The sequence below is a fragment of the Thamnophis sirtalis genome, unplaced genomic scaffold, assembly GCF_051295495.1.
Source record: "Thamnophis sirtalis isolate CommonGarterSnake01/CBP01778 unplaced genomic scaffold, rThaSir2_p1.2 scaffold_2, whole genome shotgun sequence".
Classification (NCBI taxonomy): Eukaryota; Metazoa; Chordata; class Lepidosauria; order Squamata; family Natricidae; genus Thamnophis; species Thamnophis sirtalis.
Genome location: NW_028261382.1, coordinates 113384490 through 113443335, shown reverse-complemented (window position 1 = coordinate 113443335; position 58846 = coordinate 113384490). Strand labels below are relative to the sequence as shown.

The 58846-nt window shown below is 42.4% G+C and overlaps 2 protein-coding genes across 2 annotated transcripts; one reads left to right on the top strand and one right to left on the bottom strand.

Annotated features, from left to right (window-relative positions):
- Nucleotides 1–338: 338 nt before the first annotated feature.
- NTAQ1 (N-terminal glutamine amidase 1) lies at nucleotides 339–12174 on the top strand. Its single transcript, XM_087706715.1, has 7 exons — nucleotides 339–562; nucleotides 1107–1206; nucleotides 3875–3925; nucleotides 5448–5596; nucleotides 8188–8312; nucleotides 9336–9466; nucleotides 11953–12174. The coding sequence occupies exons 1-6, from the start codon at nucleotides 486–488 to the stop codon at nucleotides 9452–9454; spliced, it is 621 nt and encodes a 206-aa protein (XP_087562841.1). The 5' UTR covers nucleotides 339–485; the 3' UTR covers nucleotides 9455–9466; nucleotides 11953–12174.
- Nucleotides 12175–22097: 9923 nt separating this feature from the next.
- On the bottom strand, nucleotides 22098–54421 carry FBXO32 (F-box protein 32). The gene is made up of 9 exons (XM_087706714.1): nucleotides 54035–54421; nucleotides 41137–41249; nucleotides 40574–40623; nucleotides 37249–37341; nucleotides 32683–32776; nucleotides 31263–31447; nucleotides 28668–28850; nucleotides 27161–27304; nucleotides 22098–25280 (listed from the first exon to the last, which is right to left on the bottom strand). Exons 1-9 carry the CDS (start codon nucleotides 54151–54153, stop codon nucleotides 25191–25193), a joined length of 1071 nt encoding a protein of 356 aa, XP_087562840.1. The 5' UTR covers nucleotides 54154–54421; the 3' UTR covers nucleotides 22098–25190.
- Between the last annotated feature and the right edge of the window lie 4425 nt (nucleotides 54422–58846).

Genomic DNA, 58846 nt, shown 5'->3' with positions numbered 1-58846 from the left:
AGAAATTTCCTGACAGTTAGAACAATTAATCAGAGGAACGACTTGCCTCCAGAAGTTGCGAATGCTCCAATACTGGAAGTTTTTAAGAAGATGCTGGATAACCATTTGTCTGAAGTGGTCTAGGGTTTCCTGCCTAAGCAGGGGATTGGACTAGATGACCTCCAAGGTGGTCCTTTCCAACTTTGTTATTCTATTATGTATCTAATTCTAAACACACGCACATTGGAATTGCCACAAGATCGCTTAACCGCTTCGTCTCTTTTTGCCTCCTCTTAGTTGAGTCGAGCAGCCTTGCAATGCAGCCGGCGTTTCCGGGGGAAGGCGTTCCTTGTAACGCGTCCCCCCAGGACGTTCGGAACCGCACGCGTGGAGCGATGCTTCTTCAACCGACCCCCGTTGCCAGAGACGAGCGGCTTCTTGATCAGGCTTTATCCGGGAAATGCACCTCTTAATCTTTCCCCTTGGCCAGCCAACATCGGGCTTCAATGGCGGAGGCTGTCATGGCCCGCTACGACCCGGTGGTCTCTTCTCGCTCCGTTTGCGTCTATACGAGCTGCTATTGGTAAGGAAGGGTTATCCCTATTATAAAACCTAGGAGCGATCGCCGTTATAGTTCCAGAAAATCTTACTAGGGCAGCCGATGTCAGTCTACCAAAATTTCCTCTAGCTTTCCAAACAATCCGGAAGCATTTTTGAAAGAACATTTTGATTTATTAGCTGCTGATAAATAGATGCAGAATGAATGACACAACACATTGCAATTAGTCATTGTACTATATACACAAGGAACCCATTTAATCAAATTGATGTTACATCTCCAAAGCTAGCCTTCGCTTTTCCTCCATGTTTCAAGTCCTGTTTATTTTCCTTAATGGAAATTTAATTTTGGGGTATCTCTGGTAAAAAGGTATTGTATACAAAATGTACCCTGGCAGAATTAAACACTGATTCCAGGTAATTTTGGACCATTTGTACAATTGTGTAAAAGAGAGAATGAATTGAATAAAACGTGGGAATACATAATAACCTTGAACAATTAAGATTTTAGTACCAGAAAAGAACAGAAACTTAAAAGTATGTGAGCTCGTGTTTTTATTTCTCTACAGTGAAGAAAATATCTGGAAACTTTGTGAACATATCCGAAGCAAGAATCAATACCCTTTAGAAGAATTTTATGCTGTTTTCATTTCCAATGACAGAAGGATGGTAAGTTGGGATGTGGCGGTAGAGCAAACAAAAACCAACTGCCGTAAATGTCAGGATCAAAGCTGTTCTACTTGGTTTGGGGCTTCAGATTCCCCTTATCCCATTGCTGACAATTCTAATAGCCTAATAAGAACCATTTTGGTCTAACAGTTAAAATTACCGTATTTTTCAGACTATAAGATGCACCTTTTTTCCTCAAAAAGGAAGCTGAAAATCTGGGTGTGTCTTATACATCGAATACAGCATTCTTTTGCCTCCCGAAGCCCCGCACCCTTCACCAAAATGGCTGTGCATAGCCTTATGGAGGTTTTCAGAGAGCTCCTGGGGGCTGGGGAGGACAGAAATGAGCAAAAAATGGGCTGTTTTTGCCCCCCCATCCCCCAGCAGCACTCTATAAACCTCCATAAGACTATGCATGGATTTTTTTTGACAAAAAACGGGCTGTTTTTTGCTTGTTTTTTGTCGTCGTCCCCCCCCAGAAGCACTCTGCAAGCCCCCCCAAGGCTATTCATGCCTTTTTTTTTAGAAAAAACGAGCCCGTTTTTGTGAAAAACGGGCTGTTTTGGGGAGGTCTCTCTCTCTCTCTCTCTCTCTCCCTCCTCCTACCTATTGTATTTCTCTCTCCCTCTATCTACCTACCTACTTACCTACTCTCTCTCCTTATCTACTGTATTTCTCTCTCTCTCCCTCTATCTATCTACTTACCTACTCTCTCTCCCTACCTATCTACTGTATTGCTCACGCTCTATTTCTTTCTCTCTATCCCTCTACCTACCTACCTATACCCTCTCTCTCCCCCCCTACCTACCTACTATATTTCTCTCTCTTTCTCTCCCTCTCTACCCCTTTATCTACCTACCTACATTTTAAAAAAATTTGCCTCTTCAAAACCTTGGTGCATCTTATACTCCGAAAAATAGGGGAGGTGGCTAGAAAATCAGAGACTATGAATTCCAGTGCAGTCACACTCAGCCCAACTCATCTCACAGGGTTATTGTGGGGAAAATAGGAAGGTGTGTTGGATATGATCATCTCATTGAGTTATTTGTAAAAATAATAGGATACAGATGAATTAAATAAGAAATAACTGCTTTGCTTAGAAGCAGAAATATTGCTTCCAGTTGTGATCATTAAAACAAATGTACTTTCTCAATCCAACAAGGAGAATAAAACACACGGCGTCGGCGTCTTCTTATATTTCTATTTTATCAACTGTAGCTTGTGTTCTTAAAATTCCCAAAGTTTTAAGAGTGGGTTGATGCTGCAGTACAGGTAATTTGCAACTTACAATCCTAATCCAGAGGTAGTGATACAGTTGAGGTATTCATCTTAGCCAGCAGGGCGGCATGTTGCATGAACTCACTAACCTAGTTAATCCTGGGGCTGGAGAGGCACAGTTCTAAGCCCAAACTGTACCTGAATAGTTTGAGTCCAACTATCTTTCCTGGTCTGCCATGCTTTACACACTGGAAGATTCAGTCAGTCCTCCAAAGAAATGAGGTGGTGGTGTTGATCAGCCATTAATGTAATTTACTCTACCCCTACAGAAGCCTGCCAGTCACATGACACAGTTCCCCAAAACACAACTTTTTAGCATACTGCTGACATAGCCAATAGGAAAGGGACATTGATGTAACAAAGCTTGGCAAAACTGTTTTGCAACAATAGGTCATATGTTGAACTGTTGGTGTTTCCCCAGGTGGAAATTATTGACCCAGCTAGTGTGCCTGTGTATGTCTAGAGCCATTAACTACCTAGTTAATTATTCACTTAGCTAACTATGTAAATAGAATCCAATGTAGCAGAATAAATGGTTGGAGAAAGGTCAAGTCAAAATCTTTGAAAGGGAAAAAGGGCTTTGTTATTATTACTGTGTTGTTTGAACAATGCAATCTGTTCAAACAATGCATATATATATATATATATATATATATATATATATATATATATATATATATATATATATATATATATATATATATATATATATATATATATATATCGCTCTTTGTGTTTGTGTGTGTGTTTGTGTGTGTGTTTTCCAGCATAACTCTGGAACTCAAGAAAAGGATAGATGACTTATTCCCTGGAAACAAATACTGTTGGGTTAAGACACTCCTAACACCCCTGGGGTGGGGGGTGTTCTGTTAAGATCCAGCCTGTTGTGCCTTAAAATGGCTTCAACTGTACTGCCATAAAATGGCTTCTACTATATAGCGCAGTGGAGTTGCCATGGTAACAGCTTCACAGTATTCCACAAGCGTGCTCCCTCTGGTAAGGGGAAAAATCCAACATTATAAATTACGTTTGGTCCAGGAGTATTTTTGAGGACAAATATATGGATTAGGATAAATAAATACCCAAGCAATGCTGGGTTATCAGCTAGAATTTTATACAATGGAAGCAGGCAGAGAGGAGTTGTAGAAGGAACAGTTGGGAAATATGTGCTGGACATAAGAAAAGGATAGGCATTTATTTAGATGTCATGTTTTTGGAGGGAAAACTACTGAGCTTATGATGCTAGAAAAAGAATTTGTGTAATAGATGTTATAGCCACAAAAAGTACCCTTGAGTATTTACATGGCATTTGTTTAAAATGTATTAGCTATTAGTTGATGGGAGTCTTAGACGTTAAATTATTTTAACTATGATCTTTTATAACCTGCAGGTGCCACTTTGGAAGCAGCAGGCAGGATGTGAGGATCAGCCTGTGATCTGGGTGAACAAATCTACATTTTCTTTGCACCCTTTCCCATTGCCCCTACCATGCAATTGTTTTTCTAAAAGTATCTTTGACAACCAGATCAGTGAAATGCGCTCAGTCCAATGCAACCCAATGGGATTTTAAAATGTTTCTTCAGCCAGTATGGTAGTTTTATTTATTTATTTATGCAAATACATGGACATAGTGGTTCAAATATTAATGTCCAGTCCACACAACCATTCAAGGACAGGGTGGCCTATATACGTTGCCATGTATTTAGTGAGCCAGGAGTTCTACTAAGATGTCTGGCTGCCAACTCTTGTTAACTGCCAATTCTTCAATGTAGCCTGGCTGCCAATTGTTGCTAGTCGTTTGATTCACACTATCATGTTATCCAGGGTGCAACACAAGGAGGTGAACTACCATCACACCCCAGTATGGTGGATAAGTTGGTGGATCCAAGAGTAGAGATACCAAGATCTAGTCCTGTGATGGAGGCAGAGGTGGCACGCAGAGCCCTCTCTGTGGACACGCACGCCATCACCAGCTGCTCTTCTGGTTTCTGGCACGCGCCTGCACGCCAGCCAGCTGTTCTTCACGAGTACCAGAAACGCAAAAACTGGTGCATGCATGCACACTGGCCAGATGGTTTTCAGGTTTCCGGTGTGTGTGTGTGTGTGCGCATGCGTGCTCTCTCTCCAGTTTGGGGACTCAGTGCCGAAAAGGTTTGCCATCACTGTTCTAGTCTATACTCAACCGTAGATATTTCTTGGCGACTTTGGGCCAGTCATTCTGGCTCAGCCAACCTATATCACAAGGTCGTTGTTTGGGGGCAAATGGGAAGAAGGAGCACTGTGCATGCTACCTTGAAGTCCTAAACAAAGCGCAGGAGATACATCTGGTGAACAACAACGTCCTCTGGATGAGTCGAATTTGAAGTCCCATCATTTTCAGCTATTCTGTTTGGGTGATCAGATTGTAGATTAATGTGGTGAGTTATGAACAGGTTTTTAAAATAGGAGTTCATTCCTTAAACCAGCTGTATATGTTAAACTAGGAATGTGCTTCCTGGTTTGTTTACATTAGAAAATCACCAAAACTAAACGGCTGCCAAACTTTGTTTTGATGTTGATATATTCCTGATTAATTCTAAAACAATTTTACCAATTTGAATGAACAATTTAAACAGACATTTTTGGTGTACTTGTTTTCCTGTGCAAATTGTCACATGCAACTCTTAACTCTCATACATATTTTAGCTATATTTGACTTTTTAGCTTAAATCCAGAAGCCGCTTTGTACCAGGACAATGACAAAATGCTCAAATCATGCATGCTAAACTCTTTAGAATGATCCATCCTATGATTCAACTGGCTAGCATTCTTGTACACCAGAGCTAAGAAGGAACCCAATAACTAAAACCGAATAAATCATATATAACATATTGTTGAATTGGGTTTTACATGTAGCGGCTTATCCTTTTTCCACCTTCCTCTGTAACCATCACAGGTTCTCATTCTCCATCTTTTCTTTTCAGGATTACCATGTTATTTTGTTACATGTGTCGAAGGGAGACCAGAACTATATCTATGATCTTGATACTGTCCTACCTTTTCCATGCCCCTTTGGCACTTACATTGAAGAGGCTTTCAAATCGGACAGCATTATTGACGCTGAATTTCGAAGGTGGGGATATCAATCACAAACCTTCCCAGCACAGCTTTAACAGCAGTAAGGCTTGGGTGTGCCAAAGTTAGACTGATCTGTTACAGTTCATAATTTGAGATTCTTATTGCTTCAGCCTGGAGAAGCGGAAAACTCTCTAGGACCATAAAAATAAATTTCAGCTGCAGAGTTCTATTAATCTGTTAATGGAGTCTGTATGAAGTAATCAAATCTTATTGCACTAATGCCAAGAATACATCCGAAGAAATGAATAGCACAATTTGTTTAAGCCTTCATTTTGCTTTAAGTCCAGAATATAAAATGATGCCATTTGTATCTATTCCATAAGTTGTCTTCAATAGCATTTATTACACTTGGTTGAAATCTTACAATCTGTAACCTAGAAGTAAGTCCCAGTGAGTCTCTAGCTGGAATTGTATCAAGACCATTGCTTACTTAATCAAACGGGTAGTCGAGGTGGCGCAGTGGTTAAGAGTGCCATACTTCAGGCTACTTCAGCTGACTGCTAGCTGCAGTTCAAATCTCACTGGCTCAAGGTTGACTCAACCTTCCATCCTTCCGAGGTGGGTAAAACGAGGACCCAGATTGTTGGGGGCAATAGGTTGACTCTGTAAACCGCTTAGAGAGGGCTGTAAAAGCACTGTGAAGCAGTATATAAGTCTAAGTGCTATTGGTATTACTTGTCCTTGACTTGCAACTGGCCACTTAGCTACTGTTGAAAGTTAACTACAGGCTCCCCAAAAGCTACTAACGACCTAGTTTCAAAGTTCCAGTGGCTGCACCACCCTGGCAGTCATTCACCATTATGACAGACATCAGGGATGCTGTAGTGCAGGTAGTCCTCGACTTATAACAGTTCCCTTAAGCGACTATTCAAAGTTACAGTGGCATTTTAAAAAAAAAGGAACTTATGGCCCATTTTTTACACTTACAACCACTGCAGCATCCCCATGGTCATATGATCAAAATTCGGATGCTTGGCAACTGACTCATATTTCCAACAGTTGCAGTGTCCCTGGGTCATGTGATTCCCTTTTGCAACCTCCTGATAGGCAAAGTCAGTGGGGAAGCACTGACATTCACTTAACAACTGTGTTACTGTGTTATATGAGTGGTGGTGGCGCAGTGGTTAAGAGTGCAGTACTGCAGGCTCCTTCTGCTGATCACTGGCTGCCAGCAGTTTGGCAGATGGAATCTCACCAGGCTCAAGGTTGATTCAGCCTTCCATCCCTTCCGAGGTGGATAAAATGCAGACCCAGGTTTTGGGGGGCAATTATGCTGAGTCTGTAAACCGCTTGGAGAGGGCTGTAAAAGCACTGTGAACCAATATACAAGCCTGAGTGTCATTGCTATTAACTTAACACCTGCAGTGATTCATTTAACAACTGTGGCAAGCAAGGTCGTACAATGAGGCAACATTCACTTCACAGGGGTTTCATTTAGCAACAGAAATGGGTTCAATTGTAGTCGTAAGTCAAAGACTTACCAGTACTCACCTCCAGCAAGCAAGGAGAGATCAGGCCAGCTTGCAAGCTGATACAGGATCAGCTTTCTTCCAGACCCAGCCTCACAGCAATCCCATTGCCAAACTTGTATGGGCATCCCAGGACTCTCCCATCCCTGAAGCCTCCTGTGCTCCATTGAACAATCTTCATATTCACTGAACAAAGGTTATCAGGGAGAGCAGAGAGTGGGATCATTAAGCAAGATATTTCCAATTGACCATCATAATATTGCAGGCACCCCCTGTAAATCGACTGCATTAGCCACCATGTACTCGGTATAAACCAGTGTTGGGGAACCTTTTCAGCACCGAGTGCTGAAATGGGAGCGTGTATGCGTGCCGGCCTCCTGGTCTTCCAGTTTCCAGCGCGCATGCACAAGCAAAGACCAGCTGGCTGGCGTGCATGCACGCACCAGAAACCAGAAGAACAGCTGCCTGCTGGGAAGATGATCTTCCAGCGGTTCAGCACACCCATGCGCACCGGCCAGCTGGTATTCACGCATGCATGCACGCCAGAAACCGGAAGAGCTGCTGCGCATTCGCATCAGGCCGCTTCTCTTCCGATTTCCGGCATTCCTGCACATGTGAAGACCAGCTGGGTGGTGCGCCAGAACCTGGAAGAGCAACAGGCGAGGGCTCGTGTGCCCGGAGAGATGGCTCTGCGTGCCACTTCTGGCACGCGAGCCTTAGGTTCGCCATCACGGGTATAAACTGTGGCTTGTGAGTAGGTACAAATTATGACTTGTGAGTAGGTATAAACTGTGGCTTGTGGATTAACACAACTACTGGACCAACCAAAGCATTTTATAGCTCGGCATAGTTGGCAAATTTATCCAATAGGTTTTTTTTCATAGGTATAGAATTCTTTGTGCTTCACTTTTGGCTTATATGTACATTTAACCTGTAAAATATTTCTGTTTAATGTAAAATGGCAACCATTCATTTAATTAACACAAGGTGAGTCAAATGCTGAACAGCTATTAAATACTTGATTTAGCTGTAGTTGAAGATGCTTGTGGGAACTCGGCCTTCTGCTTTCTGGGATAGGTAATACTGATAGATTATTCTAAATGCATGTCTCCCTTAGGAAAGTCAGATTGGTTCAAGCTGATACGTATCTGAAGAATTTTGCTTCTGACCGATCGCACATGAAAGATGCCAGCGGGAACTGGCGGAAATCTCCTCCCCTATATCCATGTATTGAAACTGCAGGTAAATCGTAAATGTTAGTGTTCTACACCCAGACAACCCTAGATCACCTGTTGATGCTGAGTTTAAATATTGCAGTAAACTGTGGTTTGTTTCTGTCGAATAAGCCTTGTTTGGTTGAATTTGTACAGTGTAAAGTCGTGATGGCGAACCTATGGAACTATATTTGGTGGCACACCAGCCGTCAGCTCCGGCGAGCATTGCGTGCGCTGGCCAGTTGATTTTTTGCTCTTCCAGAGGGCCAGGGAAGACCATTTTCCCCCTCCCCAGGCTTCAGGAAAGCCTCCCGTCCCTGGGTAGAGGTTGTGTGTGCATGCATGAGGGGGATGTCATGTGCAGGTGGCCAGGGAGGATTGAGTGGGCATGCACGCGTGTGATAGAGTGCACACGCACAATTTTGGCATGCTGTAAGAAAAAGGTTCGCCATTGCTGGTGTAAAGCAGTAAGTCTCCAAACTGAGCTTGATTCGTAGGGACTCATGATTAGCTCCAAGACTTGGTGCAGCAAATGCTTTGTATCCAGAACAGTGTTTCTCAACCATGGCAACTTTAAGATGTGTGATGGACTTCAACTCCCAGAATTCCTCAGCCTGCCCGAGAAACACTAATCAGAAGATTCCAAATTCAGAGAGTAGTATTGCATTTTCTTAGTTTAATTCATTTCATTTTTGCAGTTTCATCAACTCGGTTCTTTACTCAGCTACTTCTTTACTCTCTGCTAAAGTTTAGATAACATGGATCAGTCCTGGGCTATTTTCTTCCAAACTCTAAGCTCTTCCCACTTCTGTCATGGTGGCTTAAAGGGCAACAAGAGTCTAGAACATCTGGAGGACTCAATTCCTCCATGGAGCAATGCTAGCTTTGTCATTTGGAAATGAGTCTTGGAAGAAGAAAATTGAAAATGAAAATAGTTGCATATCATGAATACTTAGCCTCTTTTCTGTACTCTAAAGCAGAGAATGTTTTCTCTGCTCCAAAGAACTTAAATAACTTTCAATGCTTTTTTTCTTCTTTTTTTCTTTTTAAGATTACAAGATGAATCTGGATGACTTTATTAGTATGAATCCAAAGGCAGGCTGGGGTTCTGTGCTGAAACTCCCTGATTTTGTGCAAAAATTTGGCAGTCAGACCTATGAAGAAGAATAATGAAGAGTCAAAGTATGTATATAGACTTGCCATGCTATTTGTATATTACCGCTGTTAAAATTGGAATAACGTTAATTGTGTTGCAGCAAATAAACTTAGAAAATAAAGCTTTATTTTTGAATATGTATGACACAAAAGACAAAAGCCAGTTTTGTCTAGTGCAGTGATGGCTAACCTTTTTGCCATTGCATGCTAAAAGAGCCGAGATGGCGCAGTGGTTAAATGCAGCACTGCAGGCTACTTCAGCTGACTGCAGTTCTGCAATTCAGCTGTTCAAATCTCATCGGCTCAGGGTTGACTCAGCCTTCCATCCTTCCGAGGTGGGTAAAATGAGGATCCAGATTGTTGGGGGCAATATGCTGACTCTGTAAACCGCTTAGAGAGGGCTGAAAGCCCTATGAAGCGGTATATAAGTCTAACTGCTATTGCTATTGCTAAAACGGGGGGAACACGGGGGGGGGATGTGCCCTTATGGGGATCATCCATAATTCTATACGGCCTTCCCTCCGCACATGCCTGCGTGACCCCCCAGCACTCCCCCTGCTTTATGGCACGCTGGACCCATTTTTTGTCCTCCCCAGGTTCCAGACCCTTTCTAGGAGCCTGGGGAAGGCGAAAATGGCCTTCCCCAGCCCCCCAGAGGCCGAAAACAGCCTGTTTCCAGACATCTGATGGGCCCAGAAGGCCCAAAAATCAGCTGGCCGGCCCGTGCATGCGCGCCAGAGCTGAGCTCGCATGCCCACCGATATGGCTCTGCATGCCACATGTGGCATAGGTTCACCATCACGGATCAAGTGGCTAGAAACCAGGAGACGATAAATTTTAGTTCTGCCTTAGGCCTGAAAGCTGGCTGGGCAACTTTGGGCCAATCACCAGGAAGCAGTAAATTCTAGTCTCACTTTAGGCATAAAAGCTGGTTGGCTGAGTTTGGGCCAGCCCCTCTCTCTCAGCCCAACCCACCTCATAGGATTGTTGTGAAGAGAAGAGGAGGAAGGAATATTATGTATGTTCACCACCTTGAGTTACTTACAAAGTGATAAAAGCGGGATTAAAAATAAATTCAAACTTACTCTAAGATTACATTTCATTTTTTTATATAATCTAACCACAAAATCTATATATTATAATTTCATTTCTGTCTCACACAAAAAGTCTAAAAGGGTTTCCAATCAGCATTAAGGCTCCTGTCTTTAATCAAAACTGTCAATGTTATCATCTCGGCAAATTCCATCATCTTCGCCATCCATTCTTCATTATGGGTATTGTCAAATCTTTTTGCACTATTACGCATATAAAAGTTTTACTGCTGTTGTCATACAGTTAAAAAAAAAGTTCCCAGAGTTTATTTTCCAATTTTTTTCACAATCAGTCTCAAACATTTCTAGTTTCAGTTGCATATCAATCTTTAATATCTTCTGGATTAAGGATTTGAAACCAAAAAATAGCTTTTTCGAATGTTCACCAAGCATGATTAAAAACGTTTCCAGTTATGAATTTTTGATGTTAAGAGATCCTGGAAACAGGAGAGTTGGGACTAACAGTGGCCTATCACTAGATGTCAGTCTTTACTTCTAGTCTCTCAGTAAAACAAAGCTGTAAGAAAATGTTGGTTTCTTAGGTATCTTTTTTCTCCTCAAGTGGGTAGTTTAATAAGAGCCATAATGATCAACAAACCTCCTTCAGAGGACTTACTGACTTCTTTAGGTATTAGGCACCATCATACGATGTTACACAGGGCGTCGCCACAAAAACCAACATGGCTGGCTTATCATAAGTCTTCAACAATTCCCCTCCCAACAAGAACTCATGATATTTTGAGGTTCTTGCCTGACTCAAGTGAGAACTTAGGCGTAAATCATTTGCATCTCATCAGATAGGGGGGCGTTTAGTACCCACATATAGATGCGTAGATACCATTGCCAGCCACTTTGACTCTCTATGTCCTGGTGAACATCATTTTAATTGGCTGTTGGCTTAGAGCAGGGGCGTCAAACTCGATTTCATTGAGGGCCGCATCAGGGTTGTGTTTGATCTTGGGTGGGGGAGGGACGGGGGGGACGTGGCCAGCTCAACCTCGTGTCAGGGGCGCCTGGGGTGGCCTGAGCACTCTGCCAGCAAAAACCTGCTCCCGACCTCTGTTTTTGGCTACGACAGCTTCCTGCAACCCTCTGCCAGCAGCCCTCCTGAGCTCCGTTTGCACTGGCAAAGCCGGTCCTTGACTGTTTTCAGGGTGGCCCCTTGGGCCAGATCTAAGCACCATGTGGGCCAGATCTGGGCCCCAGGCCTTGAGTTTGACACCCTTGGCTTAGAGTTTGGGTGGATCCCTCTGGTTGGCATGAGCTAATGCGAGTGTCAGGCCTGCAGTTATATCCCTTTTAGGATCTTTGGCCTGCCACACTCTCTCTTATTTCATTATGCTGTTTCATTAGTGTAGTAGTTGGGAGGGGGGAATAGAAAGGAGTAGAATTGTGGAATGTGTTGTTCTCATTCTTTTCTAGAATCCCAAGGTCATCTTTTGTCTCCGCACCTCTGCATATGACCGGAACCAGCTGGGTGGAGTTGCCAGCATGGAAGAAGGAGATTGGATCATGTGATGGATTTGTGGGTGTGGGGACAAGATCATGAACTTTCAACTGGGTGGGAATCCAATGTAACATCCAGAATTGGGATTCCACAGATGTGCTAAGATGTCTGATTTATTAAATTGGAACTTTAAGGATCGTTTTGCCTTGGACTCTGATTTAATTCTACATGATACTTGGAACGCTGACAGGGAGTTGATCTGTTGGGCTTGATGGGTTAGGTAGCAGTGTCTCACTGGCGATAAGCCGAGGAAGATACGGCAGGGGATTAGGAACAGCTCACTGCAGGGAAGATGGTTTTAATGCGTTAGCTCTAGTCTGCATTCCAGTTCCCAAGTTTTTAATGTTGTTGAATCGCTAAGACATGTCCCACCTCTTTGCATCCCTGTGGACCATAGTGCACCTGTCAGACCTGGAAGCCATCTTTTGCATTGGGCCTTCAGGCCTGCCACATTCAGTGCTGTGGGGAAATGGGAGGGGGGAATTATATGGAAGTATGGGAGCTACATAATCATAATAACATTCCTTTCTCAGAGAGTCAAGGACAACTTGCCCTGCACCTGGAGTGGTGTGATTGGGGGGCATGGTGTTGTTTCTAGTCTAATCTTTATTGCCCTGCTTACAGAAACTGTGTCTCTCGTTAACCCTTATTAGATTGTAACAGCTAAGGCGAAGCGCCCATTGACATGAATGATGTTGAATTGGCCACGCCCACATGGTCACATGAACACCGAGCCATGCTTACCCAGCTGGTCATTAGGGCAGAGAACCAGTTGTTAAATTATTTGAATCCCACTACTGCGTGGAGTAGATGTATTCCTTCAATCTGTTCCTGACTCTTGACAGACCTCGCTGGACTCCAGAAGGAGCTTGGAGTTATTCTTGAGGCTCTGATATATAATTTGACTCAGGCCCTGGAATGAAAGTGTGATGATGGTTTGGGATCAGATTGTTTCTGTGTGGCTTCTCCCTCCTCTTGGATCCCAGAGCCCACTGGTTATCCAAGGAACTTCAAGAAATGAAACATGAAAAGAGTTGACTAGTCCAGAGGTCTCCAACTTTGGCAACTTTAAGCCTGGAGGACTTCAATTCCCAGAATTCCCCAGCCAGCTTGCTTGAAGTCCTCCAGGGTTAAAGTTGTCAAGGTTGGAGCCTCCTGGATTAGTGCATTACAGGGAAAAGATAAGTGATCAATATGAATAAGAGCCTTTATTAAGCACTACTTTGTGATTATAACAGGGGGAAATCATTGTTTCTCTGTTCTTACTCTGTCTGATGATTGCCAGGCAATGGCCTTAAATTAAGCCTAACTCTCTTCAGAAAAGGGGCTGGAAGAACATCTACAAGTCCACTGCAGGGAATATTTGAACCATTTGAGAAATAAAATTGGTTGGATCTACTCTTTGTGGGCTCTAGTTGCACCACCAGTCTGGTGAAATTGATTGAAGCACCATCCTACTCAGATATTTGGGACAGTGGTGGGATTCAATTTTTTTTACTATCGGTTCTGTGGGCGCGGTGTGGCTTTCTGGCCGTGGCTTTGTAGCCGTGGCAGGGGAAGGATACTGTGAAATCCCCAAAACAAACAACAACAACAACAATAAAATCCGCATTCCCTCCCCATCCCACTAACCTGCTTTCCAGCTCTGCTCTCCTGTTCAGGGCAACAAAAGAAGATCAGCTGGGAGGCTGCGAAGCAGTGAGGGCGGGGCCAGCCTATTTGCCCGTTCTCCGAACTACTCAAAATTTCCGCTACCGGTTCTCCAGAACCTGTCAGAACTGGCTGAACACCACCTCTGATTTGGGAGCAGTTTAAGCCACTGATCCCAAGTCTCAAGGACAGTTTGATCGCAAGCTGAAAATAGAAATCAGGAGCGTGATGTGGCTGACAAAAGGCAATTTTACACTGCATGGATAGAACAGCGTCCAGATTTGTATTTGTATTTGGTTTATTTGTATGCCACCCTTCTCCAGGAGGGACTCAGGGCGGCGAACAATTCAGGGGGGAAAGGGAACATAAACACAATACACATAATTAAAATACACGAAAATCACACAGCCATACCAGTCGAGAGGGGAGGGGAACTCATCAACCCCAGGCCTGCTGGCACAGCCAGGTTTTCATGGCTTTCCGGAAGGCCTGGAGAGAGGTGAGGGTCCGGATCTCCGCGGGGAGTTCATTCCAAAGGGCCGGAGCTGCTACAGAGAAGGCCCTCCTCCGGGTAGTAGCCAGAAGGCATTGGCTGGTGGACGGAACCCGGAGGAGGCCGACCCTGTGAGATCTAATGGGTCTTTGGGAGGTAATTGGCAGCAGGCGGTCTCTCAAGTACCCAGATCACGGAAAGTACTATTTCAGTTGTAATCTGCATTATTCAGATCTGCTTTAAGTCATGTGTGTGCATTGCAGTTTAACAAAGATTCAGGAAAAACGGACAGTTGCATAGAAGGGCAATAAAGATATCAGGAACTGGAAAATCTTATGAGAAGAGACTGAATGTGTTAATCTTGGGAAAAGACAGTCAAGGGCATTATGACCGATCAAGTTCAGTTGTTTAACAACTCAGATTCTGGGCAAATTTTCGGGAGGAAATCGTAATGTAAGAACAAATCAACAATAGATCCAAAGACCAAGCAAGGCTATGAGTTGTCTGATGGATTTTTACTTACGGTATTAAGAAAATATATATGACTGCCCAACTCACGGTGACTCCAGGCAGTTTACAGAAGTAAAAGCTCAAATAGGTAAAGGTTCTGCTCGTACATAGGTGCTAGTTGTTCCTGACTCTAGTGGGCGGTGGTCATCTCCGTTTCTAAGCCGAAGAGCCAGTGCTGTCCGAAGACGTCTCCGTGGTCATGTGGCCAGCATGACTAAATGCTGAAGGTGCAGGGAGCGCTGTTACCTTCCCACTAAGGTGTCCCCTCTTTTTCTACTTGCATTTTTACATGCTTTCAAACTGCTAGGTTGGCAGAAGCTGGGACAAGTAATGGGAGCTCACTCTGTTACGCAGTGCTAGGGATTCGAACTGCCGACCTTTCTGATCGACAAGTTCAGCGTCTTAGCCCCTGAGCCACCGTGTCCCTCTAAAGGCTCAAAACAAAACTCAATAACCCACTGCAACCCCCTGGTGACAACAGTCAAACAAACCACTTGATGGGCTCTGTATCACCCTGAGACCCCAGGCTCACTGACAAAACCATGTCTTCAAGGCCTTTGGAAAGAGTATCAAGGCCAATCTTACCTCCTTGAGGATTACGTTCCACAAGAAGGGAGCAACCACAGAGAAGGCCCTTCTTGGTTGCACTAAATGGAACTCCTTAAGAGAGGTGACCTCTAAAATATCTACAAGTTCCTTGATCTGGTGTAAATTATTCTATAGTGAATGCTTTAATCTGGACTCCTACCCTGAACAGAGACATAAATGTAGCCTAAGCAGCCCTTTCCAGCTCTACAGTAAAAGAGAGGCATATGTGGTGTTGCAAAATATATATATTTAACATAGCAGTTTCTATGCGCTAAACTTGGAATAATTTACAGGGGAATATTTAATGTGACTCGTCTTGGATCAGCATATGTTGCCTGTTCCAGTCTTTTGGCTTTCTTTTTATTTTTGTAGCTTCTCCACAGTTCCCAAATAAATCTCAGAAGCAAATCCAAGTTTGTTTCGTAGTTGGTTTTCTTCTTGCCAATGTTTTATGAGCAAACTCAATAACTTTTAAGTGTTTTTGACATTAGCCGAGTAATGAAACATCTCAGGAAGAAAACCTAGTTCTGCAAATGCCTGATAGTTCAACCTTTAGCATTTTTAAAACTGCATTATAACTTATATTCCACCTTCTTTGCACAACTCAAGGCCATGTACAGAATGTGCCCAGTGCCTATATTCCTACAAAAGCAGCCTTATGGTGTGAGTTGGGCTGGGAGCAGAGGTGGGTTCCTACCAGTTCGCACCTATTCAGTAGAACCGGTTCGTCAAATCTACCGAACCGGTTAGAAGAGGTTCCACCAGTGGACCCGGAAAGCAGGCCACACCTACAGGAGAGGTTCCAAATTTTTTTGAAACCCACCACTGGTCCTTGGATATGATTATTCTACACTATCATGCTCATATTGATAAAACTCAGTGCCTCTGTGAAAGGTAAGGATGACTACTGCGTTTGTGGTGCAATCAGAACATTGCGCGTGTTGAAGTTGTTTTAACGCAAACCAAAGATGCCTTTTAAAAAACAAGTTTACATCCTATTCTTATGCATGTGTGAGGTGATTTAAGGTGGTTCTGACAAGTGTCGTCGGCATCTTCATATCCGGTCACATGGGCGGCAAGCCACTCCCATCCGGTCACATGGGCGGAAAGCCACTCCCACAAAGGAGGCCACACCCACAGAGTAGGTTCGAACAATTTTTGAAACCCACCACTGGCTGGGAGTGATTGGCTCAAGATCACCCAAACAGCTTTCCTGTCCAAGGTGGGACTAGAATTCTCAGTCTCCCGGTGATTGGCCCAAAGTCACACAGCCAGCTTTCATGACTAAAGTCAGACTAGAACTCACAATCTCCTGGTGATTGGCCCAAAGTCACACAGCCAGCTTTCATGACTAAAGTCAGACTAGAACTCACAATCTCCTGGTGATTGGCCCAAAGTCACACAGCCAGCTTTCATGACTAAGGTAGGAGAAGAATTTGTGTCCTCCTGGGTTCTCATCCAACTCCTTAACTACTACCATAAACTGGCTGTCAAAAATGATTTATGTTTCTCTGTTCCCTATAAGGGTTGACGTGCTGTGTATATTCTCTTTCCAATATAGCTTATTTCTTTGTTCTCTCTGCCATCCACCCCATCCACAGTGATTGCCAGGCACCTCCACAAACTAGTGTAAATTTTGGGTTATACCAGTGGTTACCATTTTAACCACCGAGTCAGAAATCATGCTTTTCAATGTGCAAGGCTTGTGGCAAAATAAAAATCTTGTGGTTGTGATTCAGTTCCAAAAGGTTGCTCTTTTGGTGAAATAATTGTCTACCAGAGAAAGGTGAAATCTCTGAAATTTCAACAGGAGCAGGTGGCTTTGATAATACAAAATGCAAAATGTATTGCATTGCAAAATATAGTTGTTGAGCTACAATAGGTGATGCATATATTGTTTCCCTGAGGTAGATACATCAAAGATGTATAATTTAACTCCAATGTTTTTCTTCCAAAGAAGAAAGAAATATATTGTGGGCTTAGTGGGGAATCTTTCTAAAAATCTGGCTTTGTCTTCACAAACCTGATTTCCCTCCATTCGCTGAGTAATGATTGTTACTGTTTTAACATTTCAAAATCTTCAAGTTGAAATGGAGCCTTTACATTTTTTTTTCAAATGCTGTTTTTGTTTCTGACTCTCTGACATTATGGCTAGTCATGTGTGTTAAGGTTCTTTTCCAGGTTTAGAGATTTAAATCAGAGGTGGCCAACTATGACAACTTTATGACCTGTCGACTTCAACTCCCAGAATTCAATAGGGCTGGCTCAGGAATTCTGGGAGTTGAAGTCCACAGGATGTAAAATGGCTATAGTTGCCAATCCTGGTTTTTAGCTTGCAGTTTTGGAAGTCTTAAGCTGTTTTGAAGGGAAACATGTGACCTTTTTTGCAAATGAAATAAAGATCAAGAAATTTATTGATTCAGCAAGAGTAACCTGCCTCTCTTGAGTTTGGAATTCTTTATTTACTTATTCAAGATAAAATCAGATAGTGTTCAGACACAGAGAAACTATTTCATTTCTGGGTAGATGGGAAGGATTCCATCAGAACAAGATTTTTGTACTACATCCAAGGTGGAATTTGCAGCTGAATATTTTTAGGAGGATAGAAGTAAGCAGTCATTCTTAATCCATACTAAACAAACCATGCCCTGTTTGTCATTATATCAAAAATATTTCCTTATCTGAACTGAGAAACAGAATGACCAAGATATGTCAATAAAGACTCAGACATTCAGGCCAAAGGTGTCTAAAGATTGAATCATAACAACTGAACCAAACTTGGTTAATCTGAGACATTTCGTTATTCATCCAACGAAATTGACTGATTGTTTTGACCGAGGCTTCCCAAGAGCATGAAGCAAACTCCTTGTTCTGACAAAAAACCCTTTTATTAATTTACTGCTCAGTCACATCCAGCAAAGTCTTTCAAGGGAGGATTTACAGTCACAGATCTTATCTGGCTTGGAGAGCTGAGAGGCTGATATCTGCAAAACCTGGCAAGGAGTCTTGGAGAATGACGAACCAATTAAGCGAACTAATTGTCTCCTGTAAACTCCACTCCCCTTTCACTCTTCTTTTGTTTCCTCTGGGAGGGGCCATTCATTGTCTACCTGTGGCCTTACTCCCAAGTCGACCCCTGTTCTTTAGCTCTTCCCTTCGTCTGGCAACTCTGCACATGCGCACACTGGGAACAGGCTCCAGCTGGTCATCTGCCTCACTGATGTCTGACTCAGATAACTGACATACAGCTCTGCCCCCCCCCCTCTGCCTCCGACACAGAGCCCTCATCAGAGCCTTCCCCAGACTTCAGGACTGGCCCATGTTCCTCCCCAACCTCCTCATTGTCCGAATCTGCTGCCAGCTCTGTTGGCTGCTGGTGGGCCACACTGACGAAGCTGCTTGGATGAGCAATGAAATGTCTCAGATCAACCAAGTTGGGTCCAATTGCCATGATTCAACCTTCTGTCAGGGAAATAATTTCTACTTTGGAAACGATTCGCCCTCGAGTCATACTACCTGTTCTGCTGATAATCAGGCTGACTGGGACGGAAGGAGGATCGTCGGCAGGAGAAAGCCGGCTGGTTCTCCTGTCGCTTTTTGGGAGTGGGGAATACTTGCTTTTTCTCCTTGTTCTCCACTAAAATGGGATCCAAGGACTCCCCAAAAAGAGACCCTCCCCCATAAGGAGCAGACGCCAGATGAAATTTAGATTTGTTGTCTGCTTGCCAGTTCCTGAGTCAGAGGAGGCGCCTGGAAGCCACAGAAGCAGACAACTCTCGTGAAGCGAACTTGACGGAGTCAAGTGTAGCATCTGCTGAGAATTGCGTTGTAGCAATAATCTTGCTAAGATCTTTCAGGGTGCGAGCATCCTCAGGTGGTGTGCGCTCCTCCAGTTGCTGCAACCATAACAGTTGTTCTATTAAAAAAGGAAGCCGCTGCTGCTGGCTTAATTGCCCATTCCAGTGGTAGCACCTCCCGTTCCCATCATTAGAATCGACGTTCAGGTAAGTACCAATGTTCATTTGGTCCAGTTGCCATGATTCAACCTTTAGACAGAGTGACCAAAAGTGGACAAAAAAGCAGTGAGTACTCCCAACTTTCTGCCAGCTTCCCCAATGAAATAAATTGAATAAATATAACAAAATTGATCTTCCAAGCTTGGACAACACACTCAATATCCCAGGCAGATGTGCAAAATCTTGGAAGTTACATTCCATCATCTCTGGAGGCCACTAAACCGAGAAGGCTGCTGTATACACTCAATAATTATTCTGCATCTTCATTTCTGAAAATTATAGTGACATGTTTGTGTTTTCCTATAAAAAAAAATAGGGAGAAGTGTAATGAATGCCACCTTTCTGACATTGTGAAACCAGAAGAAGCTAAAGCAATAGAAATGCCAGTCTTTTAAATCTTATCAATATTTTATTCATAATTTCAGTGTCAAAAAGAGTTTACAAAAAGGAAAGAAAATAATTGCTACTTGTACCAAGCAGTTGTCGAATAGTGAACATGCAAGAAAAAGAATGTGCAAAATTTATACAGAAGGATTTTCAGTAGCCTGAAAAAAGGCTGCACAAAAGGATTTTTAAAATTACATAATGAGGTGGGTCTTTTTTTATCGTTATCACTCCTGTATGTTATTTCAATTTTAAAAACCCTCTTAAACAAATATACAAATATAGGCAGATATATATATATATACATATTAGAATCTAAAATGAAAACTTGCAAAAATTACAAAATACAGTAAAAGGTGATTTAATGGACCATTGGGAGGAGTGTGCCTATTAAATCTGAATTTGCCTCATTTGCATAACTAAAGTAGGATAATTTGCAGTAAAACCTTAAATTATTTGACATATCCTCTGCTAACTGGACAAAATGGATATTAATCTGTTAAATGAGAGTGAAATCTAATAGAAACCCAGTATTTGTGCATTGTATTCAAAGTATAAATTTAAACCAAGATCCATTAATTTATGGCATTACTGTTACTCGTTTTGGAACTGAATTCCTGATATTATGTACAGCAAAATTTGTAATATTTGTCAAGACTGTGTGTGAGTCAAGGCTTTAAGTTATTGTTGATTTAACCATGGTTTGTTAGCCAAGCCACAAATGACTAACTTCATGTATCCTGATACACTGTAATCTACAATTTACAACCCTTTCGTGGCTGGATTCTTGAAACTAAGATCACTGATTACCACAAGAAGTGATATAATAGCTTAGCCTGGCGTTTCTCAACCGTTACAACTTTAAGAAGTGCAGAGTTCAGAAATTCTGGGAGTTGAAGTCCATACCTCTTAAAAGTTGCTGATGTTGGCTTAGCCTAATGCCTGAAATTGTAGAAGCAGAATATAAGTTTGGTATAGGAGAATCTTCTCTATTAAATTTCTTCAAGAAAGAGAAATAAATTACATAATAGCGTGGATGAGTAAACTCTGGCAATAGAGTAATCTTCCTTGCTCTTCAAATATTGTGGATCCTACAGTATTTATAACGGTATTTATAAGAAGATCACTGACAACAGTATTTATGTGATAGGATCTAACCCAAGATTCCAGAAAGGTCCTTTTAGAATACATTTCCTGCAGATTTCCCCAGCTCTGATCTAACCACCATCTATTTTTTAATCTCAATCTGTTTAAAAAAAGGATAAATAAAGAATAATTTAAACAGGAGGATGGAAGAACTGGGGTAAAAAAAATATTTCAAGGGTCTTTCCGATGTACCATCTGGTTCCTACCACAGAATACGAGTGAACATAAAATACTAACAAAACAACAAAGCCATTTCGGAAGACAGATACAGGTAGTCTTCGACTTATTACCACAATTGAGTGCAAAATTTCTGTCACTAAGCGAGGCATTTGTTAAGTGAGTTTTGCCCCATTTTACAACCTTTCTTGCCACAGTTCTTAAGGGAACCACTGCAGTTGTCAAAGTTAGTTGAGTGAATCCAGCTTCCCCATTGTTTCTCAGAATGTTGCAAAAGGAGATCACATGACCCTGGGACACTGCAACCGTCATAGATATGAGTCAGTTGCCAAATGTCTGAAATTTAATCACATGACCCTGGGGATGCTGCAATGGTCGTTAAGTGTGAAAAACGATCATCAGTCACTTTTTTCAGTCCTGTTGTTAACTTTGAATGCGCATTACACCAACTGTTGTAAATCGAGAACTACCTGTATTAAGTTCAGCATTGTAAGAGTAAACATTACAAGATTTCCAGGTCCAAATTTTTGTGGAATAAAGCTCGAATGCTGAAAACACACGCTTTTGGAGAAAGTTGGGAAACGATGATCAAATCTGTGATTGCACTTGTGGCGCATTTCTATGCAAGAGAACAATTAGAGCTTCTGCCAAGAAGAAAATTGTAGCCATCATTTTCATGGTTGGTTTTACCAGTTTTAATGTGGCTCATTGGTTTCTGGGCTTAGTTGCACTGATTTTGTGTTATTTTGTATCCTGCGTGGGGATAGTTTATAAATATCTCCAAAGTTTTGGATTATGGAAATGGGAAAAACCTGGAATTGCAACAGTTGTTAGCCATTAAATGTTTGCAAAGATATAGAAGATACAGAATCTGCTATAAATTATAATGCAAAAGTATTTTATCTGGCAAGTGTTTGAATTTGCTTCCAGATTTTTTTCCAGATTCCTATTCCTTATCCTCCTCAAAATAGTTTTATACCTTTTATCACAAAAAAGATTCCAGAGTGGTTCACGATAATATAAAAAAAAATAATTACAAAACCAAAACACAAAACAGATAATATGTTGATGGTGTCTTAATAGATGTCTAATTAAAAAAAAACCCAGTGCAGCTAATTCTCTTTTTTTTTTCTGCTGACCTGGATACTTTTATGGAAAGGAAAAAGACAAGTAACAGTGAAAAGGTTTGAAGCGAACATTTTGCATTTTGTACATTATAGCAGAATTTTAGATTGCCAAACCTTAAAACAAAGAATCATGGTAGGTGAAATAGATAGGACACTTTGAAGTCATAAAAGCTTCATATTGACAGCAGGACAGTATTTCTGCCAACAATTTAGCCAACAAGGGTAACTGTTTTCACAAAGCACGGCAAGATTTTGTGTCGAACTCTGCAGAGCTGCTAAAATGAACCATCAACAGGTTGCTGAGAAAAATGTGTCAAGTCTGTTCTCCCTTTTGTAGTGCGTGAATAGGAGCCAAAGAAATATCAAAGAAATACCAAGATTTCATAGATACTTTACTGCACTTGGAAGATTTCAGGCCTGTTTCAAAAAAAGGCAAGCAGGACGTGTCTCTTTGTGTGTTTATGTATTTGTAGGGAAGGTTAGCTAAATGCAGAGTAATTTTTTTGAAAGTAAGTGATACAGTAAATAAAAATGGCTTCACACAAACATATCTACACTTTAAACACACTTTAAAATCCCATTTCCCACGAGCATCTGCAGGAACTTGTAGTAATAGCAGTTTTGTCTTGCCATAACTTTTTGCAAACTTTTACAAAAGGGTTGGGCCTTGTCTCATAAGATTGCAATATTGCTTTCATCCATTTTGCACCCTTCTTGCAGATGACCACTAAGACTTTCTGATTCTTTTTCAATTCTCATTTGCATCTAATCATCTCCCAATCATAAAACCTTTTCCTCAACATTTGATACTCCTTTCTTCACCCCAATGGGGCTTTCTTTCTGACTCAGCCTATCTATTAAACACATGAGTTTCCTATTCACTCACAAGTAGTCCTTGTTTAGTGACCACAATTGGGATCGGCAACTAGCTTGTTAAGCGAGGCAGTCACAATAAGCGAAACTGTGACTGTTTACAACCACAGTGAAGAGCAGAAGTTCCGCTGCTAAGCAGGGCAGTTGTTCAGTGAGCCACGCTCACTTTTTTTTTGCCATGGTAGGTAAGCAAATCGTTGCAGTTGTTAAGTGAATCACGTGGTTGTTAAGCGAATCTGGTTTCCTCTATTGATTTTGCTTATTGGAAACTAGCTGGGAAGGTTGCAAATGGCAGTCACAAGACCCCAGGATTCCACAACCGTCGTAAATAAATGCCAGTTGCCAGGCGCCAAAATTTTGATCATGTGATCAGAAGGATATTGTGAGAAGTTTTAAGCGCTACAAAAGGGTCGCTGTTGTACCTTTGTCACTAAACAGATGATTGTAAGTCAAGAACTACCTGTATTCCAGTCTGACTTCCTATTTTCCTGACCACATTAGTGCCTCAAACCCTCAACCTTTGATGCAAAGACCATGCCCAAATGGGAATTTTTCCTACTATACAGTGGGAATGCCTCAAGGACTAAGGTAATGTCTTAGTAATTCAGACACTCTTTCTCAGCTATAATGAAATCTGAATTTGAGACTAGAAATGTCATTATCATGTTTTCCCCAAAATAAGACCTCTCCGGATAATAAGCCCAATCGGGTTTTTGAGTGCATGCGCTAAAAGAAACCCTCCCCGAAAATATCGCAAGACACCAGCAGTCATGATGTCACCACGCTTGCCTCCTGCACCCCAAAAACAACAGGACCTCCCTGAAAATAAGGCCAAGTGCTTATTTCAGGGGTCAAAAGAAAATAAGACCCTGTCTTATTTGGGGGGAAACAAGGTACTTGGATATGTAGCATGCATGTACAGTATCTCTATTTTTTCTTAAAATCAGATATGTCATCTACACTCAGAATTCAAACCCCGTGTTAACCATTAGGAAGAGGCTTCCTAGCTGACTCATCTTTTATCCCGAGAAGGCTCTGGGTATAACCCATGTGGCATTACCAGTTTTAACATCAAATGATACGGAAACTGCCAAACTGGGTTCATGAAATCATAGGATGCCCTCTAAGGATAAGGTGGTTATTCCTGGGTTGCAAAGTGCGCAACGACCAGCAGATGTCAGCAAAGAGTTTAAGAAATGGTGACTCTTTGCTGACATCTAGCGGCTGCTCGTATTTTGTAGCAATCCTCATTGAGAGGTGACCTTACACATTGAAATTGCACAAAGATTCTTGGTGTTTTTTTGTTAAGATAAAGAGTAAACATCTCTGCATTGCACATGAAGTTGACAAATCGAAACATAATGTTTTTAGTAAAAGCTCAACTCAAGTAGTTTATCCAGCTGCCTAAGCCACATAGTCCGCTTTCAATGGTATCCAAGATCGACCTAGGGAAATTTCCAAATTTCCCAGAACTCAGTTACATTTAAATACCACAAAAAACGGCAGCCAGATAAATTAAAGCTTAAGTGTTAACAAAAAGCAGCACCAGGAAAGCTACTATCAACAGTTTCTTTTAAACAACAACAACAACAACTCTTTAGATGACGTACAGATGCTTCATACCACACACTGGTTTATTTGGAAAGCTGTTTCAAGAGGTAGAAACTGGGATATTATTTTATCTGGATTCAGTTCTTTTTTTTTTTAAGAATAAAGGGATATATCATGGTAAATCTCTTTTTTAAAAAAAGTTTTAGGTATAAATATCTTCTGCAAACAAATAAAAAAGCAAAGTTGGGAACCGTTCCAAGTTTTAACCTGACGGTAGCGTGTCATTCCTCCGGCTTTGAAAATCCAGAAGACATTTCCAAATATTTGCAAGGATGACTCTTCTTTGCATTTCCTAAATGGATTGTCCCCGACAGCTTGCACACCAATTCTCACCAAGCTTAATATTTACAAAAATCTTGCCTTTTTACATACGTCCAACTAGGAGGCTATGTTCTCTCCAGAGTCCAAGGCCACGAGATTATGGCTCCTTCTGCCTCCTAAAAGTCTCTGGTCTTCTTCGACTCAGGAACAATCAAGCCGTGTTATTTACAAGCTATGATACAAACTGAACCATCTTGCTCAGCTGCGTAAAGAGTCCCATCGGAACAGTACAACAGGGAGTGAAATTATTTGGGAATTCAGAATCTGAACAAGTTGATAAAGTCTTGCGGCGAAAGAGCAGTCAAGCAGCTTTCGGGGTTGTTAGCCGTACAGGGGTGATCGGTGCCCTACAAAACAAGAACATCAATATCCTTAAAAGTTGTATCTGGTAGTTCTACAAGCACCAGAAGGACAAATAGCACACTAAATGCTCATCAATCAACTCATTCATCGATCATATTAAGGTATGCAAAGTTGGTTTAAATTCACATCCTTTTTAATTTTTTTACCCCTTTATTACTTTATAGGCAGTGAACATACAGGATATCACAGAAGTGAGTACACCCCCTCACATTTTGTAAATATTTAGGTATATCTTTTCATGTGACAACACTGAAGACATGACACTTGGCTACAATGTAAAGTAGTGAGTATACAGCTTGTATAAGAGTGTAAATGTGCTGTCCCCGGTTCCACCACAAAACCGCGTTCGACTAAACCGCGCTCGACTAAACCGCGTAGCTGACGTCATCAACAGCGCGACAGCCTCGCAGAGACAGAAGCACGCTGTAAACGCTAAACCTAAAATTTACCCCTAACCCTAAACCTAACCCCCCTAAACCTAATCCTAACCCTAAACCTAACCCTTAACCTAACCCTAAACCTAACCATTAACCTAACCCTAACCCTTAACCTAACCCTAAACCTAACCCTAAACCTAACCCTTACCTTAAGTTGAATCGGCTTGCTTTCAAAGCGCTATTTAAAGCGCCCTTCTTTCTCCGCGCTCGCTGTTGTCGCCCTGTTGATGACGTCAGCGACGCGGTTTAATTGGGCGCGGCTTAGTCGAGCGCGGTTTTGTCGTGCCATGGCTGTCCCCTCAAAATAACGCAACACTCAGCCATTATGTTTAAACTGCTGGCAACAAAGGTGAGCATAGATCTAAGTGATCATGTCCACATGGGGTCCGAAGTGTCAATATTTTGTGTGGCAGCCATTATTTTCCAGCACTGCCTTAACCTTTTGGGCACAGAGTTCACCAGAGCTTCACAGATTGCCACTGGAGTCCTCTTCCACTCCTCCATGATGACATCACGGAGCTGGTGGATGTTAGAGACCTTGCGTACCTCCACCTTTCATTTCAGGATGCCCCACAGGGTGTACTCTCTTCTGTGACATGCTGTACATACTCCTTCCTCCTCCTATTTTCCCCACAATAACAAACCTGTCAGATGGGTTTGGCTGAGAGTGAGCGACTGGCATAAAGTTCCCAGCCAGCTTTCATGCCTATAGCGGGATTAGAACTCATAGCAGTGGTGGGATTCAAATAATTTAACAACCGGTTCTCTGCCCTGAGGACCAGCTGGCTAGGCGGGGATCAGTGGTCATGTGACTGGGTGGGCGTGGCCAACTCAACATCACTCAGGTCGATGGGGGCTTCGCCTTAGCTGTTATAATGTAACAAGGGTTAACTGGAGAGGCAGTTTTTGCAAGCAGGGTAATAAAGATTAGGCTAGAAACAACACCAGAATGTTTCCTTCCTGCCTTCCTTACAGGATTAGCTCTGTAAGGGGGGGGGGGGGAACAAAATGAGATTTCTTCCAACAACCGGTTCTCCGAACTGCTTAGAAAGTTAAGAACCGGTTCTCCCGAATAGGTGAGAACTGGCTGAATCCCACCACTGACTCATAGTCTCCTGGGGATTGGCCCAAAATCATCCCAGCCGGCTTTCCTGCCTAAGGCGGCAATAGAACTTACAGTCTCCTGGTTTCACGTGTTAATGGAACATTTAGAATAGAAACACACATCAGGACATTCACACACCAGGACATTCACACACCAGGACATTCATTAATTTACCCACCATTATATTAAATTTAAATTTGTGATTTTTTTTAAATGGCCTGAAAATCCACAAGATAGCTAAAAATCAATGAATTATGTAGACAAAATAAAAATCCCGGCTCTACAGGGTATTTCCATGGAACTGGACAAAGTGGCCACCTACCTTCCATGAAAGGATATGACAATGTCTGCAAAGCTGCAAAGTATCTCCATATTGTTCTTTCCGTGGATAACATCTGACAAGCTTGAAGTACATCTTCTTCCAATCCAACTGCCCTTTATCTGATAGTATTAGCCGCTTGCGTATCTAAAACAAAGAAGAAAGACCCCACAAAATTATAGATTTGCAAAAATACATGGAGATATGGCTAATGGTATGGTCGCTCCACAACAAGAGAACCCATGAAGAAGCAAGTGTGAGAGAATGCATGCTGCCGTGTGAGAAAAATATTGTGGGGATAAGACACCCCTAAAACTCCTCGGCTTGTGTGTTCTGTTAAGATACAGCCTGTTGTGCCTTAAAATGGCTTCTACTATGCAGCACAGTAGAGTTGCCATGGTAATGGTTCACAGTACTCCACAAGGGGGCTCCCTCTGGTAAGGGGGGAAATCCAACATTAGAAATTATGTTTGGTCCAGACATTTTCCCCCTATAAATAAATACCTGGGCAACGCCGGGTTATTGGCTAGTTAAAAATAATGTCGGAAGCATCTACAAGGTGTTCCTTCTCCAAGAATGGTGTGGAATTTGAAAAAAAAGTTCTTTATTAAGGGCACGAAGGAAATGGAGCGTTTAAGAATAAGCTGCATGCCACCATTGCTTTGTGGACAACAAAATGCCCTCAAGAGATGCCCCAGAGGCAAGTTAGTGTCCATGTGTAAATAGGCCATCTTGGTTGAATAAGCTTCATGATTAATCAAGAATGGGTGGTGAACTAAGGATGATTCCGAGTCATTTTCTCTATATTTCTTTGGAGCTTCCTGTTCTGACCTAGGCTTCCCGAGAAAGCATAAATCACAATCTTAGTCCCAAAACCCTCTTTTCTTTATACGGCTGTGAATTATGGTCATTCACAGCCCGCACTGCTTCCCCAACCGTTTATGAAGATTCCGATAGATGTCTGCTCGAGTTGCCACAGTCTTTCAGGGGAATGTTGATAAGCACCCACCTTTATCTTCCTTGAAATGCTGCCAGAGACCTAATTGCCAATTAGTTTTGCAAGGCCAAAATTAGCACAGAGTCAAATGGAACTCGCAGAGCTTGAACTGATGAGATGAACTAATTGCTTCCTGCAAAGGCTCACCTCCGTTTGCTCCTCTTTTATGTCTTATGAGAGGGGGACAATCATCTCCAAGCCTTACTCCCAAGTCACCCTTTTTTCTTAATTGTTCTTGCCTTCTGGCAGCTCTGCACACGGGCTCACTGGGAACAGGCTCCCCCTGTTCCTATGCCTCCTGGATGTCGGACTCCGGAAGCAGCACATAACTACCAGATGGCCCTGGCCCCCTCTCTGCCTCTGACACAGAGCCCTCATCTGAGCCTTCCCCAGACTCCAGGACTGGCCCATGTTCCTCTCCAACCTCCTTATTGTCTGACTCTGCTACTATCTCCGCAGGCCACACCGGTGGACCACAACACTTCCACAATATCACTTTCCACTGCCGTTTACCTGTCGGTCTGTGAAGTGGTAGTGGCAAAGTTTTTTCCAAAGGAGTCGGTCTTCACTGAGCACCTGAAGACTCGGCGTCACTTGCCCAAGGCTCACGATGTCTCGCCCATCCGACAGCCGCTGCATGATGTTCAGTTGTAAACAGAAGGGCAGGTCTGTGAAAGTCAACCCTTTGAAATCAGGCTGGGAGAAATAAAAGAGAGAAAAAGAGAATGGGTGACCACACTGAAAGATACCAAGATTTTTATGCAACTCGTAAGAATGTTCACCTATTGTATTAAAGGTGCCTTCAAGTTCAGGTGGTAGTGAAAAGGTTTGCCATTATGTGTTCTTTCCAGAATATTTTTTTTCCTATTTCCCACCTGGCCTACAGCTTTAAGACTTCCTAAATGGTGCCCTCACTGGAGAGCAGCCTAATGCTGGGAAAGATTGAGGGCAAAAGAAGAAGGGGATGACAGAGAATGAGGTGGCTGGATGGAGTCACCGAAGCAGTCGGCGTGAGCTTAAATGGACTCCAGGGGATATTAGAAGACAGGAAGTCCTGGAGGAATGTTGTCCATGGGGTTGCGATGGGTTGGACACGACTTTGCAACTAACAACAACAACAAATGGTGCCTATTCAAGTAATAACTCTAACCCGGCTTAGCATGCTACATTAACCAGGGCCAGGTACAGGTATTAGCTCACTTCACAACCCTAACCGGGACTGGAATTTCCATTGCTAAGCGAAGTGATCGTTCAGTGAAACATCACACAACCACACTGATTAGCAAGAACAGTTTTGGTAGTCTTGGTTGCAGTCATTAGGTGAGGACAGTGACATCCTTAGGTGAGGACTCACCCTTCTCTTGGGCTGCCACCTGGGAATGGGTAGGAGACAGAGTGCAGGGCAGCCGAAAGGGAAGAAATGGGGGGGGGGGAGATAGGCAAGACGGGGGAGTTAAAGTACGCACTACGGTCATAAATGGGAGCCTGGATTTTGATCACGTGACAACAGTAGCACTTAAAGCAGCTGTAACTTCAGTGACCACTTCTAACTATCATTCTTTCAGTGCCATTGTAACTTCAAATGAATGCTGAACAAACGATCATTAAGTGATTCCTGCAATCATTGCCACCTTGCTGGGGGGGGCCTGACCCACCTGCTAATGAATTTTGTAAAATCTTCCTGATGAAAACTGTAAAGGTCAGCACACCTGCAGTTAAGATTTAACTCTGCACATTGATCTTGTTGTTGTTGAACCTATTAACCGCTTTTTGGAAAACCCGATAGCAGCTCTTTGATCAGCTGGTCGAAAAGTCAGGCCCTTTTGTCAGAGTTTGCAGTAGAAAACCCACAGAGATAAAAGATTCAGCAGGATCCATTAACTTCATTAACTTACATAAATAATAACACAAGAATAAAAGTACAATACCAACAGCAGATTCTTCCAATGTGGTACAGAAAAGAGTCTGTTTCAGTTCAGAGTTCAGAGCAGACAAGTTGAGGCTAGTTTTGTTTCTCAGCACAGACTCAGAACGCAGGCGCCTAGCTGTCTCCAGCAAATACTGTTTTAGTTTCTAAACAGCCCTCATTGGCTGACTTATAATACAATAGCAGAGTTGGAAGGGACCTTGGAGGTCTTCTAGTCCAACCCTCCGCCTAGGCAGGAAACCCTACATCACTTCAGATAAATGATTATCCAAGCTCTTCTTAAAAACTTCGAGTGTTGGAGCATTCACAACTTCTGGAGGCAAGTTGTTCCTCTGATTAATTGTTCTAACTGTCAGGAAATTTTTTCCTCCGTTCTAAGTTGCTTCCGTCCTTGATTAGTTTCCACCCATTGCTTCTTGTTCTACCTTTGGGTGCTTTGGAGAATAGTTTGACTCTCTCTTCTTTGTGGCAACCCCTGAGATATTGGAACACTGCTGTCATGTCTCCCCTAGTCCTTATTTTCATTAAATTAGACATACCCAGTTCCTGCAACCGTTTCTTCATATGTTTTAGCCTCCTAATCATCTTTGTTGCTCTTCTCTGCACTCTTTCTAGAGTCTCCACATCTTTTCTACATTGTGGCGACCCAAACTGAATGCAGTATTCCAGGTGCGGCCTTACCAAGGCATTATAAAGTGGTATTAACACTTCACGTGATCTTGATTCTATCCCTCTGTTTATGTAGCCTAGAACTGTGTTGGCTTTTTTGGCAGCTGCTGCACACTGCTGGCTCATATTTAAATGGTTGTCCACTAGGACTCCAAGATCCCTCTCACAGTTACTCCTATTGAGCAAGGCACCACCTATACTGTACCTGTGCATTTCGTTTTTCTTGCCTAAATGTAGAACCTTACTCTTTTTTACCATTGGATTTCATTGTATTAGATAGTGCCCCATGTTCAAGTTTGTCAAAATCCTTCTGTATCTTAAGCCTATCTTCTGGAGTGTTGGCTAGTCCTGCCAGCTTGGAGTCATCTGCAAATTTGATGAGTTCCCCATTTAGTCCCTCATCCAAATCATTGATGAAGATGTTGGTTGTAACTTAGTTGCTATGCCTATTCATTGGCTGACCTTGTTACCATGTCTCTGCCAGTCATGAATATTCTGACACCTTTGCTCACCTTGGTGATCTGGATATTGTTCAGCTGCTGCTGCCAATAAAGAATCATCTCCATTCGGTGGACCCACATGTTTATGTTGCCAACTAGAACGGACTTGCCAACACTCTGGACCAAGGTGCAAAGTGACATGTATAGAGTCTGCAGCAATTCTTTTATCAGTCTGATATTCTGTTGATCCTCTAGAACTTGATGGGGGAAATGAGAGAAAAGGGACATTCAGATACAGGTGAAGAAGAAAGAAGCCAACAAACTAAAGAAAAGTCACTTTCTTCCAGAGAGCCACAGAGAAGGTTCACTTTTACTTCTCGTCCTTCGCTTCCAGGAATATTTCAGAGTTTCCATCCTACATAGCTTTCAGTCCTTACACAACCATTTGAAATGGCCTTGCAATTATCCCATAGACTTAACAATAATTAGAAATGTAGAGAACGCCATGACCCAGCCAATGTTCCCCTGATGTTGACCAGTGCTGCTGATCTTCATAAGACCTTAAACAAAGTTATTTTTTTTATTATTATTTGGGGCCTTTCTGCCTTGGGTGATAAGCCAAATCGTCATTACCTTCTCCTATCTCAAAACCTGTCACCACTCCGAAGTGTGAGACATGCATATAACGGTATCACTCTTGGGAAAGACAGGCTGATATGACATTCAGAGAGGGTTGGGAAGAGCAAGCCAAAGCGATTTTACTCATCCATGTCATTTTTTCATCCTTTTCTAATTGGTGTCCTCCATATCTAAGACGTTGAATTACCACTAGTTATGCTGGCTATATATAATGGAGGCTCTAAGGAGGACGTCATATTGAGAAGAATCGTGATTACTATATATTGCAAGGGACGCGGTGGCTCAGTGGCTAAGACGCTCATCTTGTTGATCAGAAAGGTCGGCAGTTTGGCGGTTCGAATCCCTACCTCTGTGTAATGGAGTGACCTCCTGTTACTTGTCCCAGCTTCTGCCAACCTAGCAGTTGCATGTAAAAATGCAAGTAGAAAAATAGGGACCACTTTGGTGGGAAGATTAACAGCATTCCGTGAGCCTTTGGCATTTAGTCATGCCGGCCACATAACTACGTAGACGTCTTCAAACAGTGCTGGATCTTCAGCTTTGAAATGGAGATGAGCACCGCCCCTTAGAGTCGGGAACGACTAGCACATATGTGAAGGGAACCGTTACCTTTACTATACTGCTATATATAATGGACGCTGCAAGGAGATTGGAGGGTATCATACTGAGAAGAATTATTATTACTGTATATTGCATTTAGTAGGATTTAGTTCCACCTGTCACCTTAACAAGAACTGGTCCAAAAATCAAAGACCTAAACCCAGCCAGATTATTTGCTAAATTAATGTACTGGAGATCAGCCTGTTTCTTAGAAAGTCACTATTCCACCTTTTCTATTTATATATACCCATACCTTTTTGCACAACTTTCTCCAAGATATTCATAAAGTTTTTCTGGGCGATTCCACTCAGTGATGTCAGCTGAGACTTTGCAATCAGCTCCAACAACTGTGAATAAAAATAAGACATTCAACCTCTTGAGCACTTCTAATCTGGGTTTTCTTCTCATGTGACCCAATGAAACCGTTTTAGTTATTTGCTGCTCGACTTAACAAAAAAAAAAGGGAAAAAAAAGAGGCTTGGAGCCAGATGAAATTATGGGAAAAGGCAGATGCAAGATTTAAAATAATTACAATCTATTGGCTTCTTCTGGTAGATTTACTTACCAAGCCGAGTCATTAAAACAGAAGACAAAGATAGACAGATGGTTGACATTTAATCTGTTTAGAAATGTACATGAATCTACATGATGGCAGTGAGAGAGAGAGAGAGCCAAAAGTCCTTCTCTCCCTTCTTGTTATAGAAAATGTGCATATGCTTTTCAATTGTACTTTCAACAGTGGACATGACAGCAAAGTGGTATTAAGGACTGGTCAACTCCTGCTTATCGTTCTCCCCAATTCTGAATGACAATGGAAAACACACATGGGGCGTTCTATTAATACCTTCCATAGGCACATGACTGATAATATAAACCCAGGGAGCTGAGAAAACAGTCACAGCTAATTGGCTAATCTACCCAATGCCGAGAGTAATCAGCTTAATCTTTATGAATCACCAGGGACTTGACAAAAATAAAATCAAATGCTCGCACTCACCACAACTGTGTGCTTTCGAAGCCCCACAGGAAATCACAGTTCTGACCAAGAATGCTTTCTCACATGCATTTCTACTCATTTATATCTAAACTGGGCACGGTCTAAGACAAGAGCATGCACAACTCAAGAGCATATGTTGGGTGCCATGCTCCAGTAAAGGTGGACGAAACCCCCATTTTGGGTGAAGGCTGAACATACATGTTAAAAGGACAAAATAGCTGCCATCTGTCTCTGTCTTAGATATGGTGGTTTAAATGCTCTGTAAGTTATTTTGAGCCATTTCAGGCAGAAAGAGTCATTTTACAAACACTCAGAATCAGAACAGAGCTAAAAGGGACCTTGGAGGTCTTGTAGTCCAGCCCCCCTCCCCCTGCTCAAGCAGGAGACCTACCATTTCAGACAAGTGACTGTCCAGTCTCCTCTCACTCACCAAAAGGCAAACTAAAAAATATCCTCTCCTCATCATAATGATCCTGGAGTGTACACTTTGTGATATCATCCCCAAAATGATGAATTATGTAACTGCATTTTCACTCGCAGTTCACTTGCAAACTGTGATGACTTCCTCAAGTAAATGATGCCACTGCATTCCTGCATCACAACATCTTAAAATCACGAGATTTTATGCAAGGTTGTAAATTGCAGAATCTGGATGACCTTACATATCATCATTTACCCCAGTGGTGAAAGTCTATTTTTTTTACTACCAGTTCTGTGGATGTGGCTTGGTGGGTGTGGCAGGGGAAGGATACTGCAAAATCCCCATTCTCTCCCCACTCCTGGGGGAAGGATATTGCAAAATCTCATTCCCACCCCACTCTGGGGCCAACCAGAGGTGATGTTTGCTGGTTCTCCAAATACTCAAAATTTCTGCTACCGGTTCTCCAGAACCTGTCAGAACCTGCTGAATTTCACCCCGGATTTACCCCCATATGTCCTCCTTCCATGGATTTCATGTATTCCATGTATCCATGTATTTCATGGATTTCCCGTTTCATGTATTTGCTTTCTAGTGATGTTTTTTGGGCGGCCAAATCTAGCTTAATAGCCAGGTACCTATAGCAGTCTCCCTTCCACTCTTGCAGCCATCCTGTCATCTATCATTCCAAAAAAAGATCTACCACAAATTAGTATATTGAAAATGGAACAAAGCTTTGGATTTACCCTGCCATTCCATCTTGGCTGCAATGAAGCAATTTGGAAGTGCTTCTTTCAAGTTGTATTAATTACAGCATGAGGTGCTTTTCAAACTAGGCAACTATCAGGCACAAAAGCTCAGGACCACACATCAAGTTCCACTTAAACTGATTGATTACTAAAGGTGCTTATGCACAAGAATCTACTCAACTGAAAGATAAGGATCAACAGAATTAAAGACAGTTTGGTCTTAGTCTGTTTGTGACTACGTAGAGATTCTAGGCTGATTGCACATTTGACTCCACCTCCAGGTCCTGCCGCTCCTTCTCCTACACAATATAGTAAAATTTGACAAAACCTGTACCAATTGGTCCCTCCTCCCATAAATAGTTGCAGTAAGCAATTGTGATTTCAAAAGCTGCCACTAAATTTTAAAAGCAGGTTGTGGGCGATCCTCTAATGTTTATGCTCCTTCCTTTTTTCTTCCTACCAATTCTACTTAAAAACAAAAGTAGTAATTGATTTGTCTGAATATTTAAAATTCAGTATCACGGGCCAGAATACACCATGCCAGTTCTTCAGGAAATGACTTTAATAAAGGACAACTGCCCTTGGCTGTTCTTGTGCAACGAGCAATGAAAGATTTATTTCAATTCAAGAAGAATTTAAATAAACACTTACATTTTTATACGTCTAGCTTGAACGTTTCCTAAATTAAAATTCGGAGCTTTTATGGATTTGTTGCAGAATGTCAGCCAGGGTTTCTAGCAATAGGTTGGGGGGGACGGGACTGCACAACGAATTCAGTAACCCATCGTTAAAACAAATCCTGGCCTAGAACAGTTACAGAGTCATCCCGAGACGAAGGGGCCAGTCTGCCTGTTCTTTCAACCTGTTTATAATCTACGTGCTAGGAATTATTTTATTTAGTGTACAATTCAGAGAGAAGTCACTGTCACAAGACCCCTGGATTGTTTTTGACTGATAAAATGAAAAGCAACTGAGTCTTTGTTTGGCATTCTCGATCTAGCAACATATAACTGGCTCCCGAACTATGACCAAAAGGCTGTATATCATCTCTTTGTTTGTCTGCAGTGAAGCCCTTGACTTGACTGGTTCTGGCAATCTGCCAGCCACAACTTTCTCCTAGAAGTGAAAAGCTAAAGCAGTCGACAACAATGACTAAGCAGGATGACAGTTATGTGTAAACAGCTTTGACCTGCCAGCTGGCTTTCCTACAACATTCAATTCAGGGAGGTGGGGGGGGGGGGGGAATGGAAAAATGGGAGCGCATAACAAGACTAGGCCAGAACTAAACTTGAGACTTAAGCCAAAGGGGGAAAACAGGTGCTGGATGGATTTAGGACCTGGAACTATTCTGGAACAGAGACTTATTTGTAACCATAGCAAATGATGATATATACTTCTGGGATTCGATAAACCATATTACCAAACCCAGATGCTCTTGAGCTTTCAATCTTAAAACAGAAGTTATCAGTAGCTTTTGAAATGTCTTTCAATAAAAGGTTTCAATTAGCCTTCGCTAGTCTCCAAATTTGCCTTCCAAATTTATTGGGATTCCCCCCCCCCTCCCCGAATTCTCTTCCAGGATGGAAGTTATAATCCCAACCAATCCAGGAGGTTGGGCTGGGTATTTTTTGTTCTTAAAAATAAAGTCTTCCACTAATTCTCTTGGGTTTTAAATTGATCACTGAAGCGCCAAAGAATTGAGGCCTTTGAACTATGGTGCTGGAGAAGACTCCTGTGAGTCCCTTGGACTGCAAGGCAATCAAACTGGTCAGTCCTAGAGGAGATCAACCCTGACTGCTCTTTAGAAGGCCAGATCCTGAAGATGAAACTCAAATACTTTGGCCATCTAATGAGAAGGAAGGACTCACTGGAGAAGAGCCTAATGCTGGGAAAGAGGGAGGGCAAGAGAAGAAGGGAACAACAGAGAAGGAGATGGCTGGCTGGAGTCACCGAAGCAGTCTGCATGAGCTTAAATGGACTCCAGAGGATGGTAGAGGACAGAAAGGCCTGGAGGAACGTTGTCCATGGGGTCGCGATGGGTCGGACACCACTTCACAACTAACAACAACTCCGCAATGCTTGCAATTAAGCCTTCACACATGCAAACAATTCCTTCAAGCCTACTTCTTACCCCTGTTTCATGTCTAGCTTTATCCCACATGCTGACTTAATGAATCAATGATTTAGAGCCAGGCAAAATATGGTGCTGAGCCACAAATTAAGCAACCAAGCAAATGTATTACTCTGTGTGAATGCAGCCATAGATTCTGTAATTGACCTGCTAAAGCAAGCCGTGTGATCTCGCCCAGGGACAAGTCCATCTCTACTGCCAGGGACAGTGGTTTTAAACAACTATCCCAGGTCATAAAATAAATGGAAATTAGATAGATGGATGGATGGATGGACGGACAGATTGGTGGATGGATAGATGGACAGACAGACAGACAGAGACTGAGAAAGACAGAGGGAAAAATGACGTTTATGTCAGATCTGCATACACATTTTATGACTACCCCATCTTAAAAGCTATAGTCTACTGATTCTTTATCAGTGTATTTAATTTAATTTTACTCTAATCTGTGGATCTTCTGGGGACAAAAACTACCACATCTGAATGAACTGCTTCAATGGAGTAAACCATCCCTTGACACTCACCCGTACGACATAGTTGAACCTTCTGGAATCCAGAATAGCATTAGAGAAATCCAGTCTATTGAAAGCTTCTCCCAGGGTGCAATACCCATGGCGCTAAAGGAGAGAATGAAATACATGAGTGATTTCTTTCTATTCTGATCAGAACTAAAAGGGTTGACGGTCTGGAATTAGATCTGTAGAACAACTGAGTATGGTTGACTTCAAGGCTCAGAAATAATCAGGATCTCGGCTTTCATTAAAGCTAACACTAAGAGCGGTTTTTTTCCAATGCAGCAATCACAGGGGAAGATTCTACCTTTCTACTGGAGACTTCTTGGCCTGGATTTGCTGATCACCAACCTGCCTAGGCAGTATTCCTTTCTTTGTGGGGCTTAGAACTGTCATGCTGCAGAAATGATGCTTTTATTTTATATTACATAGGCAAATGCCCATAAAAGGAATCAGGAGGGGAACTCCAAATTAAGCAAATGGACAAGACCAAGTTTGTCCATTTTTGGGCGCTCATGGGAGATCATTTTTAAAACTGTGCTTATGATATATGCTTCCCATCTCAGCACCAAAGGGAAATATACCATCAATTTTGAATAATCATGATCTGGAGAAGTTTTAAGATCACCAAAGGTTTATTCTTCCAAGCTCTTAGATGAAGTAGGCCAGCTCTTTCTCAGTTCTAATTTGAACGAGTACATTCTGAAGCAATGTTTCTCAATTCTCAGCAACTTTAAGATGTGGGACTTCAACTCCAAGAATTCCCTAGGCAGTAGGAGAATGATGGGAGTGTCAGTGTTGATTGGGCCATGTGACTGATGGTTTAATGTCAGGTAGACATGTCAGGTAATAGATCCATTGCACGCAAAAACTCTGAGGCAGGTGGATTCCTCCAAGAATAGATCAACTGATGAATAGCAATAGCAATAGCAGTAGACTTATATACCGCTTCATAGGGCTTTCAGCCCTCTCTAAGCGGTTTACAGAGAGTCAGCATATTGCCCCCAACAATCCGGGTCCTCATTTTACCCACCTCGGAAGGATGGAAGGCTGAGTCAACCCTGAGCCGGTGAGATTTGAACCGCTGAACTGCTGATCTAGCAGTAGCCTGCAGTGCTGCATTTAACCACTGCGCCACCTCGCAGAATCTGTGTCTATTGTTGTCCATACTGTATTAAACCATTTGGAACAACAGGGAACATATGTAAGGTTGCTATTTGTGGATTATAGATCTGCCTTTAATACCATTCTAGCCAACAGGTTGTTTCTAAAAATGTCCAATTTGAGTATGAATCAGAACGAATTGTTTGTGGATAAAGGATTTTCTGACAGATAGGCCACAGTCAGTAAGGATGGGATCTCACCATTCTTCTACTGTGATATTAAGCACAGGAGCCCCCCAGGGTTGTGTGCTAAGCCCCTTCCTTTATTCTTTGTACACACATGACTGTACCCCATTGTATAACACCAACACAATAATTAAATTTGCGGATGACACAACAGTGGTGAGGCTCAATGATAAGAACAATGAGTCTGCTTATAGGAAGGAAGTACAAGGGCTGACATTGTGGTGTAAAGAAAACAATCTTACACTTAACACCAAAAATACTAAAGAACTTATAATTGACTTCAGGAAGAAGAGAGATGTACATTTATCACCATTGTACATAAATGGCGAGGAGGTGGAGAGGGTTGGTAGCTTTAAATTTCTGGGCATTTATATCTCAGAGGACCTCTCATGGACCATGAATGCTAACGTGCTTGTGAAGAAGGCACAGAAGAGGCTGTACTTCCTGAGAATGCTAAAGAAGATAAATCTATCTCAGTATCTACTTCTGTCCTACTATCACAGCACCATTGAGAGTGTCCTGACATACGGCATTTTTGCATGGTATGGGAGCAGCTCTGCGGCAGACAAAAAAGCTCTACAGAGAATTATTAAAACTGGCCAGAATATCATCAGGCTCCAGCTACCAGCCCTGGATGACATCTTCACATCTTGCTGTTTGAGGAAGTCGCATAACATCCTCAGAGACGCTTCCCATCCAGCTTACAATCTTTTTAGACAGTTGCCTTCTGGCAGAAGGTACAGAACAATTCAAACTAGGACCACACGTCTTCCGAATAGTTTTTATCCCAGAGCTATAATTGCACTCAACAATGTACTAAAGGGTCACCATCAGTGAGCTATTAGACAGCACTACTTGGTCTGTTATGTAGATGTTTGGGTGGTTCAGGGGCTGAGTTTGTTTTTTTCTTGGTGGGTGGGGTTGTGTTTTGGGGATTGTTATAGGTGTGCGACTGGTCTCTGGGTGTTACATGAATTTCATTGTATGTGCAAATGTACAATGACAAATAATGTATATATAATAGCTTCATTGGAAATACCCTGTTTCCCCGAAAATAAGACCTCCCCGGATAATAAGCCCAATTGGGCTTTTGAGCACATGCGCTAAAATAAGCCCTCCCCTGAAAATAAGCCCTTCCTGAAAATATTGCCACACAGCAGCAGCCATGACTACGCTCGCCGCCTCCTGCACCTCAAAAATAATAAGACCTCCCCAGAAATAAGGCCAAGCGTTTATTTCTGGGGGTCTAAAGAAAATAAGACGCTGTCTTATTTTCAGGGAAACACGGTATCATTGGCACAGATCTGGTGAAAACCAACTCTGAGGGGCCTCTTGGTTTTCACCTAATTAAAAGTAAAAGTTTTTCCCTCAACCCCAAACAATCAGTCACATGGCCCAATCAAGGCAGCATCTGCTGGTCTGGTGACATCACTCCTCCTTCCTCCCGCCTGGTGTGAGAATGTCCTTGGTTCTCAAGAGAAAGTATTTTGTTTTTACTACACAGCTTCAGCTGTCTCTAATCCCCTCCCTATTCCTCAGCTCCAGTGTGACAGCACTGAAGCTCCAAGATGACTCCGGCCAGATCAACTTCAGGGTTGACAGGGAGTTGACGTCCTTGCAGCTTAAAGTTGCTGGAGATGGGAAACATTGGTCTAAAAACAGGAATGTCCAACCTTGGCAACTTTACGATCTGTGGGCTTCCACTCCCAGAATTCCTCAGTCAGCCATGCTGGTGAGAGAATTCTGGGAGTGGAAGCCAAGCCTTAAAGTTGACAAGGTTGGACTCTCCTAATCTAAAACATTTTTATTAAATGCAAAGTGCAGCCAGTCAAAAATTAGCACTTTTAGTAAACTATACCCATATCACCATCACTTGTCAAAGGCATGTAGTCCATGTTATCAACTGCATTCGATGGAAACAGTGACAGAAGAGATGGGAAATTTTCAAGGAAAATGATTATTTGTTTAAAATAATGATGGGTACTCACTTCTTTGGTGCTTCCCTTGTGTACATAAATCCATTTTTCTTGGTGAAAATCTGTTCAAAGAAAAATACATTCTGTTTAAACTCATACAGGCATTAAATACTTTGTACTCAGAAATTATGTTAGGCCTTCAGTTCCCCCATCTGGATTTTTATGAACACCATCCTTCCCCCCACACAAAGGATACCCCTGTTTTTAAGAAACAAAAACAGGGGTATAAAAACTCCTGTTCAAACATTCAGAGTTGTGAAAAGTTGAGATCAGTTCACTGGTGGGAAAGAAAGGGGACATCTCTGCCAAATACAAATGACGATAAATGTCAGTGCAAAGGCATTGCACACAGAGCAAAGTTTCAAAGTCATCCATCTTCATATTGCAATGACTCCAAGTTCTCTGGTTAAGGTCAAAATCCGAGTGCAAAATCTCTCCAGAAACCTCTGGAAGAGTTGCAAAAACCATTTCAGGGTGTGAGAAATATGTGTTTTTCCCCCCTCAGTTCTCCCTCCAACTGAAGCTGTTTCTTGTTAGTTTAATATTCTAATATATTTCTATAGGTCGTGTCTTACACTGAATCCTGGTCTTATTGTTCAGCTGGTCCTTCTTTCGTTTTTTTGCAGCCACATCGCAGTTCAGGTTGTGGAAGATGTTCTCCTTGTTGAATTCCTCTTTCCAGCAGTAACTGGAAATGACACAAGAAAAGGGGAAAAGATCTTGAATCTCTTATACATTTGTTTTCATGAAGACTCCTCCACCCCTTCCTAAAAAGGAGTTGGAATAGAAACATAAAGAATTATGTTGGCGTATGTCCCAAAACGGCACTGCATGGCAGCCTCTTCTAAAAGACCAGAGGGAATTCTTTTTCTTAGAAATAGTTGCTAACTCAGAGGAAGGGTACTTGGGAACCATTAATAATCATGAATGGAGTCAGAAAACAGTGGTGGGGTGGATGATGGAAGCCTTGCAGAATTGCCTTACTCTTCAAATGGCCATCTCACAACTACAAACTTTCATCAAGGATGGCTTCTTTCCTCTAAAATTTCACATCCAAGGTAGTTGGAATCCCTTCTTTCTCCCACTGATTGCTTTTCTGTTCCAGATCAAATTCCTTGTGTGTCCAATCACACGTGGCCAATAAAGAGTTCTATTCTATCAAACTATAGGTCTGGATCTTCTCTATATTCAGTGTTCTTAGGCCCCGATTTGGGGTAGTAATGTAAGGCACTAGACTAGGAACAGGAAGATGATCCCACCTTAGATATGAAGCCAACTGGGTGAGTTTGAGTCATTCATTCTCTCTCACTCCTAAAAAGAATGCTACTGCCGACCACAACTGAAAATATTATCAAGAAATATTGCCTGAAGTCTGCAACCGTGGTGGGATTCAACTACCGGTTCTGTGGGCTTGGCTTGGTGGGCCTGGTAAGGGAAGGATACTGTAAAATCTCCATTCCCTCCCCACTCCAGGGGAAGGATACTGCAAAATCCCTATTTCTTCCCAATCAGCTGGGACTTGGCGGCAGAGAATAGATAGGGGCGAGGCCAGCCACAGATGGTATTTACCGGTTCTCCGAACTACTCAAAATTTCCGCTACCGGTTCTCCAGAACAGGTCAGAACCTGCTGAATACCACCTCTGGTCTGCAAGGACCTATCTAGGCAATCTCTAGGAGTGAAAACTGACTCAAAGGCATTCACACCTAAGATCCTACTGAAACCAAAGGCCATTTTTTAAAATTATTATTTCAATTCCTGTATTGCATGCCAGTAGTTTTTAGTGTCTTCATCAATCTGATACCCTCTAGGTGTGTGTAGGCTGAAGGCAATAGGGCTTGTATTACAATACATCTGGAAGTCAAATAAAGGTTGGTTCTAATATTTATTTTAAAGAGTTGTTTACGTATTTATATGCTACATTTATCTGAAATGCATTTTACAGTTCGGTTTTATCTTTACAGTCCCAGTTTATCATGCAAAGATGATTAAGAAGGATATGTTTACACCATTCTTGCTTGTTTATGATCTCTGCTCTTTCAGGTTTTTCTTAGCACAGCTTTTATCAGTTCTATCTTCCTCCCCTTAAGCAAAGGAATTTTTTCCCTCAACAATTATGTGTCGCATCTCTTCCTTTTCCTCTTCTCTTTCCTTGAAACTCTTCTTTTCAACGTGGCTTACTCTCTTTATCTTCTACAATAAAACTTTGTACATACCCTAACAGGATCTGCCACATTCTCTCTTCCCAAAGTTTGCTGCCCCTCCCTTTCTTTTCCCTACTTATAGTTTAGATAATAAATCTTTTAAAGGTGTGGAGGTTGGGTAAATCAACCCTGCATACATTGAGAATGCCACAAAAAATAGCAGAGATGGCTAAATTGACTGCTTCGATCAACAACAACAAAAAAACAAACACAAGTACTTTTGGTTCTACTTGGAAACCATTTCTGGACTTTATGCTTGAGGTGGAAAAAAATTGAAACTTTGATTTCATTTCTTTGATCTGAAAGACCCATCCTCAGCTCTTTCCCCAGACTCCAGGACTGGCCCATGTTCCTCCCCAACCTCCTCAGTGTCTGAATCGGCTGCCAGCTACCCTGGCTGCTGGGGGGGTGGGGGGGTGGGAGCACAACAAAACCTTTAGACACTAACCTTGGTTCAAACTACAAATGTAGACCCCAGGTCTTTAATTGACCTAGTTAAATATATTGTGTGAACAGAGTTAGCAATTGGCAGAATTGAAAGTTCATGTAAGCCCCATAATCTTGTCTAGTTACACCATTCTTCTAACTTCACCACTTCAGTGGTTAAATACATGGGAAATACCCAACTACCCTGTTAGCCTATTGGGGAACAGAGGAGAATCCTTATAGAGGACCCCAGAGAGGTTCCCCATCCTTTGTCTCAATATCACAATTCCATCGTGGCAGCCAAACCAAGGGCAGCCCATGCAGTATCTTCAAACTTATAAGAAATTCAAGCATTTCTTTTGCAAGTAGGTAGAAATACAAAGCCCATGTACTCTGATCCCTGGTTTTTGCATCAACACCATTCTGACAGTCCGTTATTTCAAGGTCCATTGCAATCAGGAAGGAAAAGAAAGTTAAAAGAATTATCTAGAGGTGTTTTTTTAAAGACTAGCTATAAATAAGTTGAACCATAAAGCAGTTCCAGAAAATGTCTCGTCTTCAGAAGGATGTTTCTTGATACAAGATCCAGCTGCCATTTTCTCAACCAAAAAAAAAAAAAAAACCCAGATGCTTTCTGCAATCGTAACAATCATTAAATATCATTGCACCACAAGACTCATGACCTTAGGGCAATAATCGTGCCCTTCCACTAACCACTTCTGGCTCACTTGATGTCACAACTTCCTGCTTGTGTCACATCTAAGATATATCGCTGATACCTTCAGGCATGGTTACACTCATGTCTCATATATTTGCTAACTGCAATTCAGACTTCTTCCAGGGTCTAAAAATACTCAGTTGCGAGCAGGAGATTGCAAAGTGGATGACCGGGGAAAGCAATGTGAAACTAAAGCTGTCTACACATCTAGGAAGAATGAAGACCCAGGAAGTTACATTTGATTTAGGCATCTACTTTCCACTGCCTTTCTACTCAGAAGTACAGAGCAGAGGTGGTATTCAGCAGGTTCTGACCAGTTCTGGCAAACTGGTAGCGGAAATTTTGAGCAATTCGGAGAACCGGTATAAATACCACCTCTGACCCCATCTATTCTCTGCTTCCCAAGCCCCAGCTGATCAGGTGAGAATGGGGATTTTGCAGTATCCTTCCCCTGGAGTAGGGAGGATATGGAGATTTTACAATATCCTTCTCCTGCCATGCCCACCAAGCCCCGCACACCAAGCCATGCCCACAGAACCGGTAGTAAAAATGTTTGAATCCCACCAGTGGTACAGAGGCAAAAATAGAGGATCTATTTAGTTCATGCAAATCATGCAAGTACAAACTGATTACAGGTAGTCCTTGACTTACGACCACAATGGAGTCCAAAATTCCCATTTCTAAGCAAGACGCTAAGTGACTTTTGCCCCGTTTTATGATCTCTCCTGCCACAGTTCTTAAGCGGATGACTGCCCTTGCTTAAGATAACTTGCTTAACACGGTTTGTAAGTGAATCTGGCTTCCTCATTGACTTTTGCTTGTCAGAAGGTCACAAAAGGTTATCGCATGACCCCGGGACACTGCAACCATCATAAGCACATGCCAGTTGCCAAGCTTCCAAATTTGGATGAGGTGGATGCCGTAATTTTAATCATAAATGTGAAAAAGTCCCTTTTTTTTCATTGCCACTGTAACTTTGAATGGTCACTAAAAAAAACCAGTTGTAAGTCAAGGACTATGTGTAACCTCTGGGACTGCAGTAATCGTCACAAAATGCAGGATTGTGCACACCTATCACTCCTTGGGAAGAGTTTTACAGTATTTCAGGCTAAACGAAATAAAACTATATTTCACGTCAGGCTAACTTTGCAAAAATTCTATTTATAATTGTTTAGCCCTCAGTAGCAAATGTTCTTATTTACATTGCAGCCTGTTTTATCTCTCTCGTTACAAGGCTGTTATCGGTTTTTTTAAGTGCTTCCCTAAAAGCTGACCCATCGCTTTGGCTACAAAGATATCGTGTTCCTGCATACATTGGTAACAAGATCCTATTCACAGGCAACTCTGTTGTTGAACCTCCTGGACAATTTATGGATTTGTATTCAATCTCATTCTTGGTTGTCTAAACTCTAAAGCAACAAGCAAGAATAAGAAGTGGTTTGACTTGGATGGTACAGTAAACTTAGTCATTCGATGCTCTTCCGCTGTGTAGACAAACACATGGACAGAACACATGACTCATGTTTATATTTAACAGATGGGAATTGGACATCATTCTTCTCAAATTCCCCTGAAAGTCTTTTAGGCCGTTGCTTCATAAAAGGAAAGGGGAAGAGAATGCATGAAAAGAGATGTTTTCTAGAAAACTGAGCCTTGGTCCTTCTTACAAGTGATCCGAGATGCCAAAGACAAAGCTTGGGCCACAAATATTAACTTAATTATTAGAATTAATATTCGTGTTGATATATGAAAACTGTTCCACTCCAAAATCTGATTAAAACCCGGGAAAGATTCTTGCTCAAGAGTTTCTGTATATTGAAATAGCAATATAAATTCAAAACTGAACGTATTGCACAGGAATACAGTCCGGTAACATGAGCTTTTCTCATTTTCTCTTTGCATACTAACAACAAACAATTGCAAAAGGGAAATAGGAAATGTGGTGCTTTAGCTTTAACTTCAGCAAGCAAATCTGTTTGAAATGAGGGGCCAATTTCCCAGGTTTTAGAGATGGAGACTTTTAACTTTTGTCCTCCTACAACATATAATCCATCCTTCAGTTATAATAAATCTATTATAAATCTGTAGGTTACCATATCCAGGTCTTCATAAGAAATGAATTACAACCACAATTGAGCCCCAAAAAGTTGTTAAGTGAGTTGCACCCCATTTTACAACTTTTTTTACCACAATTGTTAAGCGAATTATTGCAATTGTTAAGGGAATTATTCAGTTGTTAAGGAATTCTGGTTTTCCCCATTGAGTTGGCTTGTTGGAAGTCAGCTGGGAAAGCCACAAGTTGTGGATCACATGACCTTGGAACAGCGCAACTGTGATAAATACATGTCAGTTGCCAGTGCCTGAATTTTGATCATGTGACCATGGGGATGCTGCAACAGTCATAACTGTGAAAACCAGTCATGAGCAGTGATGGGATTCAAATAATTTAACAACCAGTTCTCTTCCCTAATTATTTCTTCCACTAACCAGTTCACCAAACTGCTCAGAAAGTTAACAACTGGTTCTCCCGAAGTGGTGCGAACTGCCTGAATCCCACCACTGACTATAAGTCACCTTTTTCGGTGCCACTGTAACTTTGATTGGTCACTAAATGAATGGTTATAAGTCAAGGACTACCTGCATATTATTATGCTCATTATAATCACTTGGAAGGTAAAAGTGCATATACATAGCAGTAAACTATTGGATACTAATGATATCCCAAGGCAAAAATATTTGTCTCTCCCTGTCCCTCACCACCAATGTACAACTGCCAAATTCATGTATATGAGTTTATTGCATCTATGACTATCTTGATAATCACCAATCAAATAAGGTGCCTTGATTTCCAGTCCTCTGCTTCAATTAACTGTTAAAGAAAGGAACCATATCATCAAATCATGAAATATTCTTTTCATGCTATTGATGTGGAGTTGGGAGTGAATTTATGTTGGCATTTTGTATACAGCCAATCCAAAAATGCATAATTTTCAGGAAGGGCATCAACAAGTGCTTAGAGAATATCCAGGAATATTCTGATGTATCTACACAAATGTACTTGTTCATATAATACTTGATAGTAACTGATGACACAGCAATGAAAAATCATTAACCGGAGCAGCTGTAACTCGAATCCAGGAAGAACAATACTGTCTAAATCATTGTTTTTCAATCTTGGTAATTTTTAAGATGTGTGGACTTCAACTCCCAGCTAGCCATGCTGGCTGGGGGATTCTAGAAGTTGACGTCCACACATGTTAAAATTACAAGAGTTGAGAAACACTGGTCTAGATGTTATCTAAGGAGGCAATACTTGTCTCCCAGGAACCAATTTACTCCTTATTTTCAGCTGAAACTATATCTTTGTTTACTGGGCATGTTACCAGGGCATTGAAATATCACCTGCTCAGATTACTCAACAGTACTGTATTGCTCAACATCATGTGATAGGTTCTGGAACATCTTAAAAAGACTATTTTGAAATGTCACTAGCACGGATGACTTTCAGAAATTCGAGGTGAAGTCAGAAGCCATCATCACTGAGAAGGTGTTAATGAATAGATTCACACAGGGACTCCAATCTTCCTGTTCATCTATTGTACTCTCACCACCTATTTTCCGAATTCCCTGAGCAAGCAAGGAAGGAAAGACCACACTTAAAATACTGCATCCCGTTTTAGCCCAGCATATTATAAAAAAGATGTACGGATTCTGGAAAGAGTGATTTATGATTTTTTTTTTTTTATGATTTTATTTAACATTTATAGGCCGCCCTTTTCCCTGAGGGGACTCAGGGCGGCTTACAATAGTAAGGGAAGGGGAGTGAAAGACAAAATACAGAAAAAAAATGTGAGATAACAAAAAGTACTAAAACACAACATTCACTCAGCATTCGGGAGGGGCAAGAAAATTTATCCCCAGGCCTGACGGGCTAGCCAGATCTTGAGGGCTGTGCGGAAGGCCTGGACTGTGGTTAGGGTACGGATCTCCACGGGGAGATTGTTCCATAGCGTCGGAGCAGCAACAGAGAAGGCTCTCCTCCGGGTGGTCGCCAGTCGGCACTGACTGGCGGATGGAATACGGAGGAGGCCCGCTCTATGCGATCTGATGGGACGCAGGGAGGTTATTGGCAGGAGGCGGTCTCTCAGATAGTCAGATCCACTACCATGGAGCGCTTTATGGGTGGTAAGTAAGACCTTGAATTGCACCCGGAGATCTACAGGCAGCCAGCGCAGCTCGCGGAGGATAGGTGTTATGTGGGCGAACCGAGGTGCGCCCACTATCACTCGCGCGGCCGCGTTCTGTACTAGCTGAAGTCTCCGGGTGCTCTTCAAGGGCAGCCCCATGTAGAGCACATTGCAGTATTCCAGCTTAGAGATCACAAGGGCTCGAGTGACTGTCGTGAGAGCCTCCCGATTCAGGTAGGGCCGCAACTGGCGCACCAGGCGAACCTGGGCAAATGCCCCCCTGGTCACAGCCGATAGATGGTGATCAAAACTCAGCTGTGGATCCAGGAGGACTCCCAAGTTGCGGACCCTATCTGAGTGCAGAAAAGAGCAACAGGGATGATTAGGAGGCTAAAACGTACAGTATGTAAAATGGTTGCAGGAATTGGGTGTGTCTAATCTAGTGAAAGGAAGGACTAGGGGTGACATTATGACAATGTTCCATTATTAAAGGAGAGGAGAGGAGAGAAGGGAAGGGAAGGGAAGGGAAGGGAAGAGGAGATTTTCCTAACTGTGAGAACATTTAATCAGCAGAATGGCTTGTCTCCAGAGGTTGTGGGTGCTCCATCATTGGATGCTTTTAAGAGACTGGACAGCCATTTGTCTGGAATTGTATGCAGTCTCCTGCTTGAGTAGGGGGCTGGACTACTTGACCTCCAAGGTATTTTCCAATTCTGCTATTCTGATACTACCACTACCACCACTATTTTCCATAACTCTTCCTTTCCATGTTGTAATTGGCTGCATTTTAACAGGCAGGCAACATCCCAATTCCTGTACATTGCCTTGCTTGACAATGATAAGTGTGCTCAAAATGGGGAGGTGGGACCTCTTACTCAGGGCATCTTGCTCCAAAATCTCCAGCTGGAACTGTTATAGACAGATGTTTTAATTTATACTAACTGCTGAGAATCTTCAGAATTCTGTTGACTCTCCGGGAGTTTATTCGGATTAGGAAGAAAGGAAAATAGGCTGCCTTGACATATGCTTGGATTAACATCAACCAAGTTAGTGTGCCTGCTAAAAAAGACTCTGACACAGGTTGGGGATATAAGATTATTTCCACACAGCATTCCACAGTAGAATCGCTCATATAAACCAACAGAAGCTGGATTAATCACACAAAAGTGCTTTCCATGACATCAGATCAGTTATCCATTTTTTAAAAAAATTTTGCAATACTGGTTTAACCAGCAGAAGCAGCAAATTGAAGCGCTTAATAAAAGTGCAAACTAGTATTTCACCTCAGAATTTGACCTTCTAAGAATCTATGTCACACAGGATGAATCAGCGATATTGCATAAATTTAAAATCTCACCTGGGTCTGTATTGACAAAATGTTGATTTAAAGGATGAGAACTTTTATATGAACTACCAATAAATGTTCTCAGGGACTGTTATACTTAGCCACAAAAGGCCCTCGCCTCAAAAAAGTTGCAATTAATTTCGCTGTTTCATTGTTTCGGTGGCAAAACAATGCACCGTTTATAAAATTAGCATCCCAAACAAAAATGTGTTGGGGCTAATCCTTTAAAAGAACTTTGTAGATTCTACTAGGTAACCTAATCTTCACACAAAGTCATTGTTTTTCATTTTGTTCTGAAGAGCTCTGCATCAAAACAGGAAAAACTCTGGGGAAAGTAACTAGTCCTCTATGAAAGCTTTGTTTTCTTCTGGTTTTCATTTTATTGGACCGGACGGGGATGCAAAATCTTTCTTTGTGATGCGAAAGTCACCGCAAGACACAAAGAATCCTGGAGCGAGATTGGTCGGCGCTTAATAATTTTATTGCCGTTATGCAGAGGAGGGTTTAATACGCAAACAGAGATTACTGTTTAACTGGCCGACGCTGAGTCACATGCCAAGCAAAACAAACCAGAATGACCTGCTATAATACCCATACAGACTTTTGTTAACTAAACATATTAAAGCAACAGAGCTCTCAAGAGTTTAAAAATAGATTCGGGCCCATTTTGTTTAGTTCAACTTCTCAATAAGGGAGCCTTGAAACCACGTAACTGTCAGGATCGATTGCTTGTAACTGAACAGATAACACAACTAAGCCAAAATTCAACTATTGGGGACGTTCTCTCTCTTTTAAAAAAAATATATAGATGGGTATTTCACCACAATAGCCGCCCGCTGATTATGATGCAAAGCTAACCCCGAGTTTATTTAAACTGACATTTTCCTGGAAAATAAGAACAGGAGAGGCAGAAATGAAGCCCTCAAAAACTGACCACATTAAAGTTTCAATCGGCAGCCTGGTTTCTGTCCTTTGCAGACAACTTATTTATTGTGTAAAGAAGTCAACGTCGTCACATTTAATGAACTTTGTTTCGAAGATGTAAGCTAAGTCTTTGGCCTATTAACTCTGAAACAAACTGTACTGTGCTCAGAAGGATTTTAGCGAAAAGCTAAGTGAGGATTTGGTCCAACATCTGTTTAAATCCAAAATACTTTGCCCAAACTGGACTGCAAACCCGGTTATTGGTATATTGTTATTATCATTCGCATGTTTCTCAACTTTGGCCACTTTATGACGTGTGGACTTCAACTCCCAGAATTCCCCAGCTAGCCATGCTGGGCAGCTGTAGGCTATAAAAAGTTGGCCACTTTAAGACATATGGACTTCAACTCCCAGAGTTCCAGTAGTCATACTGGCTAGGGAATTCTGGGAGTTGAAATCCACACGTCGAAGTGGCCAAAGCTGAAAAACACTGCTCTACAGGCCTTCCCTAGATTACAACTGCCCAGGATTTACCAGCCTACAACCAGCATCATCCACAGCTAAATGAGACCTAGAGGTGGAGGAGATTTGTAGTTCTGCTGTCTTTTTCTCAGCCCTTTAAGGTAGATCAGACAAGGACGCCAGAGTTATGTGTGCTCATGCTACTTTTATTATAAAGTTACCATGGCAGAATCTTGCAGGTTTGCAACTTCCTCCTCTCGCCTTTTATCTTCAATCTTCAACTAGGGACATTCATCTCTGAGATGTTTTCTCAACTTACATTTCTGCCCCAGACTCAAATTTCTTTTATCTGACTGTTGTTTTTAGATGTGGTTCTTGTCTATGGAGATTCTCAGTTATTTGTCCCAAAGGTGCTTTTTTAAAGGGCAACTGGACTTTGTTTTCCCTTGAAGACATCTTGCTTCTCATCCAAGAGGCTTCTTCAGTTCTGGAGAAGTGAACTGAAGAAGCTTCTTGGATGAGAAGCAAAATGTCTTCAAGGGAAAACAATGTCCAGTTGCCTTTTGAAAAAGGCACCTTTAGGTTGTGGCTCTTCTTCCTCCCAGATTATTTCTATTGCCCATTGTATCTTTCAACTGTCTTACCAATGGAACCAACCAGTGCCATAAGGTGATAGCTCATTTTCCAGCCCAATAATATTTTGGGAACTCAGTCTTTGGGAGATCCTCGCCATTAAATATGATCCCTTTTAGGGAGTCTTGGACCACAATTCCCATTACCTCCAGTTGGTTATGCGACTTGTAGCTGAAGGTGACACCTCTCAAGCATGCTGGCAGGCTGCCCTTCCACGAGGGAGACAGTCATGTTTTTAATGGGTGGAGCTCATTTATAACAACAAAGAGAACATTGCACATGTCTTCACAGCACACTTGTTTCCCAGGAACTCATGAGTGGAACACCAAACTCATATTCCTTGTGATAGCACTGTCATGCAATAGGGCAGTGGTTCCCAAACTTGGCAACTTTAAGACTTGTGGACTTCAACTCCCAGAATTCTCCAGCCAGCTCTGGCTGGAGAATTCTGGGAGTTGAAGTCCACAAGTCTTAAAGTTGCCAAGTTTGGGAACCACTGCAATAGGGATGGCTCAATCCATGTTTTTCTTGCCGGTATTGGGTCTCAGACTTCAGACCATCAATCGGGAGGATCAGATTTACATAAAACAGTGATGGCAAACCTGTGGCACAAGTGCCGAAAGTGGCACACAGAGCCATCTCTCTAGGCACACCAGGCGTCACCCTTTGCTCTTACAGGTTCCGGCATGCACATGCACGCTGGCCAGCTCGTCTTCGCACGGACGGGAGAAGTGGGAACTGGAAGAGCAGCTCCCCGGCACACATGCACACACTGGGAAGCTGAGCTTCTGGTTTCCAGCACATGCATGTGCGCTGGTGAGCTGGTCCTCGTGTGCATACGCACACCAGAAACCAGAAGAGCATGTGACCGATGCGCATGCCAGAAACTGGAAGCTCAGCTTCCCGGCGTGTGCATGTGTGCAGGAGAATTGCTCTTCCGGTTTCTGGCGTTCCTGCACATGCGCACTGCTCTTCCGGTTTCTAGCGCTCCCGTTTCGGCACTTGGTGCCGAAAAGGTTCACCAACACTGAGATACAACCAGTACATTTTAGGCAGGGGTCATAAGAGCAATGGAAGGGGACAGGAGATGACAGGAAGGAGGACACATCAATTTTTTTTTTGTCTGGTGGGGATATCTGATACTTGACAGCATATCATGACTTTCATGAATGACTTTCAATTTTTAAAAAATAGTGGCATGGCGAATTAAATAGGTCAAGGGCACCTATTTCCTTAGAAAATACAGAGGAACACTGGAATTAATTACCATGATTGAAGTTCATGAAAATTTACAATGAAATACATAATTCTATGTTTTCCAGTCTACGAAAGAGTTTTAGAGACATCCCTAAGCTTCGGATATTCTGATCGTCCCATGATTTCCTTTACTACTGCTCGAAAGAGTTTTAGAGACATCCCTAAGCTTCGGATATTCTGATCGTCCCATTATTTCCTTTACTACTGCTCTAGTTCTCCAAATGTTGACTTGTTCTCAGTAAGTAAAGCAGCAATACACACTGAGTTAAAGCTTAGGAACAATTACGGAATCATTGAACCTGGAGATTTAACTACCAGAAGCTAGCATCACCTTCAACATTTTAGATCAGGGGTCTCCAACCTTGGCAACTTTAACTTTTAAGTCCTCAGCCAGCAGAATTCTGGGAGTTGAAGTCCACAAGCCTTAAAATTGCCAAGGTTGGAGACCCTGTTTTAGATCACCCTCTCCTGAACCAGCTGCGGAGAAGTTACAGGTCTCACAATTTCCAATCCATAAAAGAAAGGGGGGAAAAAAACGGGGCCAGGGAAACAGGATCATAGTTGTTATTATAGTCCCCAAAGATCTGGACAACCCATACCAGGTTAAGGGGAGGCCAGTTGGGACCGGCATCTTGAAGCCAAAGGTAAAATGTTATCAACTACAGTAGGATTAAGCCAACCGATGTTTTGTGGGGGACGCAGCAGCAAGGCGGGTTGGTTCCTCCTTTCCCCTGGCTTGTTATTCGCTTAAATTCAGCTTGCAAGATCTCCCTGCCCAGATGACGCCAGAAACAAAAACAAAAGGCATAACAGACTGGAGCAAAACATGACGTGAGCTCGGGACAAAAGCATCCTGCATTGTTCTTGGTGGTACGGTTGCTTTTTTATTTATTTATTTTTTTGCAATGGCACACACACACACACACACCACCCATATATATCGCCTATCTCCTCCCACTTGTGACTGCATGACTAACTTTGTTGCTTGTATCCTTATGATTTGTACTGATACTGTTTCCTGATTGCTTACTTGTACCCTATGACTAGCACTAAGTGTTGTACCTTATGATTCTTGATATTTTATTGTTCTGTTATGTACACTGAGAGCATATGTACCAAAGGCAAATTCCTGGGGTGTCCAACCACACTTGGCCAATAAAGAATTCTATTCTATATATGAAATACGCCTCCCCATCCAAGATCCGCTTCTCCTCCTTGCTCAATTGTTCCTGCCCCGAGTGTCTCCCCATCCTCCACGGCTTCTACTCCGAGGCTACCTTAAAAGCCATTTGGACCCCTTCCCCACCGCGCATCTCACCTGTTCCTCTCGTTGTCGCAGCCGCCGTGCTCCTTCCCGTCCAGGAACCTGGTCCAGCCGTCTGCCGTCTTCACCCAGTTCTGGCCCGGCGACCGCCAGTCCTGCCCCAGAAAAGGCATTGCGGGCAACCGAAAGAGAGAGACGCCCGCCGGTTTTTTAAAATAAAATAAAATAAAATAAAAATATAAAAGGCGCAAGAGAAGAGCGCGCCTTGGGCTGCCTCCAAAAGCAGAAGCTCTAACGACGCCTCGGTTAGCCAAGAAGGGAAACCCGGAGATGCCGCCTGAGCTAGACGGTATCGTGTTATTTAGGACGCCGCTTTCCCTCCACCACCCCTTGGACGACAACCAGGCCCCTCGATCGCTTCTCTCTGCCCGGGCTCCGGCCGCGTCTGTATTTATCCGGGCCAGCTGGTGGCTCTTTGTTGCCGGAAGAAGCGCGCAAACTCCGCCCCGCGCCCGGGGAGGGGAGGGAGGACACGTGGCTTTGTTTATGGCCGTTTCTCGGGAGGAGAGAGCTTGCCAGATTTTTTTGGGGGGGGCGGGAGAGGAGTGGGGCAAGGGGTGCAAGGGGTTGTTGCTTTGGCCACGGTGCCTTATTGCACAATCCTGGGAATGGAAACTTGGTCTCGCTCAGCTGCCTAGGTATTTTAAGACACCCTCCCCCTCCCCAAAGCAAAGTTTTGAAAACAACAAACGAGGTTACTCTAAGAAGGAGCGCGCCGAGATGGCCCTGTTATGATTATTGTGATTAAGTAGTAAGTTGACCAACGTAGTTGGTCTCGGTGGAGATTCCTAGCCATCCAGGACAGTGTTGTCCCAAAGGTGCTTTTTTAAAGGGCAACTGGGCTTCCCCCCCCCCCCTTAAAGAGATTTTGTTTCTCATCCAATAAGCTGCTTCAGCTCTGGAGAAGTGAACTGAAGAGAACTAAAGAATTGGAATTTAATTGGAATTTATTGCATTTATATGCCGCCCTTTTTTTAAAATCTAATAGCAATAGCAGATTTTTATATACCGCTTCATAGGGCTTTCAGCCCTCTCTAAGCGGTTTACAGAGTCAGCATATTGCCCCCAACAACAATCCGGGTCCTCATTTTACCCACCTCGGAAGGATGGAAGGCTGAGTCAACCCTGAGCCGGTGAGATTTGAACCGCTGAACTGCTGATCTAGCAGTCAGCTGAAGTGGCCTGCAGTACTGCACTCTACCCACTGCGCCACCTCGAAGGGGACTCAGGGCTGCTCACAATCCAAGTCAGGGAAGGGGGTACAGACAAGGGATAAAAAAGACGAACATAACAATACACAATTTAAAAGCACACGACCATTGGGGGGGGGGGGGCAAAAGCTCTTTAGCCCCTGGCCTGTCGGAACAGCCAGGTTTTAAGGGCTTTGCGGAAGGCCTTTGCAGAAGAAGCTTCTTGGATGAGAAGCAAAATGTCTTCAAGGAAAAAACAATGTCCAGTTGTCTTTTTTTCAAGAGGTTTTTGTTTGAAGATGGTTTCACTTCTGATTCTTCAGCTTCTGAAGAGCTGAGGAAGCTTCTTGGATGAGAAGCCAAACTTCCTTCAAAGAAAAACCAGAAAGTCCAGTTGCCTCTTGAAAAAGCACCTTTAGGAACTAATGTAGTTAATTAAAGGTAAACTCTTCTTTTGGTTGAGTCCATTCTGGATGATTTTCAGAACAGGGAAATGCCTCAAAGTAATTTGTCGCTGGTTTCTTCCAGTTTGTTGACAGTTTTTCTCCCAGTTTCCCAGGCCACTTCATAATTGGGAGATTTCCTGGTGGTCTCCATCATCCAAATATTAACAGAATAACATGGTTGGAAGGGTCCTTGGAGGTCTTCTAGTCCAACCCCCTGCTCAAGCAGGAGACCGTATATCATTGTGGACTAATAGCTGTTCAATAGCTGCCCCTGAAAAGCGTTCGGAGACTGCAACTAGTCCAGAACGCATCCATGCGAGCGAACCTATCCTCCGCGAGCTGCACTGGCTTCCTATTGGTCTCCGGACGCAATTCAAGATGCTGGTTATCACCTTTAAAGCCATACATGGCTTAGGACCAGGGTACCTGCGAGACTGCCTACTGCCACATACCTCCCAACGGCCGGTGAGATCCCACAGGGTGGGCCTCCTTCAGATGCCGTCAGCCAAACAATGTCAGCTGGCGGCTCCCCAGAGGACGGCCTTCTCTGTGGTTGCGCCGACCCTTTGGAATGAGCTACCCCCAGAGATCCGGACCTTGCCCACTCTCATGGCCTTCCGAAAAGCTGTTAAAACCTGGCTGTTCCGGCAGGCCTGGGGCTGTTGACCTCATTGCTGGGGTCCAGCCCCAATCAGATTGGGTGCATGTGTGATGTTTTTAAATTGTTTTTCCTTTATTTTTTATTAATTTCTCTTTTCGCTTTCTAAGCCACCCGGAGTCCTTCGGGATTGGGCGGCCTATAAATTTACTAACTAACTAACTAACTAACTAACTAACTAACTAACTAACTAACTAACTAACTAACTAACTAACTAACTAACTAAATAAATAAATAAATAAATAAATAAATAAATAAATAAATAAATAAATAAATAAATCTCTTAACAACCTTCATTGTTGGAGCACCCACAACTTCTGGAGGCAAGTTGTTCCACTGACTGTTCTGTCAGGAAATGTCTCCTGAGTTCTAGGTTGCTTCTCTCCTTGATTAGTTTCCATCCATTGCTTCTTGTTCTGCCTTCAGGTGCTTTGGAGAATAGGTTGGCCCCCTTCTTCTTTGTGGCAGCTCCTTAGACATTGGAACACCACTACCCCAAATCCCAATCTTACAAGAAAGTTTGACTGACTCTTGACACCCAGCTACGCAGACTCTTTATTAGCGCTGATCAAAAGTAGTGTTAGAAAATTTGGGAGTTACTTGGAGCTCTTTGTTTCTGCAAAAATAAGTATGGAATTTTTATAATACATAAATTTCCCAACTGATGCTCATGTGAGGATGTTCTCAAATGTCCAGGGAATATTTTACTTGGAATTCTCTTATGTAGGAACTTGGGGTGCCTTTTAAGAGTGACTTTTTGGGGTGCGTGTCAAAAACTAAAATGGATTTAATTCATCATCATGTTTGTATTAAACTATGGATAATAAAATGTATTCCTTATATTTATTAATTTCCTTCTTGGTCACCAAAACCATAATTTAGTGCAGTGTTTTCTCAACCTTGAGAATGTGAACATATTTAGACTTCAGCTCCCAGAATTCCCCAGCCAGCATGGCTGTTTGGGGAATTCTGAGCACTGAAATTCACATATCTTAAAATTCAGATTCAAAAAGACTAAAACCAAGAGTGAAACCTTTGGCATCAGATTGGGAGGAGAATCTTTCTGCTTATTGTTAACTGTTTTGTCTACAAGGAAAACAGTGAAACTTTCACCACACTTTCAAGATTAGTATGAGATTGTGCTTCCTGACTTCCTAACATATAGTCACTCTCATCCATAATACAGTAGTTTCAAAATGTCACCAAAAATGTTCCTTATTGCATCATCGTGGGGGGGGGGGAGAAATACATTCCTCCCTCTGAGAAGAAATTATTTGTTTAATAGACTTCTTTTATGTAGCAATAAATTGAATAAATGTGCATAGGTCACATGTGTAGTGTTTCTTTTCCATAAAATTAGCACTATGCTAGTGTGCCTGTGCAAGGGAAGGAAGTTACATGTTTTGAGAAGTGATGTCTGAGTTCAGATGTTTAGACATGTTCCTGAGCTATCTGAGGCTTGTTTGTAGATAAGTTGTACTCTGATTGAGCAAAATGAAGGGGTGTGTTGATCCTCCCCTGTTATTGTTGAGTGGGCAGAAACACTATGACATTCTATCCTGTTTTTCTACAGGAATACAGAATGACAGAGTTGGAAGGGACCTCGTAGGTCATCTAGTCCAACCCCCCCACCCCACGCAAGCAGGAGGCCCTACACCATTTCTGACAGATGGCAGTCCTGTCTCTTCTTGAAAGCTTCCAGTGATGAATATCCCACAACTTCTGAAGGCAAGCTGTTCTATTGGTTGATTGTTCTCACTGTCAGAACATTTCTCCTTATTTTTAGATTGAATCTCTCTTTGATCAGTTTCCATCCATTATTCCTTGTCTGGCCTTCAGGTGCTTTGGAAAATAGCTCAACCCCCTCCTCTCTGTGGCAGCCCTTCAAATATTGGAACACTGCTATCATGTCTCCCCTGGTCCTTCTCTTCGCTAGATTAACCATGCCCAATTCCTGTAACCGTTCTTCATATGTTTTAGCCTCCAGTCCCCTAATCATGTTGGTTACTCTTCTCTGCACTCTTTCTAGAGTCTCAACATCATTTTTATAGTGTGGTGGATACAGTATTCTAGGTATGGTCTTACTAAAGCTTTATAGAATGGTATTAGTACCTCTGTTGATCATGATTGTATCCCTCTGTCAATGCAATTTAGGATTGCGTTGGGGTTTTTGGCTGCCGCCACACACTTTTGGCTCATATTTAATTGGTTGTCCACTAAGACTCCGAGATCCCTCGCACAGTTATTATTATTAACCCTTATGGATGTAAACAACTAAACTCAATATGATTTGCATGCAATTTCTCCTGGAATAAAAAATAATGAATTCAAATGTCCTTGGCATTCTGGAAATTGTTGGCTGTCTCCCAACTTCACTTCCACTTTTGAATCATAGGCTAATGAATGGACACTTTACTTTTTATATTCTGGCTGATTAGAGAAGCCACCTACGTAGCTGGGAGTCACACATGGCCAGATTTCCTCCACCATGGATTTTAGTATTTGGGGAAAA

Excerpts from the sequence above, each read along its gene's own strand:
- NTAQ1 (XM_087706715.1), top strand. The coding sequence starts at position 486 with ATGGCGGAGGCTGTCATGGCCCGCTACGACCCGGTGGTCTCTTCTCGC. Across the intron at positions 563-1,106 it reads GTCTATACGAGCTGCTATTG|TGAAGAAAATATCTGGAAAC; the intron begins GTAAGGAAGGGT and ends ATTTCTCTACAG. Across the intron at positions 1,207-3,874 it reads TTTCCAATGACAGAAGGATG|GTGCCACTTTGGAAGCAGCA; the intron begins GTAAGTTGGGAT and ends TATAACCTGCAG.
- FBXO32 (XM_087706714.1), bottom strand. The coding sequence starts at position 54,153 with ATGCCTTTTCTGGGGCAGGACTGGCGGTCGCCGGGCCAGAACTGGGTG. Across the intron at positions 40,624-41,136 it reads CAATAAGACCAGGATTCAGT|ATTTTCACCAAGAAAAATGG; the intron begins GTAAGACACGAC and ends TTCTTTGAACAG. Across the intron at positions 37,342-40,573 it reads ACAAGGGAAGCACCAAAGAA|CGCCATGGGTATTGCACCCT; the intron begins GTGAGTACCCAT and ends TCTCTCCTTTAG.